At 41.6% G+C, this 71,650-nt stretch overlaps 3 protein-coding genes across 22 annotated transcripts in view; 2 read left to right on the top strand and 1 right to left on the bottom strand.

Moving 5' to 3' along the window:
* The first annotated feature begins 20,052 nt into the window (after positions 1 to 20,052).
* Positions 20,053 to 23,313, top strand: fzd10 (frizzled class receptor 10). Its single transcript, XM_026188286.1, has one exon. The coding sequence runs from the start codon at positions 20,866 to 20,868 to the stop codon at positions 22,615 to 22,617; it is 1,752 nt and encodes a 583-aa protein (XP_026044071.1). The 5' UTR covers positions 20,053 to 20,865; the 3' UTR covers positions 22,618 to 23,313.
* Positions 23,314 to 42,706: 19,393 nt separating this feature from the next.
* piwil1 (piwi-like RNA-mediated gene silencing 1) lies at positions 42,707 to 55,009 on the top strand. Its single transcript, XM_026188017.1, has 21 exons — positions 42,707 to 42,980; positions 43,403 to 43,514; positions 44,652 to 44,757; positions 45,058 to 45,186; positions 45,286 to 45,500; positions 45,820 to 45,941; positions 46,156 to 46,236; positions 46,640 to 46,837; positions 47,196 to 47,304; positions 47,569 to 47,695; positions 48,041 to 48,158; positions 48,521 to 48,635; positions 48,715 to 48,902; positions 49,067 to 49,139; positions 49,377 to 49,577; positions 49,933 to 50,036; positions 50,213 to 50,283; positions 50,368 to 50,521; positions 50,799 to 50,924; positions 51,048 to 51,195; positions 54,582 to 55,009. The coding sequence occupies exons 2-21, from the start codon at positions 43,446 to 43,448 to the stop codon at positions 54,696 to 54,698; spliced, it is 2,571 nt and encodes an 856-aa protein (XP_026043802.1). The 5' UTR covers positions 42,707 to 42,980; positions 43,403 to 43,445; the 3' UTR covers positions 54,699 to 55,009.
* Positions 55,010 to 56,521: 1,512 nt separating this feature from the next.
* The window catches only part of rimbp2b (RIMS binding protein 2b), a 124,804-nt gene continuing 109,675 nt past the window's right edge, over positions 56,522 to 71,650 (bottom strand). For 8 of the 20 annotated variants that reach the window (XM_026188870.1, XM_026188860.1, XM_026188866.1 and 5 more), the window contains 11 exons: positions 71,197 to 71,650; positions 69,998 to 70,106; positions 69,322 to 69,447; positions 67,799 to 67,980; positions 65,616 to 65,784; positions 65,374 to 65,436; positions 64,938 to 65,041; positions 63,554 to 63,580; positions 62,947 to 63,018; positions 59,966 to 60,100; positions 58,597 to 59,079 (listed from right to left, as the gene is read on the bottom strand). The exon at positions 71,197 to 71,650 is cut by the window's right edge and continues 323 nt beyond it. In XM_026188870.1, the coding sequence (XP_026044655.1) occupies positions 59,053 to 59,079; positions 59,966 to 60,100; positions 62,947 to 63,018; positions 63,554 to 63,580; positions 64,938 to 65,041; positions 65,374 to 65,436; positions 65,616 to 65,784; positions 67,799 to 67,980; positions 69,322 to 69,447; positions 69,998 to 70,106; positions 71,197 to 71,650 (1,468 nt within the window). In that variant the 3' untranslated portion in view covers positions 58,597 to 59,052. Of the gene's footprint in view, positions 57,603 to 58,596; positions 59,080 to 59,965; positions 60,101 to 62,946; positions 63,019 to 63,553; positions 63,581 to 64,937; positions 65,042 to 65,373; positions 65,437 to 65,615; positions 65,785 to 67,798; positions 67,981 to 69,321; positions 69,448 to 69,997; positions 70,107 to 71,196 lie in introns of those variants that run through there. The other 12 variants (XM_026188876.1, XM_026188875.1, XM_026188873.1 and 9 more) reach the window with 10 other exon arrangements.

Genomic DNA, 71,650 nt, shown 5'->3' on the forward strand with positions numbered 1-71,650 from the left:
ATCCATTTCCCCCTAGTAGTTACAAAATCCTGAGCATCAAGGAGGAAATACACATGTAGAAGACAATTAACAGACTGCAACTGTATCAGACAGACACAGTCTTATGTTAAGGTAAAGGTAAGTTTAACACACTGAGCAGTAGATATTGTCTATTTTTGTCACATAATGTCTTCACTGTATTATTCTTACAAGGAATATATGATGGAAAACTGCGATTATCGTCAAATAGCTCATTCTCACCAAAACTGACTGATGTGGTCAAGTTTCTCAGTCGCCTTCAAAATTATAATACATATGCTATCCATAGAACAAGCCTTAATATATCTGTCCATCAAAAAGTTCACTGACAGCATGAGGAGAGATGGTGCTAGCCTTTGATTCTAATGCTAAGAGCATAATTTATGTAAGATGTTTGAATGGCTTTTTGAGTAAGAATAGATTAAAGGAAGTTTCATGTTTGAGGAGCCAAAAAAAAGTGCCTGCAAAGCAGTGTTTTTAAAACTCCTGGGGCTGCAAGGGGTTTGATGAATGAGCCGGGTGCAAACGGTGATTAGCTCAAGCCATTTCTAACATCTCTTACAATACAGTTTGCCAATCACAGCTATCCCTTGAGTTTTCCTCTTTTCTGTAAATATGAAAGACCTTGTCCTGACAGTGACTTCAAACGTGGCAGCAGCGGGCCCCATACCAGGCCATGGTGACTCCTTCAGCCCTTCCTCTCCACACATCAAACCCCAGCTGACAAAAGCAGCTCTAGGTGGCATAATGAGACGCACTGCTCCTTTCAACTATGTGTGAAGTGTGACATTCTCTGTCTTCTTGTATCGTGTGTTGACACTGCAGCCTGTGTGTGAGGAGCTGACCGAATGGTACAGAGAGCCTTCCACCTTTTAGACCCCAGCTGCTGAGTGCCGCATCATAGATCACTGAGTTCCTTAGGTCAACAGCCAGAGTCGCGCACACAAGGACGCGCCTGACACAAAAGCAGAGGAGAGATGCTTTGGTGTGGCCCTTCCCACTCCAGCTTCCTCAAGATTGTTTCATCTGCATCCAGAGGAAGGTCTGCAGACTAAAACATCAACTGATAACTCAGTGTTCGCAAAGCCTTTTAGGATAGGCGGCACTGGTGACCTGTAAAACAGTTTTATGCACATGTGCACCCTATCACCCTGCCTTGTGACTGACTCTCCGGTATTTTTTGGAGGCGATGAAGGCCATTATCGGTGGATTAGCAGAAACTAAGATGGTAGGGGCGTGCTCACAGTATTGGAACACGCCAGCCTCATTCTCCCTCAGCTATATCCTGTGTATTACCCTTCTCCACTGGGCAGTAGACAAGATCCAATAAAGAAACAGAAGTTCTGCAATTGAAATCAAAACTGCACCTCTCATGTGACTGCTAAGCTAGAGCCAAAGGTACTTAACCAAAGGTTTAGTAACCTGAAAGAGCCCCGCATGCTTCCAGGAGGGAAACCTGGGGCTCTGGATCTAAATACATAAAGCAGCAACATGTCGCAGCACAGCCAAAAAAAACAAGAACTGGTTTCTGCTCCCTAGAGGAAACTGCACAACAGCTGCATTCACATCCATCCACCATTAATCCCAAATCATAGCATAATACATTTGGACAGGTGGATTGATAATCTAACATGTCTTCCCCTTTTTTTCACGATTATTATTCTGTTCCTCTCACTTTTCAAATAGTTTACTTTAAGCCCGAGGGTGTGAGCCATCGTGTTTTCTATGGCTGCCGAATTACCTCAGAGCGCGCATTGCCTAGCTCGCTGCCAGAGAGGGAGGCGAGTATTGTTTTCATGACAGAGATCAATGGGTGGGTGAATGTGCTTTAATTCTGCAGGAGCTCCTCTCCCAGGCTAATAAATGCAAGCCTCCCCGCTGACTGAGCTGTCGTGCTGAGCCCAGCGGGGGTCAGCCTTTTTGTGTTCCTGTGCCCAAATTATGGAACCATCAATACACTCCCTGGAACCAGTCAATAGAAACCCGCTTTGTGGCCGAGGGGAGACCAACTTCAAGGCCGATAAAAAAAAGAAGAAGAAGAAGAGAAAAAACTAAGCTCTGACAGATTTAAATAAGATCAGGATGAGAACTTGATATGTTATACTTTTAAAATTTTGGAGTTACTTGTGCAACAGTTAATGGATTCATCCGGCTAAACCTGTTTGCGTGCTGAACATTTTCTTAAATGCTTGTTTACATTCCGCAAGTTCTTTAGTCGTCTGAGGTGGGCAGTTCACCCTGTCCATAAGAATTGTTTTAGTTTTTTTTCTGCAGATCTGTGTGGGAGTAAAGTTATAAAAAAGGAAGCTAAGACTTAGTGTTTCTAAAATAAACTTGTGACTTTTTACAGGGCACAATTAAAATTTCCTTCTATGCTTTTCAGGATCTGTGAAACATAACTCCTCAACACACACACACACACACACACATACACAAAACTACATCGCTGTTTCCTGAACCAGAGGTTGTGACACACTTTTTCTCGACAATGCATATGCAGTGAAATCTGTTGTCATGCATGAGTGTGTTTCCATACTGCCTTACTGCTGCTTGTAGCATCAAGTGAATTATTAAGTACCTAGCTTCAAAAAGCTTGTAAAACTCTGTCCTCTTCCAAATCTGAAACTTTCTTTTTCTTCCCTTCTCCTCTTTTTCTCTCCTTCTCTTATTTTTGTCAGCTTCTCAAACATCAAGTTGTCTCCAGGTTTTCAAACGGGCTGAAAAATATGAGTTTCCCCAGCTTGCAAGCGCATTCAAAGGGCGCGTTCTTCAGATGTGCCACCTTGCAGCGTGGTGGTGGCTGTGCAGGAACAGGATCATTCAGATATGCTAATGGATCAGCGGGGTAGCTCCAAGCGCGGCTTACCCCGCTTTAAAAGACAGCTGCCTTCTCCCTTTCTTTTCATGCCCTACTCTCAGCCTGCCTCTCTTTTTCCCACTCTACATTGATAGCAGGTTGAAATTTAATAACCATTAAATTTCGACTAATTAGACAGATAGAGCAATTAGCTGGGTGCATGTAAATCCAAGTCGGGAAATATGTCAGACAAAGAAGAGTTCAGAGGATGAGTTTGGCCAGTCGCTGAACGCAGCTGAGGTTAGAGTCGGCACAGTGTAGGCTAATGATATCATGCTCAATGCAGAGAGCTGCAGATAATAGAGCAAGTGCCCAGTGGCCCTCCCCTTGGGAAAGTGGCCCTCTGTGTCAGTGCCTGTGTGTTAGCCGTTGGCTGTGCCGCCGTCCCACACTCTCCTGGGCTATCTATTCTCTCCAGCCAGAGTCATGCTGCGCAGGAATCCTGGGTGATTGGGTTTCTTTCAGGGGCCTTATAGTCAGTCATAAATCGGAGGGGATCCTGCCCAGCCCCTCTCTCTCGCCCCTAACCCTGGCTCCAGCTGGCAGGGGACGATTTTTGGAGAGCCGAGGTCATTGGAGGGTCGCTCTCTGTGGTGCTTCTTAACTCCCTTTGCCTATTTTTTTGTACCCCATCCACTTTACTATCCCCCCCTCCCCTTTTCTCTGTGTCTCCCAGCTGAGGTTGCTAGGGTTTGGTATTTGCTTTTTAAGACCATGTTGTAATTACAGAGGAGCTCTACTCCCCTTGCCGCCTCTGGCTCACTCGTCTCTCTCTCTTTTTTTTTATCACTGCTGATTGGTGGTAAGAAGCTATGCTGGGGCCATCTCACCGCTCCGCAACAGGATTTTGTACTGTCTCTCCCCCTGAACACACACAGAACTGATTCATTCACATCTTCTAACCTTTTCTGCAGCAGAAAGAGGGCGGCATCCTCACTCCAGACAGACAGCTCTCTGCACACCTACAGAGAGGAAATGACTACTAATTTTTGTTAGCATTTGCATGCAATCGCTGCAAAATAAACTGAGGGGGAAAAAAGTACTTTGATAAAAGTGCAACTGTTGCATGTCAGTAAAATTTCTCAAGTTGCACAACAAATCAGTGTGCCACAGGCTCAGGTCACATTTCTATCTGGTATAAGCCAGCGGCTGCTTGCTGTTTTAAGAAGAAGAGTCTGTTTTTGCTGTTAAAGCAGCAATGCCACCACAGAGAACATCAGACACAGCCCTGAACTGTCTTTTCTGTGGGTTTGCACTCCTCCGCCAACATCTGGGACCATAAACCAAGATCAAAAAGCAAAAACAATACCTCAGTGACAACAAACAATCATTGTACCACTGGATGTGGAGGAGGAGTCGCCTTGAACAGCAGTTTGGCCATGGGGGGAAAGGTTTTCACAAGCAAGATGAGGGCAGTCGTTAAATTATCTGAGTTCTTAAGTGCTGTCTTGAGCTCAATTTGTATTATAGGAAAAGAAAGCTAGAGTTAATTCTAACCAAAATCCTGCAAATTGCAAAATAATACAGGAACAGGGGCTGCCTTTTAGAGAATTTAGTGCAGCTGCTGCACAAACCTGACTGCTATAGATGCCTGTGATGCAGCAGCTAATCATAAATATGCTGTATGAATAACTCATTAAAATACAGGCTGTAACTAAACGATTATCTCCGCGTCACAAATCCTTTAGAGTGAGTGAAGCATTTGATGCTATGCAGAGGCTTGTCTTTCCCCCCTAACACACTTCAAAGCGAACAGAACCAAAATATCACAGAAATGTGTACAGTGTATCACTACAGAAGCATGGCTAGTCTTTCATGTGAATGGAAAAGTGCCATAAACTAAGCATTGTTGCCTATGAAATAGGATACAGACTGGGAAAAGCTATTGTTCTATTTCAGTTTGCTTGAATCTCCTGTGTTGCTTGCTGACTCGCCGCTTCACCATCCTGACTTCTGACAATCAGCATCTGCACCAGGGACGCCATTTCTTCCCACGAGGCAGATGGGAACAAACCCAGGATAATCACTTAAAAAACAAAAAAAACAGGACGCCATTAATTGTTTGCCTCGACTGAAGTATGTCCCTTGGTACTCGACAGGAATTTTATTAATCATTTTAGTGGTTTGACTTATTGGGTGCCAATGAGCACAGATGAATCGTCTGGCGAGGCACAAATCGTTGGTAGAAGCCCACATTACTCTGCATAAGCCAGACCTGTTCATAACTATAGACAGGGAGTCCATAGTGGACACCACTGCTGCAAGTGTATGAAGAGCCAGAGTAAAACCAGACCAGGACTCCTGGACTCTGCTCAAGAAACCTGATTCACAATCATACTGAAATTTGTATCTAATTTTAACAACTTCCAGCTGGTGAACATAAGAATATTATTGGATATGGGTTTCTCTTTATTTCTAGATATAAACCAGACAGTCAGCGAACTTAAAGAAACATCGCTTCCCATTAAGCCCAGACCACTGAAGCTTAAATGTTACCAGCTTGACAAAATAGACATGTTTGTGGGCAGCTGGAGGGGTTCAGGCTTGTTCAGACATGTCTGAACAGACAAGGTGACATTATAAGAAAGCAAGGATGATATCCCAAGCAGTTCTCCATTCAAAAGTAGTGCAAAAAATGAGGTGGAAAACTATATCGAATATGTGAGTTATAAAGAAAACGATACTTGTTATGCAGACATTCATGAGGGACTGCACTAATTTAAGGAATCTAATTGGACAGAGGCTTACACTTCAAAACTCTCTGCCTTTTGTCAACATGCCTTCGAGGTAAATCAGTACAAGAAACTGTATTTTAGGGCGCCAACAATATATCTGAGCTAAAACAACAGTATCATACATCACATCTCACAACAGACTGCGCTGAGGAGTGACATTTGTACAAGATATCATAAACACATCAACACTGAGCTGAATGTCAACAAGCTTAAACTCACACCTCCAGACAACAGAGCAAACAATTACTGAGTCAGAGTCTGTGCAGAACTGAGGACTTCCTCCCCATGTTGTTGGAGCTGTCTGCCTTGGCATTGTTAGAGCACCAGTTTAACAGCCTGGCTGTGGCCAGATCACAAGGGCTGTAACTGCTGGATGAAAGGGCTTCACCAAAAGGTGCTAATGGAAACGTCCTGAACCTGAAACCCAAGCCTCTCTGTCAAAACCGCAGAGGGGAAGGGGGTGAGAGAGCGAGGTCGAAGCAGACGCTGAAATCTAGAGAGGCTGCGGTTATTTCTCCCAAGTGAGAGGGTCATAGTGGTAACAGCGTGTCTTTGCAGTCATTGCTTGTGGATGGGGGACAAGGGTGTCAGTCATCACAAGAAAGAGGAGTTGTGGGAGGGGATTGGGGAGGTGAGGATACCAAACAGTTTGTGTCAGCACGCAAAGGACACGAGGCTATCTGAGCAGGTGTTTGCGGACCATCGGCTGTCGGCCCGTTTGACAGTTAAAAGTCTGCCTACACTGAAGACTGTCAACAGCACTTGACACTTAAGACGGCACTTAAGGCACAAACATTTTGTTTAGCCTCCTTTTGGCCTCCCTCTCATGCGACTGAAGGTACGCATCTTCTCAACATCTGTAGTGAAGATGAAACGGAATAATAATTGCACGCACCCATTAAAAAGGCCTCTGTTCTTCTTGCGAGCTTCAGACACAGACTTCGTTGTCGAAAGAAAGAAGTTCAGTGGGTTGTTACATTGAGGCCGAAGTTAAAACATGCACACAAATGCATAGCAATTTTTGTCAAATTCAGGGGTGATTTTAGCCCATTTTTGGGGGTGCTTCAGCAGATTTCTTACTTTTTTTTGACAATATTTGCTGTTTGTGTGACACACTACTAAAAATATAAAAAGCATACAGTACTGTACTTGTTTGAGACGTAACATTTTAACAACAAAAGTATAGATAACCCCCCCTCCCAAAATGGTTTGTTCCAGCTCGCCTCTCCCCTGCTCTGGCTCTAGCGCTCTTGCTGCCAGAGCGATGCTGGCTGAGACGCAACGGAGCGGAGGTGTAAGTGCCTGGCTTAAAACAGGACATATTAGCTGCATTTAACCTTCAGTTACTCTTTATATAGTTAGGTAGGAGTCAGACCATGTTTCTTTTTAGCTGAAAAACATTACACCAGGTAACCTGCTGTGTTGAAAATGTGTTTTTCTACAATGTTTGTTGCTCTGTAGTAAAATCAGTGACATTTGAACGTCCTGTTGCTCCCATTGAAATGTATACAGCCTATTTAAAATCTAAAACTTTAAATTGGCCGTAGCCTGCTGTTGGTTACCACTGTCCTGTATGAAACTCCTGTTGTGTGTGTGTGTGTGTGTGTGTGTACAGAGAGACAGCCAGGTTCATAATGGATATAAGGAAATTTTTTCAAAAAAAGGAGCCACATTCAGGTAAAAGTGTAAAATCAAATGATCCATCAATCAAGAATAATGTTGGATCAGTGTTTCAATATTTATATCTTTTATTAGATGTACATGTGGTTTGGTTATTTGCCTTTTGGTTGAAAGTACACTGACAGAGGACTTTTTGTTAGTGATCTTAATAGAATTTTTTTCATATTAATGTAATTTTTTCATCTAATTGAATACAATCTATTTGTGTATGATTGTCAGTCCAAAGAGGGAGAGAGAAAGAGGGGAATGCGAGGAGAAAGTACAAGGTCAGGAAGAACCAGGTAAGAAAACAGACAGGGAACAGTGACACAACAGAAACTGTTGAACTGACAAAGAGAAAAAAAACCCTCACACAATCTGGAAGTTGTGTTCTCCCTATATTAAAGCAGCTATACAGAATCTGCAAAACAAACTGGTTTGAAACAGTTTTGACCCTCTTTAACAACATTCCAACATAACATTATCATTGATTGGGGAGATTACAGTAGAGCCACAACTTTAGTAAAATCTCAGCCAGTAATAGGTAGGCCAACTTTTGGACCGTCCAGTTGTCTGTATGACTGCCGCAGTACGTACATCACATTTGCACACTATCAAAAAGTGCCAAACAGAGTCCTGGTGGAGTGAGGAGCTGTAAAGAGAAGCAGATGCTCTGTTTATATTCTAAAAATGTTTTAAGCTAGCTTGTTTCAAAGGTTCTGTACAGCAGCTTTAAATGTTTTCCAAAAGCACATATACACTTAACTTATCAGTGTTTCTCAAACGTTATACAGTGTGTACCACCTGATAAAAATGTCAAGCTCTCCCAAGTACCACTATGAAAGCATGAAAGTCATAAATCTTACAACACAAAATTATTATTATTAAATTAGTAAAATTAGTATCTGCAATAAAGATTTTTTCATACATTGTATACATTCTACGACAGGCAAAGTTGCCTCCATTTTTATAGATTTTATTAATATTTTGTAATAATTTATTTGTAATAATTTATTCTGTTTTGGGAGTTTTTTTTATGTATCTGTATTATATTATACATACACATTAAAAGTGAATCTCTGTCCAAAAAATGCACTCAGTTTACTTTTTACTCACTGTGAGCATCATTCATTATTCTCCTCCAGTAATTAAGGTTAGGATATGTATTTTTTTTCTATTCCAATCCATTCTTCTTTTGCAGCATTTAAATAACCTTGATCAGATTTGATGGTTTTGTTACAGACTTTTCAAAAAAGTGTTTTGCCTTTCTTTCACAAATGTGGGGATTAAATTGTGTTAAAATTCATAAAACAGTGATGTCATGGTCTGTGACAAGGACCCAGGCACAGAGAGACTTGATGAATTTAAGAATCTTATGATTTAATAAAGAAATTTGCAGACTTGCACAGAGATGGTAAAATTCTGATGACTGATAACGGAGATGAAGACAACAGATGATGAGGACAGGGAGGATGCACCAAAGTGACAGTCAGAGAGAACTCGGGACAACAATAAAGGATGCAGGGACTGACAGAGACAGGTTTATCTTGCCTGGCTGGGCAGCTCTCTGGGTGCTCAGCACCCTCAAAGCTCTGATCCTAGAATCGCCCCTGGTCAAATTACAACTAGATGCAGTGTGTTTGCCAAGTTAAGATTTAAGAGGTGTTGAGATCAAACACAAAGAAAACACAAAGAAAACTTTAAAAGGCACAGCGTTTATGCACACAGACTGGTTCTGGAGGATACAAACTGAAGCTAATACTAACACAAATCAAAATGACTTTCAAATATTTCAGCTTCATTTAAAAATATAACATATTTTTTGTTATAAAAAAGGATTTCAAGCTCATGTCATACAAAATTTAAATCATGTGCATTTAGAGTTTCAAAAAATAGTACCAGAGCCAGACTTATGCCAGGTTTACTGGCTTTTATTCATTAGTTGGGGAATGGTGTTAATTAGTGTTATTTTCACTAACTTTAGTCTAATTGTCATTATATTCATATTCAATCAATTCAATCATAGTAAAGCTAACATGGCCTTGTCTGTAGTTTTATATGCATCGGGCTGATATAAGTGTCTCATTTGTGTCATTTGAAATTTGTCAACAAACTGAATGAGCTCAAACTCTGTACCGTCTCAATAAATGTAACAAAACACTGACACTGAGGCTACGTCCACACTTCCACGGGTATTTTTGAAAACTGAGATTTACCGTTTTCGTTTTAAAAAATAGTCCCATCCACACGTAAACGCAAAAATGAAGGAAAACGCTGCTAGGAACATGCCAAAGCAACAGGTGGCGATATATTCCTAACCTGTAGAAATGTTGGCCAATCAGAAGTCTAGAAACCTTGGTGGGAAATAGTAAACAAAGATGGGGCATAGAAGCAGAACCGAGTCGTATGTGTGAAGGGACAGTAACTGTGTGTGTATATGTAAGCATTTAAACACTGCAGAGAGTACAATTAACAGTAACAGTATTGTAGAAATTCATTTCACCAAAACAATAACGTGGTGCACAGTGTGACGTCAAAAATGGCGCACACCTTTTACGCTGCGTTTTCTCCGTTTTCCTCATCCACACGTAAATTAAAAAACTGAGTTTTCGAAAATATCCACCCTAGCAGGCATTTTTAAAAATCTCCGTTTTCAGTGACCAAAAACGCCATTTACGTGTGTACGAAATCTGACATGGCATAGAAAAATCTCAGTTTTCAAAAATACCCGGGTACGTGTGGAGGTTGAACTAGATGTAATGTAATGACTTCAGCTTTCTATGCTCATTTAGTAAATTGGTTAAGGAACATTCTAGTCATGTTTCCCCAAAATAGTTTGCATTTGAAAAATTATATACTCAAAAATCATAAATTCTTCTCAGCTGGCCTACCATGTTTGTAATTAAATAATTTATGTAAATGAAAAACAAAACAAGAATGACTTTGAACGGAAGATAAAAACCTGCTTCGAGCTAAGAATCAGCACGCTTTGCTCTTAGTAATGATCTTAAGAGCTCAAACCTGGCATGGGTCTGTCACATCCAATCTGCACTGATAATTTTACTACACTGTTATAACAACAATCTTTAAACATTCTGTCTGCTCCTTTTTTTTTTATCTCCCTCAAGTCCCTGGCTTCTTATCGGAGTCAATAAGACTCTTTTCAAAGCCCAAGTCAACATCTTTTTCCATTACAAGGAGAAGCAACTGCCTTGTTTGTAGGAGCTGTGAAGCATCAAGACGAATGTGTGCATTTCCATGCGTGTGAGATAAACAACCCCGAATCCATATAGATTCATGTGTTGTTTAATCATAGGAAAAAACAAGCCTTCCCCAAGATGCCATCTACCATACTTTGGAGATAAAAACTGAAGCAAATCAAACAGGATGTATGAAGCTTGCATGTCAAACAGCTCCGAACAGGACAACTTTTAACCAAACGTAGCAGTGGCTTCTTTTTTAATGGAGTTGGATCTATCGCAGGTTCCCCGGCCGATCACTCCGGAGGCACTGAGACAGCGATGTGAAATGAAATCACTCGGTATAAAGTTTGATAATAATGTCTGGGACATCTCTTGAACACCGCACACGTAAAAGTTAAACAGCCATTGCACTTTTTCAGAGTGGAAAAAGGAATAAAGCCCAGAGGCGCATTCCATAACTGGGTTACCAACAGCTGTCACAAGAGCGAAATGTGTGAAAACAAGACATTTTTACCACTTCTATAATTCAGTTTCTGGATCATTTCACCGCGTTCACTTCATAGCACTGCTTCTTTTGTTACATCTTATTTGCAGGTTACAGAAATCTTAATCCTGCCTTTCATCTGCATATATTTATGATGTTTTGACCTTTAAACTTAAGAGGATATACCATCAGAGGGTAAATCTTCCCCCAAAATATGGACCATCATGCTGCAACATCTATATTCTGGGAAATGAGACTGACGGGTTATTTAGTGCTGTTTTGATATTTGAGCCTGAGGAATGCCTACAGATACAGTGATCCCTCTGTCTGAGAAGGAAGATTCATAGATGAGGTAAGACTGCTTACAGCTATGAAACAAAATCTGAAACAGATTAAAAGACATTTTCCTCAGCTTGATTCATGTTTCTTTCAGCTCGCCCAGGTGTTACACCTCAAAACAGAGAGCGGCACAGACAGCAGGAAGGAAGGATGTGCATATACACTCATGCATATGTTTGGAAGAAATGCAAAACACTTTTTTTTTCGTTTTGTCAGTGCTTTGAGAGCTGCAGTGTCAACATTTTGGCTTTCTAACATCTTTGCCACATTACTTCATGTTAGTCTCTGCAGACATTCAACATAAGAATTGATCTTGTACTGTGTGTAGATCATAGGCTGTACATTGCAACAACAACAAAAAGCTGCAACTGCAGTGACGTCCCCTGTTACTGCTTTTTGAAGCATCAGCTTTAGCATTCTGGCAGCCTCCCTGTTAGATCTGTGGCTAACGTATAAGGATTAGAGTTACTAAATACTAAATTATCAATTAATGCAAGCAAGCTTGGTTAGTAAGCTCCATTCCTAAACTGTTGGGCTGCACAGACACAGATACAGATACAGATTAATACACCAAGATCCTTGAAATCATCAAAAATAAAATACACACATATTGGATGGGCTAAACATTACATCAAATAATATTATTTGTTGGAATATTTCATTAAAATATTAAAATAATAAAGGGCAAAAAAGTGATGGCAGCAATATTGAGGTGAGTTCTTGAAGCTATTCTTCACTTTTCTGTCAGTAAGCACTGCTGGTTTTGCCATCTTTACCTGCTGTTGGCCTCTGTTAGCGGCTGTTAGCCGCTATTAGCCTCTGTTAGCTGCTGTTAGCCCACATTAGTGAAACATGTGGCTCTAATATGAGAATGTAATCAAACTGTTTATTAGAGGGAAAGTGTGATTTTGAGCCCAACAGCTTAACCTTAGCTGGCATGTTAGCTTATAACTAGTTGTTGTTGTTGTTGTTGTTTAGCCGACTCGGTAGCTCACTGGAGACAGGAGCACTGCATGCCTTATCTACTGACAGTAACTGCGACAACATTGGGACTAAATAAACATGTTTATGCATGTTATTTTGTATTTTCTCAATTCTAAACAGGGTCAGAAATATACATTCACCCACACTAACATTTGGTTAAATGTTTGGATGCAAGTTGATGGCTACCAGATGCTTTTGGTAGCCATCAAGAAGCTTCTGGTATAATTCTGGCAAGATAGTCTGAAGGCCCTTTTCACATAGGACATGGCACCTGCAGCCCTGCACTCTGAAACACATTCATTTCTATTGACTGCATAGCGCAATAACGGTTTCCCACTGCGCTGAGCAAGTCCAAACTCAACCCAGTTCAATTTTAACTGCTGCGTGCTGTGACGTACCTTTGCGCGACCAATAGAAACGAAGCCTAGAGTTGCATTAAGTTCAACCACACGATGAAGGAAAACATTCTATTCATCTGTGAGTTTGGTGAGCTTTCTCGCACAAGTTTACATGCATATATCAGCAATTTAAACAGGTGAGCTATATGAATGTTCGCCCTTCCCCAAGAAGGTCAGAATTAGATTTTGTTTTTGTATTATGCAGTAAACATAATCATCTGTGATGTAAAATTTGGCAACAAGCGGGTTGATCGGGATGTATTTCTGTGCCACCCTCAAGTGGCTATTCAGGAAACTGCAGTTATTGGCACTTGTTCCACACTGACTGCGCTGGCTTCATTTTTCAGCCCCGGAGGTTGCTGCTTGTTACAGACACTGATTGTTCCAGCTTGTCTTCATACCTGCTCAGGTTTCATTGCAAGGCTTGTCAATCCCTCCCCAGGACTTCAAACACAGCACTGAATCTGTCACCTGCACCTTCACTCATCCCTTCACACCTTGCAGCAGCAAGATGGTAAATTACCCATAATTACTTTGGTTTGAGCCTAACAAAGACATTTTGTTTGCTTTTGTATTATTATTGGAACCTTGCATTCAAACTAGTTCTCTCTCTAATTAAAGATGACGTCTTTCCAAAGTATAGATATCTGCTGTGCGGCAAAAAGAAAACTTCAGCTGTGCCTGACTTTTTTTCGCACTAACGCTGAACATGAAAGCAAATAGAAATAGCCAGAGAAACGTCTGCGAAAGACACTCTTCAGTGTTCTTGCGAATCTAAATAAACTTTAGAGAAAAAGACTCCACATGTGGCTCCTTAAAAAAAAAAGAAAAAGAAAGAGACCCATGCACCAGATGAAAAGACAATGACAAAACTTTGCTCTACACGCCTTCTTCTGGCGAGAGAATCACAGCTAATAACAGCACAAGACAATGCCATTCCTATGCTTGCGCTTCATGCCTCTTGCTATTAGACGGTCTCATTATTTTTCCCTTTGTCTTAATGCAAAGTGAAAACAAATTTGGAAAGCAATGAAAAGTTGCCCAATCACTTAGATCTCACACACTCTGTGAAGTCCGTTTATCCCTGATCATTATGACAGTGTTTTTCTGTCTGTATCGATAGTCATTTCCTTTCTCCCTGCAGCAGCCTTAGAGTCTCCAATGCTGGCGCTGAGCACAGCACAGCCAGCACAGTCCCACGGAGTGCAAGCAAAGGAGGAAATCAATAGAGAAAATATCGCTGCAGGCTCACACATTTTTATCTTGCTTTGAACGAGTCAGCTTTAATTTTGCTTTGATCTCAATTTGCTGCTTTTGGGATAGCTTGGCTGCACATTGAACCAGGAGGAATAAGCTTCCACCAGGGCTTTCTTACAAAAGACCCTTTCAACTGAGGCCTTTATTTTGCCTATATGCGTCAGTGTCCATTACCGGTTTACAAGGAATAGAGATACAAGGAATCAAAACAACTAATACTGGAGGACTCGGACACACTGGTGCACATCTTGTGCAGACCGTTCGCCAAGTGAATTTTATCTATTCTAGTCAGGGAGGATTTACGGCCGAGCTGAGCAAATGCTGGACAATGTTAGCGAGGGGGCACAATAAAGAGATCCTTAGTGTTGCTGTCAATGTTTTTGTGGGGTAACAGGTTGACATGATGCACAGCTGGCGTTGTTCTCACTGCTCTGCCAACCGCACTGCCAGACTTCTGTTCACCCCCCCTCCCCACACACACACACATCATTAGAGCTGACACACCAAAGGGTCGGTGATATTATAGCATCACCTAAGGTCCGCTAAAGATGTCTGCCCTTCCCTCATCCTTTTCCAAACCAGTGAATTCTTAGGCGGGGAGTTGTTTGGGAATTTGTTTCTCTTTTATGAAGCAGAGACAAAAGGGCTAGGATAAATGACCAGGCAGAGAAAAGACCAGCGCCTTGCTGGGGAGAAAGGGAAGGGTCTAATCTAATTTGGTTAGAGGAGGATGTGCGTTTGTGTAGGTTTGTGCACATGTGTGTGCGCGCACATGCATGGCAGCTCTGCACAGTGTGAGGGGACTGTGGGAATGGGACAGGAGGGCTACGCTATTGAATGGAGCCTCCAGAGCCAGAAGCAGTGGGGAGTCTCCCCAGACGTGCTGATTCCAGGCCGGCCACTCAAAGAGGGATTAGACCAGAGAAGCCCTTCCTGATTAGCAATTCACACTCAAGTGCCCCCACAAGGACCTTGGGTAATAATATTGCCATCAGTGTCCTTCACCGATGCACCCAAGAAAATGTTTACCCTCATTTTGACTTATTTTCCCCCCCTTCCTCTTTCATCCATAGCATCTTATTCACTTTTGTGTTTCTAAGAACTTGACAGAAAAAGTCGACTGAGTCTCGCAAACGTCTCCGCTGGGTCTGATGTGACTTTCTTAAATATAAATGCATTTTTCGAGCATTTATATTTGAATCTGTTTTGGTTCATTACTTCATCTTAAGCTCCACCAGCAAACCCCCACCCCTTTCCTCTTCCATCCACTACTACTTCCTCCCTTCCGCTTCTCTTTGCGGTTAAACGACCACCACATAAAAGGGTATGATGTAAGAACAGCCCACTAAACTAATACTGCCGTCTCAAAGCAGCCTCGGCGCAGATGTTATTAAGATTCAAAACAAACCAAATTCATTACAACAGCTCTGTTTATTGCAGATTGGCTGACAGCTTCTCCCAGTCATATTGCTAATTTACCCTCTAAACACTTGGGAAGGTTATAATTATGCAATGACGTCCTCTTATCAACCAGAATACACAAACAATGAGGTCAGAGGGTTAACCTTCAACTGGTTTAGCTCTGCCCATAAATGACAGCAGTGAAGCAAAGCAGGTTTTAATTGAGCAAAGCAAAATAAAATTTAAAAAAAGCACGAAACAAATTAGTCCTCATTAATAAGTTACTTTATCAGACTATTTAAACCATATGAGCAAAGAATACTGGAGGCTTTGATGTTGACAGGGATCTTCAATAATTAATTATTTGATTCATATGCGTTTCCTCAAAACGTCTGACCCTTTACAGAAACCCGTGCTCTCAGTAAAGCTCCAGCATTTTAAACAGGACAGAAACACCATGTATATTATTACACCGGATTATCTCTGCGAGCAGTTTTGCAAGCAGAAGATGTTTTTAACGGAGATTGGGCAGAGATTTTGCTTTGATATTCAAACACTGCTTTATTTTTTTTATTTAATTTTTTTACTACTGTCTTTGCCCAGATGCCATAGCTTTCCCATCATTTTTCTTTTCTTTCTTTTTTCTTTTTTGGTTTTTGGCACCAGCCTCTTCACACATTGTTAAGTGGCAATAAGAGAGAAAATAACAGATTATGTTGATAAATAGGATCATCCTGAGCTAAATGCTGAATGTGTGCGATCAGGAGGGAGAACAGGATCCTTGGACAATGTGCAGGGCATGTGGACAAATAGTCTCACCTCCAACTGAGTGTGTTGTTTCTTCTTATTGTGCCCTCTGAAAGAGCAGGAGGGCCTTGGTTAAGAAGATTATAGGGCTACCCCACCCGTACGTTTAATCAACATGCCCTTTCAACGCCGCCAACAATGCCAAACATGTCTAAAACGTCCCCCCATCTCTCCCATAGCATACCTCACATGTTGGAACAGCATGCCAGTCAGCTAAGCGCGGCAATTAACTGAAATACTGTGATTGCTCTTGCTGATAGCGAGTCAGCTTTGGGCACACTCTCATCAGAGAGGTGATGGCCTCAGTTTCAGAAATGTCACCACTATAGTTGCGTGTTTTATCTAATTTGAAGCCACGCAAGCAAAAAAAAAGAAAGAAAAGACACGAGGTACAACTCATTTTTACTGATCGAAATTCTCTTAAGAGCCCAAGGAGCTTTGCTTCCTCGCCCTTCATTTCTTTCATCCGTTGTTAAATATGTAAATAAAATGTCTAAAGTCATTCTTCAAAGGGGAACAAAAGAAAAAAGGGGGCTGAGGGAAAAGACAGCCATAAAATTCCTCCGATTCTCCATAACATTAGCCAGAGGGGGGCCAGCTTCCAGCCAGAGCCTAGCAGCAGGGGAGCGAGCTCGCTCCATAGAATCACACATCTCAAATCCCACACACACAAAAAATAAAATATCTTTTCAGCTTCAGCCATCAAAGGGCCCTCCCTTTCACTTTATTAGTTACAGAATTATCTCACAGTTGCTGATTTCTCAGAGATGGAGCAGTGCCGCTTTTCTTCGTCGCACTGTTGTGGTTGCAGAGATGAGATAAAGTTGCTGTGTGTGCATGTGTGTGTGTGTGTGAGAGAGAGAGAGAGAGAAATAGACTGTGCGAGTAGGAATCAGTTATAGGAGGGGGTATATAAAAAAAGGTGGGGGGGGGGGATGCTGAGGGAGGGGAGGATCATAAAAGAGACAGTGGTAGCTACTGATGCGACAGATGCTAAAGACTGAACAGGCCGGATTCCTTCTCTTTTTCTTCCCGTTTTCAAAGAGATATCATCATGACCAGCAAAACAATCATTAAAGAGAAGGAGGCAGGAGGAAAGACAGGGACGAGAACAGAACAAAGGCGATGAATTACAACAAGCCAGCAGACTGTGTCTTCTTATTAGACTATGTGACAATTTTATCTTGTCTGCTTCATTACACCAAAGGCAGTGGAAATAAGGGCAGATATTTGCTTTCAAAAATGCCAGACAAGGTTTCCTAAAAGCCAGATGATCAGTAAATGGTGAGCAGAACAGGCCCAGCGAGCAAGCAGATATTATATTATTCTTCACATTAAAGCCGTCAACTCTTTTTATTTTTTTACGTCTGCGCATCAGCCGCAGACTAATAGAGCTCTAGTTGGGTGGGAGGGGTAGAGCAGGCAGGTCAGCTGTTGTCCTTATCTTTGCGAGGGGTCCGAATATTAAAAAGAAAAGAGGGGGGGGGGGGGGGGGGGGGGGACTGCTGCTGTATTACAAAGGAAAATGGTTTCCATTATTATTCTTCGTTTCCCGCCAGAATGACTTTAACTAAAGATTTCCCCTTTGGAAATATTATATCTGTCAGGAAATGAAACTAGCGTAAGCAGCTAAAGGCTGTGGACACACCACAAGGCACACATATAAGCAGTGTGTGAAGTGAACATCAAGTATTTTATACTCACATTTAGGACCGGAGCACCTAAAATGTTAACAGCTGGATACATGAAATCTGAGGAGCACATGTGCTGCATAGGAGGAGGGTATTGTGTCCATAAGTGTATTCATACCCCATATTTATGCTCTCGCTCCTCACGCTGAGCACTAACAGCTGAAGTGCCACCACTAAGATATGCTGGGCTTAAGCCATTTAGGCACGCTGGTGCCGGGTTTCTCTTGCTCGGACACATTTCTGAAATACTTCTAAAAGCACTTTAGTGACTTGTAAAAATGCACTAAAAGCACTCCTGTTTACTTGTGATCAGCATTTCACCCGCAGTGGAGACCATAGCCAGGCCTCAGTATAAATCTTACCACTACAAGGTAGTGTGAGCAAAGCCTGGAGGATCTCTCTCTCTCTCTCTCTCTCACACACACACACACACACACACGCACGCACGCACACACACACACGCACACACGCACAAAACAGGCAGAAAGTCCCTTGTGCCATCACATCCTGCCATATAGCACCACTAAAGTTAAACAGATAGTTTAGAGAACAAGCCTGCATAATGAAAAGAACAAAGTGTGGTCAAATCCTCTCTCCACTTGTACTGCTCTGAATCACAGGGAGTTGGAGCTTAACAAGCACAAGAGCTAGGGTGAAAACTGAACAGATCATCAGTGTATTTGTATTTGTGGAAAAAGTGGTCAGTTCAGCCAATCCACATGTCTTAAGAGTGGGAGGAAACCGGTGCACCTGCAGGAAACCATCAGAGAAAGCAAGAACAAGCAAAGTGCACAGAAGTTGAAACGCCCAGTGGTTTATCCATACCAAATTATTTTCAGATATTTGTCTGGGACAGCAACCTAATATTTACTCTTTAACGTTTCAGTTTTGCTTGCATTGAAATGTGATGGAAGAAATTAGCATCCAAAAAAAAAAGATTTTAAAAAAAAAGCTGAAATTGACCTGATCTGGTGAGAATGGAAGTGTCGCTGTAGGAGACGTTAAACAGTAAATTTATTTACTGCTGCAAGTGTACCTCTGTAAGCTTGACAATAGAACAATGGCACCACTTTAGGACCACAGATCCAAAAGGAATTTGACCTTCTTATTTGTTTGCAGAATGGCTTCCTTCATTGGAAAAAAGGCAGGAAATGTCTGCGAGGTATTGTTGAATTATGCGTTTGCAACGTTGGCCAGAGCACCCAGATTCTTGTACTGCTGAATGCTAAACAGCTCCCAAAACTGGACGTACTTTTACCATTATCCTTGTGTGTTTTGGCTTTTCTTCATGAGTGTTTTGTTGTTTGTTAAAGACTGCCCAGAGATGATTGCGACACAATGCAGTCAGATTCCTTTCTTTCACAGTTAAAAGAATACGTCTGTAACATTTTGGTTGGTTTGTTCTATTCTTCATGTTACTGGTTTGGAAACTTGGCTCTAAAAACCGAGAGGATTCTGATTTAATTCTCTGTACTCTGAACTTATACGGAGTTGAAAAGGCCTAATAGTACTTTAAATGAATACTTTAAAATGAATGTGAGGCCACTGTGCTCTCCCCTAACGTGTAGTACTTTGGAACAGATAAAATATGATACCGTTTGAGTGTAAAAGTCATATAAAACAGTACAGTTAGATCCCTTTGGAAAAGCTGCAATATTAAAATGCAGCTTAAATTTAAGTATTAATAACTCAGAATCTCCAAACTGACTACAGCTTACTTAGCCTGTGATTTGCTGTACTTGGTTGCATGGTTGTACTACAACCATAGGATAATCTACTACCTTATTATTTAATAGATTTGAGAGCATGACTGTTGTTGCCTAGATTACATCAAACACTTATTAAAAAACATCTATTGATGTTTGATATCTGATTGAGACTTTTAGATTTATAGTATAGAATTATATTGAGAATTTTAAAAGTCTTAAATGGTGTTAAATAAATATAAAAAAATTTCCATCGTTTATCAAAATTGATATATATTGTAAATATTTGCAAAGGGAAAGAATTAAATGCGAAAAAAGTTAAAGGAAAACATTATCTACACTTGCATTTTATTTTTATTTTTAACTAAATGCAATTGGAATATGAACCGTGGCTGCTTTTGGTGGACCAGTGCGGCCGTGAGCCATATTGCGCAATATTTTTGGTGATTCTCTTAAAATGCGCCTCGAAGTTTGTGGCTGAGCACAAACAAACAGAGAGAAGGAAGTTTGCTGCGAGCCTTTGAAAGCGCTGTAATGAACAAGCTGTTCCGCACGATCTGAAAATAATCCGCGTGTCAGTGTCAGCTTTCTTATGCAAATTAGCTGTCTTTGAAGGCGGATCTTTTGGCAGGTTAGACCGGGACGGAGGCTCCGACCAGCTCAGACGAGCACTGCCACCAAAAGCATCAACTGCCTACTTACAGAGGGAGCATAATCCTGCGTTTCTGGGACACATTTATAGAGACCGATATGTGTTCGACTTGTTTTGCTGACTGCTTATTTGTCCCCGTTGCCTTGCGAGCAGCCATGACCGTCGGATAAAGAGCTGGAGGGAGATTGTTTGTTTTTGTTTTTTAAAGTTGTCACACAATGACTGAAATCTGCCACAGAGAGAGAGAGACTCTCGGAAAGTGCCATGGAGCGTAAAGGCGAGCCGGTGAGACTTTTGGAAACAAGAGGGGAACACATCGGGGCACAAAGAAATTCTCTTTTACGCACAGCAGACTGATATTCACAGCGCAGGAGACGGAACAAGTAGCTGCTGCACCGAAGCCGCAAACTGAAAGCATGGACCAGACGGCACACTTCCAGCGAGGAACCGTGTTCGGACCGTCGCGGGATTTATCTTTGATATTTTAAATCTGCAGTTTTTAAAGTGAGGAAGCGATGGTCCTGCTACGGAGAGCTGAGTAAGTTTCTCCACATTGATCCAATAACCGCCATCGCCAGCCTGGATTCATCGCTCACTTTTTTAATGAAAGAAACTTGTGTGTCTGAGGTTTTGGTGAACATTTAGCTGTTTTTTGCCTCTATTAAAACAACACAATGTGTTCAGCTGTTAAAGTGAGCCTTATCTATGCGCTGGTGCTGCTGCTGTTGAGCAGTAGGGGCTCAGCCATAAGCTCAATAGATCCTGACTGGTCAGGAGAGGGGAGATGTCAGCACATCACCATCCCTCAGTGTAAAGACATTGGCTACAACATGACTCGCATGCCAAATCTGATGGGCCATGATGACCAAAAAGAGGCAGCGATAAAGCTGCAGGAGTTTGCCACCCTCATACAGTTTGGATGTCACAGCCACCTCAGATTTTTCCTCTGCTCACTGTATGCTCCCATGTGCACGGAGCAGGTGTCAAACCCCATTCCAGCGTGTAGAGTTATGTGTGAGCAGGTCAAGCTGAAATGTTCTCCCATCCTGGAACATTTTAACTTCCACTGGCCGGAGTCTCTGGACTGCTCACGTCTGCCTACCAAAAATGACCCAAACAACCTCTGCATGGAGGCGCCCAACAATGGCTCGGACGAACCTCCCAAAGTCTCCCACACCCAGCCTCCGGATTTCAGGCTGCAGCGGCCTCTGAGTGGGCAGGACCTTCACCCTAAAGACAGTGGCAGCAAGCAGATGTGCAGCAACCCAGGCAAGTTCCACTTTGTGGAGAAGAGTGAGTCCTGTGCCCCCAAATGCTACCCAAAAGTGGATGTGTACTGGAGTCAGGGAGACAAGCAGTTCTCTCTGGTGTGGATGGCCATCTGGTCCATCCTGTGCTTTGTCTCCAGCGCCTTCACAGTGCTCACTTTCCTCATTGACCCACAGCGTTTCAAATACCCCGAGAGACCAATCATCTTCCTCTCCATGTCCTACTGTGTTTACTCTGTGGGCTACCTCATTCGGCTCTTTGTGGGAGCTGACAGAATAGCCTGCGACAGAGACAACGGGGTCCAATATATTATCCAGGAGGGTCTGGAGAGCACAGGCTGCACTATTGTGTTCCTCATTCTGTATTATTTTGGCATGGCCAGCTCCCTCTGGTGGGTTATCCTGACCCTCACGTGGTTCTTGGCTGCTGGGAAGAAATGGGGTCACGAGGCCATCGAAGCAAACAGCAGCTACTTCCATCTGGCAGCGTGGGCCATCCCTGCCATAAAGACAATCATGATACTGGTGATGAGGAAGGTGGCCGGAGACGAGCTGACGGGCGTCTGCTACGTGGGCAGCATGGATGTCAAAGCTCTCACAGGTTTTGTGCTCATTCCTCTCTCCTGCTATCTCATTATCGGCACTTCATTTCTGCTGTCCGGCTTTGTTGCACTCTTCCACATCCGCAAGATTATGAAAACCGAGGGAGAGAACACAGACAAGCTTGAGAAGCTGATGGTTCGCATCGGAGTCTTCTCTGTCCTCTACACTGTCCCAGCCACCTGCGTCATCGCCTGCTATTTCTACGAGAGGCTCAACATGGACTACTGGCGCATTCTCGCAGGGGAGCAGAAATGCAGCAGCAGCGGGCTAGAGTCCGACGACTGCATCATGAAGGCTTCTATCCCCGCTGTCGAAATCTTCATGGTGAAGATCTTCATGCTGCTGGTGGTGGGCATCACCAGCGGCATGTGGATCTGGACCTCAAAGACACTGCAGTCATGGCAGAACGTGTTCAGCAGGAAGATAAAGAAGAGAACGAGGCGGAAGGCTGCCAGTGTGTTCACCAGCAGCAGGCCTTACATTAAACCTCACCCATCTCTCAAAGGGCCCAACACTAAATACGAGCCCACACGCCCCCCTCCAACATGTGTATGAGCTGACTCTCTTTGTGCAAACCCCCAAAATACTTTTAAAGCCCTAAACAAGACTTCTAATGATCAATGCCATCAAATGAATCAAGCTTCATGTTTTATTTATGCAATATGCATCGAAGGTAATACAACATGGGGGTTTTGTTCAGTCTTGAGCCATGTCACACAACAAGAGCTGTCTTTGTTTGAGAAAAATCTGCTACTCCTGGATTCACTTATCCTAGAGGAAAAAAAAGTTATTGTTCCAGAGACAAAAAGAGTGGAATAAACCATTTGGATGTGCAGTGGGGTTACTTGAATAATGTGCAATAGATGTTTTTCATTACAGCCAAAACAACACTTGTACTGTTGTTGACCGATTACAGACAATGCATGATGAACCCCATAGACATTAATGGCAAATAGTCAGAGAGATGACCGGTGTGTTTGGAGGCTTTTTCTGTTAATGGAAATCAATGCAGTGCCATATATGTTTAAACTGGACTGAGAGCAGTTGCTGAAAGGCGCTCGAGACCTTCAGAACTGCCCCATTGTGAGGCAAATCCATGCCATAAATTAATCAAGCACTCAGTACTGAGAAAAGTTATTTGTAAATGCTGTTTTTTTTTTCTTTGCTGTTTTATAGCACAAGGGAACATTTGTATATATTTCTGAAAAGTTGAGATTTTATAGAAAAGTAATAAAACGTTCTAGTTTTAAATGTTTGTAAAGCTGGAATTTTGTGTGGCTGCTGTGCTGTTGTTCTCCCTGTTGGCGTGAGACACGTTAAGCTTGTGAGATTTTTTTGTTGTTCTTTTTTACCCCCACTATCATATACAGGGAGTAATTTTAATGCGTACTAAACATTTAAACCATTAACCTTAATTTATATATGTGCTTAAGAGCTAGGTTTTGACTATTCTATCTGGAATTTTTATAAGAATATAAAATTAAGCAAAAAATATATCTGTAGTTCTTTATTAGCAGGTTAGTAGCTTATGGGAGATCCACATTAACTCATAAATCGTGCGCATGCATTTGATCGTGCTTATGGAAAATATATATTAACACGTCTGAAAAAAGGTAAATTAATAAGTGCGGGAACAGGAGAAGTGATGCACAAGTCGAGTGGAAATGAGTCGCTGTGTCCCGATTCTTGTTTTTAAACGTTCTTGAGGAAACAGTTGAAATGTGTGGCTAAAGATGACTAACAGCAGAAAAAAAAAACACAGTCAGTGTCATAAAAACATTACAGTTAGGCAGCACTGTCACTAATGGGCATATTTATTCAGTGTTTTCAATATTTTGTCCCAGAGATATCATTAATATTGTGTGCTCAGAACTTGATGTGGTGGCTTTAGATGTTGTCATTAGGATTGGGATTGTGTTTACATTTGTAACTGTTAGTGGCTTTCTTTAAAGATGAAAAGCGAAAGCGGGTGCAGTCAAGCGGTTTAACCTCCATGTTTATTGGACCAAATATCAGTGGTTTGAATCAGCGCTTTGATTGCAGTGTTAATGATTTTCTGCACTCCTCGCTGTCTTTATGCTGCATGCTTATGTAAGCCCGGTTCTTCAGCCACAGCTGAAGTGAATATAGAACTTTATTTTAGTCTTCCTTCTTCATCTCTCTCTTTCTCTCTTTTCTTCTCCGTCTCACTTTCTCGCTGCGTGCATGTGTCGGTGCGCATCAATGAAAGGGTTATACAATAATCCAGCTCTCATTCAGGACAGGATTAGACTGTTTGAAGGGTTTGACTTTGAAAAGAGCACCGCTGCAAACCAAAATACAGAATATCTGTCATCTCTTCTCTTCTTATCAGCAGGGCACGGTGACGTTTCTAAAGACACATCTGGTCAGGATTTGAAGTAGTTACATATTGACTGAGGCGATTTATTTTTTCTTTAAAGCGTGAGCAAACTGAATACATTGTCGTATACTGAGATGTTTAGTGTCCTTCCATTGTCAAAATATTAAGGTGCATGCACAAGTCTAGTCTTGAACCTCAGATTCATGTTTTCCCATTGCTGTGGTAGCAATGGGAAAACATGAATCTGAGAGATGATGGCAACAAATAAGGGTAAAGCTATAGTTTTGAGTATAAAACCATTTCCACTTTTTTCAGTCTCACTTTCAACCCTTTTTTTTTTTTTAGATATTTGTTTTTTTGTGACTGTACCATAGAAGTAAAAAATAGTTTAAATCCTATGTTAGAGGGCCCTCTCTGGTCTAATAAAGTTTTAGAAGTGTATTAATGCTTTATCCCTCAGGGCATTCAAGTTCCAGCGTCAACCCAACCCGTTTTAACAGTCAAAAGCACATGACTCACAAAGTCTATGTGGCTGAATCAAAGTCAGCCGGTGTCTATTGATACTCTGAGTTGCGAAAAAGGTGTGAGTTCTTCTGAGAGCTTCAACAGAGGCCACCTGGATAACAGCCCTGGAGGTGTCTGGGAAGGCTGTAAATAAAAATGACAGTTACCACCCCCCTCCGGGGCTTCTTCAGCCAAGCAGGCTTCACTTCTCTTCTTTTGCTCTCTTCAAAGGGGAAAAAAAAATCCTGCTCAGAGCAAGGGCATAGTAATGCTGGCAAGAAATTTCTTGAAATCACACTGAACTGTATTAATGTTTTTAAAAGTCTCATTCCATCACATCACAGGCAGCCTCTTGCCAAAGTGAAACAACTGATGTCTCATGGTGTTCTCTAGTGAATGCTTGTTTCTTGCAAGGATGCGTTTTATTTGACCAAGCGGGGAATCCCGCCACAGCCACATGACTAAAGCTGATGAATCTCAGATGCACGTATCTTAAAATTCCACCAGGATGAATCCCGTCACCCACATACTCCATCCGTTTCCTGTTCCGTACTCTTTCTGCCGTGCTGTGCTGGCGATAGCAGCAGGCATGCGTTTATGATGTGTTGACAAAAAAAAGGGAGGGGGGAAAGGGGGGCTTTTGCTTGTGATCAGTGTTGTTGAAATTGCATCAAACCTTTGATAATTATTTGATTTAATTTAATTTGACTGGTTTGCCAGCAAGCCAGGATTTTCAGCTTTTCACACTCTGTAATTGAGCTGATGTTAGGTGTCTTTGCAGAAAAGAGCGGTATTACGAACATAAAGTCAAAATGACAGGACAATTAAGCGTCCTCTGCGTGTCAACGGCAGATTCAGCTTCAGAGGGAAAGTGTCAAGTAAACATCGCCAGTCAAAACCTGAAGCCTATGCTTTTGTTTCAATAAGTGGCGACGCCTTCTACTCTGTGCTGTAGCTGTATGAAAGGCCACAGAGGAACTTATGCACTATTATCCGCTGTTTTTTCAAGCACTCATAAAGTACTCTGACACAGTGGCATAAATCAAGTTGCTGGGATGACTGGCGGCTCAGGCAACTTCTCTTTGATCAAGGCTTTATGGAGACGCCCCATGTCTTCATCCTCAGCTGCTCCGGCAGCACCTGTTTACTAGTTCAGGCCTGTCTATTTGGAAAGCAATGTTTAGCCTCTCAGTGTCCTAGACGCATACATGACGCGCACGCATGCAGCATACACACAAAGGAATTCGGCTGCTTCTCAGAGGAGAATGGGCTTCCGCCATCACGTCTGCTCCCAGTGCCCCAAACCCACTCAAGGCTCTTGTTTCTCTTATTAGAAAGCTACTTTAGATGTAAATCTGTCTCTTTTTGGAGGGTTCTGACTCCTTTGGCTATACCAGAATCTTTTTGAAAAAAGTTGACAAATGAAACAGCCTTGTTTCTTCTTGAAGAAGAAACTCAGAGGGTTACTGGATTAAACAAAACAAAAGGAAAATGCACAGAGAAAGACAGACAGAGAGAGCTGCAAGTTTCAAAGACCAAAGCATTATCATAGCATGCAATGAAAGCTCTCTATCATCCCTCAAGTTCTTGTGGTACAAAAATCCAGAGTTCTAAGGGCTTTGGTTTGGAGGAAGAGTGGGTGAGCTTCATGTTCTGAGTTGATCTATACAGCAAAGAAACTAGGGCAATGTAGAGTACAGCATATAAGGCCAATCTGCAACAAAGAGCAGCACTAATAGCTCTCTCACACACACATACATCCCAGTCTTATTTCCAGGCCGCGACTGAAGGTGAGAGTAATTACATAAAAACCTGGCAACAATGTGTTCTCTCCTTGTAAGGCGGGGGCAGTGCCCTTTTTCTTCAAATGCATAATGAACTGCCTCAAAAGCCCTCTGCTGATCAAACAAGTGTTTGATAACAGCTTTGGTTTGAAAGAGGACTGAATATGTTTATTTGCATGTGGAGAAGTGAGTGACTTTGAGGTGGAGATCAGGCAGATTAGTGTTAACTGACAGAGACCTGTGCAAACAGACACTCCCCCCGCATATGCAAGCAGGGCAGTGGCAAACTTCCTCTGAGGACCAGAGTATGGCAACTCGGGGCTATTTTTCAATTGTGCTGCTTTGTATGCCAGCTTCCTCCCTTAAGTTTGAGTCTATTTTTTTCCAGAGACTATGCCTGTTTGCTTGTTGCATGTGAAAGCATGCACAATGATATCTGGCAAACAATATAAGGGATGGGAAATCCAATAACTTGCAGCTATTCATCAAAAATTCCCTCAGAACTGCATTCACAGCGAGACTCACTTTTGTTTCACGAGAGCTAAAGCATTCATCTGGAACTATTATACACTAAAAGCAGTGTGAAAAATATGGAAATTGGATAACAGTTGCATAGGGATTTTTGATCGATATTGGCAGTAGCAATCGCCTCATTGAACTCTCAGCAAGAATCTGAAAAATCCTAATGTGCAAATTGCTTTAACAGAGAAATGACCAGTCATATCTTTGTGTTTTGGCAAGTTGAATTGATGCACTTGTTCTCTGCTATGGCAACAACGGATATGCAACATTCGACACAAAACAATCAGATGAAAGCGAGCTGCTTCACGAGTGCGGTGACACCCATGGGCTTGCAACGTGACTGAGAAGGCAAGAGTCTGGTGTCAGCTGGAAGCAAGTTTTGCCACGGTGTCTAAGCAGCAGACTTTAATATGCCACCTTCGTAATCCACGCTGCTACGAGCTCAGATAACTCTAAAACACAGCAAAACACCAGAATGGGCCGGCTCTCCTTCGTACGAGGTCACTGCTATATTTCTTTGCAACTATGTATGGGAGCAACCCTGTGTGCATTCATCACATGTAGGGGCATTTTTCAGAGATGTTATGATGGCAGTGACAGGATTGATGGAGGAGTAGAGAGAACAGGCACAGCGGGAGGCTGCCGACATGTGTATGTATTTACGTGCGCGCGAGTTTACAGACAGTATAGGAGCTATAGAGGGAGAGGCAGAGGGAGAGGGATGATGATGGATCTGGCAGGGCTCATGAACACCGCTGAGAGAAAATGCCTGTGGTTCAAAGACACTCTCAGCAAACTTAACAAAGAAAGATGGCACAGAGGGGGAGAACATGAAAGCAAACTACACAATCAACTGTCACATAAACTGGGAAATAATATCCCCGTCCTGTTGGCGGAATATACTTCAGGCAGGCATGTGACTATTTTAATATTAACTCCATGCAAAAGATGGCAACAAGGCGAGATGTAGTTTGGTTTTTAATGCAGATCAAACAGCAGATTAGCAATAGTTTGATTTGGCTTACTGATAAAGTTAAAGGCCATACTGCAAATTCCAGAAGAACCTCAATATTATTGTACCCCGACCACTTGACTATAAGGGCTGCCTGTTTTAACTGATGACTGAAAATGAATTATATGCTGTATTTCATATTCATCTGTGTACATCTCAGTGCCCTTAAATCATCTAGATGTCAGCTGACATGCGGATTTGGTCCATGCAGAAGTAGATGTTTTACTGGTGTAAAAGTAGACTAAAAACACTCTATTGTAGAGCTACGATGACAATCTTAAAGATAGAAATGTATACCGGAAAAATGTCTCAAAAAGCAGTTTATATAAGTGGTGCTGTTTATTGGGTTGCTGCTTTATTAAACATCCTTTTTGACGCTCTTCCAATATAATACTATTAGCATAGCCTGACTAAATACATCAGAATTACACTGAACTGCATAAGTAATGCTACGCTAACTTAGATACACTCCACCAGACAAGAAGCTGCTCTGGACTTTGTAATCTATGAATGCATAACAACAACAGGAAGACATAAACAAAACGTTTTTCATGGAATTTTGCACCCACTGATTTGCAATTCAAAGTATTAAACTACAGGAGAGCGCGGCTGTGCTGTTTGTTAGCTTGCTTGTGTTTTGTTTTTTTGTTTTTTTCTGTTCAGGTTTTTGCCCAAGTTTTCTTTGCTCTGGCCAAAAATCCCTTTTTCTTCTTGGGGCATCAAGTTAATATGAATGGGCATGCACAACGCATAACATGTGTTGGTCTACAGTTTTCCAAAGCAATGTCCCATTTTGCTCCCAGCTTGCTTTACGCAGTGACAGGACTGGAAGCAATTTGGGATAAGTACCGAGGAACAGTTGAGGAGATGATAAACGACTTTATTGTTGGTTATTGCAACTGTATCTGATACCGGTACATGTGTTCCTTTGAGCAATCAAGCCGTAGCATTGGCAAAGGAATCTTGGGTTTCCTGGACACTGGTTGCAGGCCAGATTGTCTGGTCCTGATAATAGTAATGAGAGTGATGGCTGCAGCAGCTAATGTACCCAGAGAAGAGGTCAGGACCCACTTATCAGGCCTAAGTTGAAAATAATGACCTACTTAAGAGGCTAATCTGTATGTTGCAACTTGTTTAAAACACTGCTGACCCCCTGCTGTCTTTGTTGATATCGTGACTTTATGACTTAAGATCTTTTTTCATACCTTAAATGTATTTTCTGACCTTTTAAAGTTAGACTTAAGGATGCTCAAGCTGTGTTTATATCAATAAACTTGTCAACACTTGAATAAAATGTGCTTGTATTTTTAGGTACACTGGGATAGAAGGATTTCCAAAAAGGATCCATTCTTCATGTCAGAGTGTTTGAGAGCAGATGTGAGCAAAGCCAACATTTCCATGGCCAAATAAAAAACTGATTCTAGCCCATAAAACAGCTGTCAGGAGACAGGCTCCAGCCCAAACCATCTCACGCTGTGGTAAACTGGTTTGACAAATGCACGGAAACTATGTGTCTGCATATTTACTGCACGACACCTGCCCGGCCTGTTTACTATCGTTCACAACGCGGTGCACAAAGAAATGAAGAACTAAATTCAGTTCTCTGTTTGATCATTGCCTCACATCACAAACGACATGGCTAGTACAAAAGACAAGCTTCTGTTCCTCTGTCCTTCAAGACAGAAAAGGGAGCAGTGTGGAAGACAACAATGTGTTCTGTTAAACAGAAAATGCGCAGCTAGCTGTAGATTGACACTATGGGTGCAGCTGCTATAGAAACCCTGCTTTGAATTTGCTCATGTATTCTGAAAACTGCTTTTGTTTGCATAAGCTCTCTACAGACAAAATGATTTCCTCTGGCTCTGCTGTGTCCGATGACTTCTGTCTGATCCACCCACCCGATTCTATCCGATGAGCTCAAGCACCCGTTCATTTACTCTATCCATCATGTCTTTTTTAATAACAACTGAACATGAATGTTAATGAATACAAGATAAAACCACATATTGTGGATGTGCGTGTATATTTATGTTGGGGGATGGGGAGTGGTATGTATGTGATCCTCAAGCTCGGGTCCTATGCCAGTGCCCGGGAGGGGGTTGATGGTTCTGCACAGTATCTGTTCCTGGGAATACACTCTTCTGGACGACGACCTCCGATGTTGTATCTGGAATCTGCTGGAGTTACTCTTCCAGTTTGGCTTTTATAGCTCCTAATGCTCCTGTACTTCTCATGCTCCTTGTTCCTGGTGTGGCTGTCTGCTGGGATTGCCACATCTATCACAGCTGCAGTCTTCTGCTCCTTGTCAACCACCACTATGTCTGGTTGGTTGGCCAACGGCTGCTTATCTGTCTGAAGCTCAAAGACCCACCAGATCTTAACCCTGTTGTTCTCAACCACCTTTAATCATGTTTCCCATCGGGACTTGATGACTTCTCATCCATATGTGGCACAGATGTTCCTGTACACTGTCCCAACCACTTGGTTAGGGCTCTCAGTTAAAACGGTTCCAGCTTGCATTTTACATCTTGCTACTATATGCTGGATAGTCTCTGGGGCACCTTTGCACAGTCTGCAACTTGGGTCCTGCCTGCTATGGTATGGACTCCTGTCTCTATGGATCTGTGGCTTGGAGTTTGTTCTTGTGCTGCCATGTATAGAGCCTCTGTGCTGTCCTTTAGGCCAGCCTTTACTGTTGTGTAGGGCGCAATGATAAGCTTAGTGTCCAGCTTTTTTAGGGACATAAGAGCCCCAGTTTCTCATGTGGCCAGTTAGGAAAATTAATTTCCGACTTCTAGACAGATTATACACTATAGTTTTCATTTCAGCCAAAATTCAGTTTTTCCTTATTTTTTGGGCTTTTTCCGCTTTATTTGATAGACACAATGAAGATAAGACAGGAATGCAAGGGCAGAGAGAGAAGGAGGAAGGCATGCAGCAAAGGGCCACAGTTCAAACTCGAACGCAGGCTGGCCACTGTCAGTCATATGGCACGTGTTCGCCCACTCAATACACTGAGCTAACCCAGCGCCCGCTTACTTACTTTCTAACCAAACGTACAGTACATACATTTAGTCTTTTTCTTAAACTAATAGTAATCATAAGCACACTTTTAATGGTGAAGATTCTTTTGTTTTCCTTGGATTTTTGGCTTTTTCTGTCATAGTTTCATAGTTTAGCCCCTTCTATGGTTTTGGTTGTTAACTCCTAGCTCAGGTAACCCAGTCATTACTGGCTGATATGAAACACTTCCATCATGTCACTGACAGTAACTTCAACATAGATGGAACTTAAATGCTTTTTTATTGCAAAAACACAAAGTGATTTAGAGCCTGGCTGGTACCTACAGAGTTCATCGACAACCTGACAACACCTTAGGCAACAAAGTAACAGATGTTCATAGATGTTCCTGTACGGTCATGTAACAAAAAAAAAAAAAGCTTTCACAGAATCATATGCAGTCCTGTGAAAAACTAAGTACACTCCATGATTTAGTAGCTTGTCGAACCACTTTCAGCAGCAATCACTTTAATGAATCATTTTCTGTTTGTTTTTATCAGTGTGTCACATCTCAGTGATTTGGTTCACTCAGGTTTGCAGTCATTTGTTTATCCACAGCTCTTTTAAGCTCCTTTCACAGCGTTTCAGTCTGGTTAAGGTCTGAACTTTGACTCGGGTGTCGCTGCTGTAAAACAAGCCTGAATCATCACCCTGCTACCACCATGCTTGGGTTTTTTCCAGTTTCTTTGATCACCTTGATGCTGGTGTGACTTTGCTGGCATGTTTACGCCTGGGAAGATTAGCAGCTGTCTTGAATGCTTTTCCACTTTCTCACTGTAGAATGATGAACTTCAGGTTGTTTGGAAATTGCCTTACTTAACACTTCCCAGATTGATGGGCGGCAACAATTGCTTCTCTAAGATCATTAGACATTTCTTTACACTTACTAACTTTTACTGTGTAATCAGTGTGTGTAAGCCAGATTTAATTCATATAAATATAGTTTTAAATAAATATATTCACCGTTAATGCTGAAATTAGTTATTTTAGCACATATTTTCTATATAGCATTAAGCTACAGAGGTAATTTCATTGCCAGTTACTGGTTGGGAATCAAACTGGTTGGGAATTACTCTAGCAGACAAGAAATAAACTGGAAGCAGCAATGCACGTGTGTGTTGATTAAGTGTTGTTTAACCCTGTGGTGTAAGTGTGAATGCAGCAAGAGGCTGGAAGCAGGTCAGGAGAGGTCAGAGAGAACAGCGAGAGCTTCTTATGTGAACTGGACAGTTTTGAGGACCACTACAAGGGGCACGGAGTCAGTTCATTGATATTCAAGCATTTGACCCGCTGACAACGGGGATGTCACCGGGGTTAAGACAGCCGTGCCTCTCCGTATTGTACTGGCCCGGAAAGCCAGGGGTCCCCCGGCCCTCCGCCTCCACTCTGCATGGTTGTCATGGTGAGCAAATGAGTCCAGCAGCCCTATGTCACACTCATGTGGGCACTTTCTCGCCTTCTTCCTCGCTTTCCTTTCTTTTCCTTGACTTTCTGTGCTGTTTCACCGAGGGGGCTGCCAAAGAGGGCATTCTGTACGCTGACAATGCCCGGCATGTCATAGACATCCGCATACATATACAGTGCAAAGAAGAGCAGGCAGCGAAAATTCACGGGCATCTTTTCCCATAACTCATAGCAACAGAAACAGCACATTTCCCTTTTGTGTGGGATCCGATTGAGAGTTTTAGATGCAGTTTATCAGCTGCTGGAGTAAGGATTGTTGTTTCACGACAAGTTAGATGATGCTATGTGCATTATTCTGTCTATTATTGTATCTTTTGTTCAAATGATATCAGTGGCTCAATGAGAAGAGCAAAAACCATTTAACTGTAACTAATCTGGCTTAATGAATATACTTTCTCTACATTCTGTCAGTAATTCGAGCCCACTTATGTTTGGCAGGAGGTCTGTGCAGTGTCTTGTTGTCACACAAATATGTTTCTAGAGCCAGCGTCAGGGAGATTAGGTTGAAGGGAAAATTGCAGCTGTATTTTGCAGCAGAACTAGTAAGTTGCTGCTCTCAGGTGATGGGGCATGTCTGTGCCTCACCCCATCCGAACTTGACGGCTGCTGCGGTTTGCACTGTAATTAGACATAAATCACAGAGCAAGAGGTGGGGTGGGGGGGGGGGGTTGGGAAGAGTGGGGTGAAGAGAAAGTGAAGAGAGAGATTGTTGGCCTCAGGGCCAGTGAAGGCCCTGACACTCAGAAGCACACTGTTCCCTCCTAAATGCTCCCCGCAATCTCCTCTTTCTCTTTCTTTTATTTTTTTTTTCTTCCGGTCAAAAACACAAACACGCTGTTGCAGTTTGTCACTAAGGCTTCTCCTCCTAGCTGTGGTTGTGGTAGCTGGACTATGCTGGGTGCTTTACTGGTCCTCTGGGTACACTTTAAAAGCAGTAAGCAACATACTTTCAGAAACAATGGTTGTTTCCACTGCTGATGTGGGCAGATGTCATTATTCTTGTTTCCATTTTCCTCAGAATTTAAGATTCTGTTCAAAATGTGCCACAACTATCATCACAGCACTATTAACAAGCCACTGTGTATGCTGTGGACTACTGTGGTGTTGTAAGTGGTCTCGAAGAGTAGTCGGCACATTTGTTTTATTGGTCAGATCATGTTATATAACTTAAAACTGCCACTTATGCCGATAGACATTATATCTAAATGCCTCATTTTAATTCCCATTTCGGAAAAGCAGTCTGTGAGTCATTTTACCTTCATTTTGAATGTGGATAATTGAAAGATGACAGGGAATGTATAACAAAAGAGAAGGGGGGGGGGGGGGGGGTGTTGTGCATTAAAGGGCTCAGCAAGAGTCAATTGGAACAGGCAGGATTGCAGTGTATTGTATCAAAGCATCATTCTCACTGTGATTCATCACTGTTATTATTTATGACACTTCATTAATTCAACTTAATTAAACAGTCTAACTCTCAGTTAAATTATTACAGTAGGATTATTAATCTTTACTAATTGGTTAATAATTGAAGTTTATCAGATTAATGGAGCAAGCTGAAACTGGTGTTTAAAAAACTCTGTAAAGGGTTAAGATGCATTTGGATGGCTGTCATAAAAATGAGTCTAATGTTTATAATACTTGCTTTAAAAAAGTGTGTAAGTTAAAAAAAAGTGGGCTAAAATGAATGCAGTTAATAACACAGTTGATTTCCCGCTTTTCTCGATGTTCAGGTTTTGGGTTATGCCATTACTACTACTATGAGTAGCAAGTGTGCTAAAATGTGACACCAAGGTCCTGTCCAAGCACCCGTGTGTGAGGAGCAGGAGGTAAGGGTTTCTCTATCACTGCACTAATTTAACACCCTTAGAAAGAGCAGCAATTCAACTTTTATTATTGCCACATTTAATCATCATTAACAAATACATAAAATAGCATTATATCTATCAGAAACTAATATCAAAATAGCACCAATAAACATAATGATTGGTTGTCAATTCTCTGTTTATTGTTTAATAATGATGATTCTTTTAAATTGTTACTTTTTAAATCTATTTGGAAAGTTTCAAATGACTGGTCAACATCACAGGCTCAGCAGCAGGTATATCTTTTTAGTCCCTGTCCAAAAATCTAAATGCAAGCTCGTTCCTTCATTTTCCATAGTCTCCCATGGTGATCAGTCAATGACTTCCTTCGTCAGGGTTTAGGTAACATCCCTTTAGAGCCACAAAAGACATTAGAGAACAGCTTTGAGTTCTTCTGCTTGTGCAGCACATGCAACGAGGTTAAAAAGAACCGATGTGTCAGCAGGAAGTGCCAAACAAACAGCACCACACTGCTTCTTCTTTTGCTCCCTGCAGAGAACAATTACAATTTCTATGCCTGAGAGAAGGTTTTTGTGTCTTAAACATAAGCATATGTTATTTGGAGGCATTTACTGAAACAACTGATGAGCACCTCTTTCCTGGAATTCACAATGAACGATGAAAAAATATTTGCTGCCGACGGCAAAAATACAATGTATACATGTTTATATGTAGCAAGCGTAACAGGCATGTGATTGTAAAGGGAAAGAGAAGAAGAGAATCCCATTAATGTAGCAAAAATTAGAAAAACAAATCTCAAAAACTGCAAATATCACTGATTCTTGAATGTCACAAGTCCTGAACCATTTAAGTGACTACCTAAATGAGTAGTGACTGCAGCCTAACATACAGTTTTGTTCAGAAGTTTAAACGCACTCATCACGAGCAGGAATGTCATGGTAATTTGAGCCTTTAAATGATTTCTTTGAACTGTTCGTTTTGCAAGGCAGACTCATTGTACAGCATCTGTAATGACTTTCAAAGGCAAGAATTGGGTGCACATGTTTGAATTCATTTCCGATTTTCTGTAATCCACACAGGCACGTAAATGCATGCACACACACTGAAATTTGGTTAAATGTCCTTTAGCTGGTTGCACCTCAACCTGACACTTCTGGTAGCTTCTAGCATAATTCTCATAGCATAGTTTCTTGGACTTTCCCATAGTTCTGATTGTTCTGCCCATGATGAGTGAATGTAAACTTCTGACCACAGCCATAAATATTCAGTCTGAGTCACTGTCCTTTCTGCACTCTGTCCTTACCACAGCGGCTATGGTTTGATTCCACGTCCTCCCCCCATCTCTCTGCCCTTCCTGTCTTTCTTCAGCTGTCCCCAAAATAAATCTATGTAAACAAAATAAACGATATAGAATAAAAAGTTAGCTGCCGAATAACAGAAAGTCCACCAAGATTTCGGAGCAGTCAGCTGTGCACTTCCCCTAAATAATCAAATCATGCACCACCCGTCTGTTTGGCGAGACGTGTTATGCGGGAAAATCTAAAGACTGTCACTGCAAAATCCACTGCATCTGAATAATTTCCTCCTTTGAACTGTGAAATAGAGTGCAATGTGGAGACTCCTGCTGCTGAATTAGGACATATGGAAATGAACACATCTTAGCTGATATCTGATATGTGCTCCATCCATATCAGGCAAAGATGTAGGCACAGCCCTCAAGGTCAGTGGGTTTTTTTTTTCTATGTAAAGACAGTGTTACTAAAAAGACAATCGACACTTCTTATTGTGTTTTGAGCCAAAGACAATATGACTTCCACTGATCCATAAACTCATTACCAAGAAGCTTTTAACAGGTTCCAAGGACCACGGCTTACTTTTTAAATAAAATATAAACAAGGGAAAATATCAAACCCATTAATCTTTCATTAAGCTCGCCGGATAAAAAAGAATCGCTTAAAGTATCATTCGTTACCATCACTGCGAGTGCAAAAGCCCCCTGCTAACATCAAAGGCTTCTCAAAGAAACAGAGCGGGAGAGAGTCAGTTAGCTGAATTGGCTGAGAACCAGCTTCTGGTTGGGTTTAAATTTTGACTGACTCATAATGGCGCTGAAGAGAAAATAGGGACCTGATCTATAATGGTTCTTGTGGCATGAAGGCCTTTTTTTCTGCGCAAACACTCGCATAAACAATGCACTGCGGTTAGCGAAAAAAGCAGCGCATTCAGGGTGGATGTTGACAAAGGTTGGGAGCTCATCCTCCTCTTGCACAAGTCTTTGTGCCAGTAAAAGATCAGAGGCTTCCCATGGCCAAAGAATGGGGTGACTCCATTTCAAATACATACACTACACACATGCATGCATGCATACTTGTGCAGCAGAAGGAGTGGCTGTCATGTTTGTGAGGGCCGTGTGACAGCACTCTGTAAGAACAGACTGGCCTGGCTTTGTGTGTTTGGGTGGGGCTTCCTGCAAATATTTAGCAGCTCTTCAGAGGATCAGAGAATATATTCCAAACCTCATCTGCAGCAATTTGAAATATCTTTGATAAACTACTCTGTGGTTAAAAACCATAGGCAGTGTACACTATGTGTTTTGAGAACTGGCCAGTGACAGACAGGCACTGCTTAGCTCAAAGAAACAATGCTTTTATTTACACCCCTGTCTCTTCCATTAGCTCTGTTGCATTTATCCTAATGCACTAAAACATCCTGGCAGTGATGCCAAGTAGGTTAATAATATGCAGTGGATTACGGTTTTAGCACAGCTCTGCGTTGCTGCTATGCTAAAGAACTGATTTAGCAGGGTGTAAAATAAACCTATCGCGACATATTTCCTTGACTCGCAAGCCTGCGCTGTGCTGTGCTGAGGTACATTCATTTCTGTCTCCGGCACAAAGCAAGTGAAGCAGCCTGCGATTGACTTCAGAGGCCCAGTATATTACATGAGTTAGTCATGGCTCATACTGAATTAAACATGGGAAGAAGAGTTTCTTTTTATCTACAGCCAAAGTGCTAAATCTGACCACTGCAACCGATACTCGCCCACTTCAAATCCTCCCTTTGATAGTGAAAGGGTAGGAGTTTCAAATGTATCAGTTTCTCCTCTTTTTTTTTTTTTTTTGATGTTTCCGTCGCAAACACTGGTTGATGTTTGCAGCTGAAAACAAAATCATACAAAACAGAAAAAACAAAAAGGATTTTTTGTTCCCCTGCAGAGGGAATGCATCACGCTACACTTTGGTTTCTCTTTCATATGTGCGTTTAGTTTTTGTTTGCTGCACAGGTAGATTTAATCAGCCAACAGCAGGGTGACAGTTTCCTGCCAAATTATCTCTGATTGGTGCACTAATAATTACGGTGGACATGAATAGACCAGCTTCTGTGGTCTCCCGCAGTTCCTTTGGAGTTGGATGATAGTCAGATAATGCTCTGTTCAGCTCCGAGGATTTACGGACGTGTGTTTTGGTTTGTGGGACTCATCATTGCTGGTGCGGAGTTGTGATATTTATGGACAAGTAGGGATGAAAGCCTGGGGTCCTGTGGCTAATGAGATGCCGAGGCAGTGGGAATGATGGTTTTAATTACTGCCCAGGACTGGTCTAAAGGGGGCAATTGCTGAAGAGCATGCTGAGTGTCCTAGGTTGGGAGTTCAGACTGATGCCAGTCATGCTGTGCCTGGCTGCCTTTGATGCTCACTCCCCTCTGCTTTATTCCCACATTGTGCTTATTAGATTCTTTGCTGCTGATGCTTCACTGCACCTTTGTTCAAACCAATGCCACTGACTACGGAGAAGCATAACCACTGAGATTTTAACTCGAAATCCTCAGAAAGTTTCAGTGATGCTGAAGGCAACTTAATCTTAGCTCGAAATTAAATCCACCGTGTGTCCATTGTGCAGTGGCTTTTGCCGCACATGGGGAGTTTGCTTGGAAAAGACGAGGTGATGGAGTCCAACATGCATGGAAACTAAAATGGGCGCTAAAACTGAATTGGGGAAGATTCCACCCTGCTGTCTGCTCACATTTCACGGAGGAAGACAGTAGATTCCCATGCAGGTCCTGAGTCCTCCCTTTGCTCGGCTGCTCCCAGTAGGAGGGTGTTGCTACGTGTCTGCTCTCTGTTCTCCTGCGGCCCAGCTGTGGACCAACCCTTGTTGACTTTTCAGAGATCACATGGGATCCTCACTGAGGCCAGCACCAAGGGAGGGGGGTTCAGCCTCTGCAGGAGTCTGCTATGGTCAGCAAAGGCCTCCTCCTGCCAACCCCCTGCCTCTTCCCCCAAGAAAGGGAGAAAAAAGGTTGGTCTGGGTAGGGTCTGAACATGTCAGGTATATTCATAAACACAGTATTAAAAACAAGCTTACAGCTATCACTTCCTCATAGCAAACTCAAAAAAAAGATTGACAGTTTTTCACCTTTATAGTATTCAGTGGATACATCGGGGCCTATTTTTTTTTCTCTACCCAGATGTCCCGTATCTATGTACACAAATAATCTCTAACAAGTCAAGGCCGCCACAAGCCAGAGGGGTTTTTTCTTTTTTTAATCAAATGAACAGGAAACAGTATTTGCCAAGTACTAAAGGGAAAAAAAAGCTTGAATAGGGTATGTCCTTGGAGCTCATGCTTGCAGGAAGTGTGGATAAGGGGAAGGATCACTTATGAAAAAAGGGTTTTGTATATTCACGACAAGTAAATGTTTTGGTTTAAACAGTTTGACAATTCAGCCGTGCTTTGTGGTTTTTAAAGTATTATTTATATAGTTGTCGGCTTTGCTCGAAAGTGTTGCGCGGACAATGATTTAAGTCAGATGTAAAATCCTCGACATCCGAAGCACACACAATAAAATTAAGCCACTGTTAAGGTTTGCTTTGTCCAGTAAGATCCTGTCTCTCTCCTCCACCAGACACTTAGTTGCCCAGAGAAACAACTTCAACATTAAAAAACAGGGAAGCTCTATTCATTTCAGTTTTGTTTATATAGCACCATATCACAATAACAGTCTGCTCAAGGCGCTTAATGTTATAAGACTCTACAGTAATATGGAAAAACCCAACAATCGAGCAACCCCCGATGAGCACGCACTTGGCGACAGTGGGAAAGAAAAACTCCCTTTTAACTGAGGGAAACGTTAGGCAGAAGGAGGCTCAGTGAAGGGAGGGAGACAAGCTGAGTACAATAAGCTGAACCAACATACTTCATTACTTTAAAGTAATTTTAAGTTTCACAGTACATAGAAAATTCATCCAGTCATCAACCAGTGTCTGGGTCTATTCACACAGCCAGTAACTTCACATGAGATGCAGGCACTGTAGGAACATACACACTCCTGATAACTGCACCAGGGCTTCAAACTGCAAGGATATCAACTACTAGACGCACTCTGATTATGATAATTTAAATATTCCATTATCCAAGTTAAGGTTAAGGAGTACTGAACGCATCTCAGCTGACACTGGGAAAAATGGGGTTTACACCCTGAACAGATCACTCTTCCTTCACAGGGCTAACGCAGAGCAGCACATTGAGTTTTCTCAGCCGTCTTCATTCTTCATTTCACTGTTAATACCAGTGTGTGTTCAAAATATTCAAGGGTATTCAGTTAAAACATCAAACAAGAGAATCTTGTGACTTAAATATTCGATACTGCTTGTTTATCTCGGTGTGCACATCCACACGGTTGGATATGATAAAGGATGGCAGCGCTTTCACAGATTGCATGCTGAAATATGTGCAAAGCTATTACTCTGGTTTAATGTCTTTTCCAATAAGTGGATGTGTTTTATAATATTTTCTCCTCTTCTTTTTTTCATATTGTATTTAAGTTTGTAGGAGTACAATTTATAGCTTATTAATGATTTAAGGTGGTACAGCATAATCTAATCTGTAAATGTAACAAAAGCTCAAATGTATTGATGAATAAAAGCGTTCTCTTTGGCATTTTTCGACTGCTTGGAAATGATCGTCTCCTTGTTCCGGAGGACTGATTGTTGGTATTGAACCTCAGCGATTCTGACAACACCAGCTGTGCGGCATCACTAACAAAGCCGGAAACTGTTTTCCGTCTTCATTATAAATAGACCAACACAGTTTGTTTTAGATTTTACAAACTATGTGTCTGCTTTGACTGCTTCTTCTGCATGGGCTTTGGATACCCGTGGAGAAAAATAACTTTTTTTTTTTACCCCTGTGATACAGTGCATGGCTGCATCATTTTAAGGAGCCTGGCATCATGAAATGCAAAGTCATTTTACTGCATCCCCCCCGACCACAATCTTTTTCTGTTTTGTTTCATGCCGTGAAGTGCATCTCTAGCTCCGACCTCAACCCCTAAGGCCACAAAAAAGCTTAAAATGCTTAGACATGGCATGCAAAATATGCCTGTAGTGTCGTGCCGCTTGTATGAAATCTCATGATTGTTTTAAAGGGGAACACGCTGATGTGGAGCAGATTAGGTTCCATGGCCGGGAAGAGAATAATCTAATTTTCCTAACCCGCTTACTGACATTGTGGCACGGTAGATCCCTAATATGCAGAATCCCCTCTTGTTCTGGTTTTTGCAATCAGGGGTTCGAGCTTAATGGAGCCACTGCGATTTATGTTGAAGGAAAGCTTTGATCCTGTTTGGGGTTTTTTTTTTTAAATGACAAAAGTAGGAAATTAGGTTGAAAACTATGAATATCAATATGAAGACACGTTCTTGACGGCGATGACGATGTTCTCGGTTGTGTTGATGATAGATGCAGGAGTGATGAGTGTGTGTTTGTGACTGTGCAGCCAGTTTTGATAGCCTAACTGTGTTGCGTGTTTCCTTTCATCAGCTTCGAGGCCGTAGCATCTCGCAGAGCATGATTAGCGTAAGCGTGGAATCCGCACCGCTGGGGGCTGCAGGGCGAGCTTGAAGCCTGAAGCGCATTCATCAACGTCCCTGGCAGGGTGCACCTTTCTCAGCCTCACACCACTCAGCTTGCAGTCCTCTCTCTGGCCCCGTTTTCTTCTTTTTCTTTCATTTTCCCCCCGTTTTTTTTTCTTTTTTCAGTGGCCTTTGTTGTTTTTTTAAGAGATAGGGTGGTTTTTGAAGATTTTTTCTCCTCCTTTATCAAAGCTTTTACAGTACTGGAACATTTTTGGAGGTGCATGTTGTGAGTAATGCTGAATTGCATCTGTAGCTGTTAATGAGCTTACAGAGACATACATCATAGTGGAGGTTTGCTTTTTGGGGGTTTTCTTTTTAGATTGTTACATCCTTTCCTGTTTTTTACCAAACAATTTGACTTGATGACACTGATGTCTCTGCCTTTAGCTCCCTTCAGTCTCCTTCCAGCAGGTAAACAGTGACTAAAGCAGGTCCTCGCAGATTCATCCCTCAGGTCTGAATATGTAATCACTCTTAGATCTCAGACATGAAAGACTTGCGTACATCTTCCTAAAAAAAATGCCCTCTGAGGTGCCAAGTTGTGTTTTAAATGGTGAGATGTTGAGAAGAGAGGCAAAGTCTGTGAGGAAATAATGGCTCATGATTAGGTAGGCCTTGAAAGAAACTGCTGACTTTGTGTAAGCCATTTAACACACTTCTGGATTAACATTTCTGTCATCATGGTGATAAGTTTACATTTGCACAGAAACTGAATGACACAAAGCCTTCATTGCCTTGGAAAAAGGCCCTCATCTATATAGTCATGAAAAGATCACTCACAGTTATCACTTGACTTTCATTCAGTGAGTTGTACAGCCCTCTTTTGTTCACCTTCATTCGGTTTAATACTAGCTAAAAGAACTGATAGGCTATTTTTAAGAAGATAATCTTTTATAGATTATGTTATATGGTGTACACACTCTAAGTCATCCTTGTCAAGGTGAAATTTTAGGAAACATTCTTTAGGAAACATTCTTACAGGTTCTTACTGGCCTGTCGGGTGAAATCTCAGGCCAACAACCAGCAACCATATGTTTAAGGCCCGCATCAGAGGCTGGATGAACTGTATTAGCGGTCATCCTGAGTCTGTAAATTTAATTCTACAGCTTTGCTGACATCTAGTGGCCAAAATTGAAATCACACTATTTAAAAAAAATGCACACACAACCACCGTATCAGGTTAAACCACTCTGCTTAAAAACATAGTTCGGGGGGGAGTGCATTTTGTAATTACAGGTATCCCGTCATGGATGGGTCCGTTTTGCCCGGATATAATTATAATATACTTATAATATATGGTTGATATGTGGATTAAATACATTATTTAATCTCAAGACGTTTGTTGAGAAAGTCGATGAAACTCAGTAGCGTATTAATTTTTTCAGTGATGCGGCCTATAAGTACATTGTGCACATTTCATTTTCCTCTTTGACCGGGACACCTGCTGTAAGGGAAAGTTAGGACGGTTTATAATAAGAAAAGAAAATAATAAAGTGAGTATTCTTAGTTAATATCATACAACATGTGTTGAAAACGACAGTAAATATTGAGAGTGACTCTTAAAGTTGATATTGAAATCGATTAATGATAGCCTTACCGTTAATGGGCAGATGTTAATTAGCTAACGCATTGGTCTCTATTTATTTGACAAAAAACGCTACAATTTACAGTCAAAATCTTGGATAACGCATGCAATTAATGTGCAAACAAGAATGTCACATTTTATTCTGTAAAACAATCGTACACAAAAATCGGATTTCTCGTTAGCATGTGGTCATTAGCTAGCATCAGGTGTAACGATTCTACTTGATCACAAAATGGCGGCGGGGTAAAAGTAGAGGGCCTTGATGTTTTTGCAACGGTAAATTTTGGTTGGCAAAAATTAATTGCATTTTTTTAATCGCTGAAAATTTAGAGTATCGCTTTTCATCAGCCGAAAAAATTGAGAGGGGGCGAAAATGACTGGCAGAGCACGAGCGAGATCCAGAGGAAGAGCGCGTGGGCAGGAGACTGCAGCACCTGGAGCGGTAAGGACACCTTTGAATTTACTGTTAAATAATCCTTTAAAAAAAATCATATTCCCGTTACACGCTGGTTAACTACTTTGATTCAGCAGGGGTCAGTGGTGCATACAGCTTAGGCCGCATGGCCGATAGAAAGACAACAGGCTGATATTTACTGTGCCAAGCCTTATATTACCCAATGGTCTGTATCTGTAATGCCAACAAGTTATTATGGGTTTTTTTGTTATTTCTTTTGTACCCCTCACCCGGAAAAGGCTTATAGGATGTCCTCACACCGCTGGGCATGCGCACTGGACAAGTTTGTGAATTCAAAACTGGAGAAGGAAATCATCTAGGCTTTTCAAATTGGTACCATATGAGTTAAAAGGTTGAGGGATGGCAGTGCCGACTGCCAGTATTTTTCCCTCTATACTGAAATTTGCCTCAAACATGCACCAGCAGGGTTGCTCCATTTGTTTTTGTGCTTGTATTATCAAGATCTACCTCACTATATAAAATACCTTGAAATAATTAGCTGTTAACCCATTCTGTATAAATAAAATGGAAGTGACTCATGAAACTAAGAAAAATGATGTGTCAGGACTGCATTTCTGCATTTTTAATTTTTTTTTTGTCACAGTGGGAATTCTCTCCATTATCCACAGGACTCACTGTTGTCATTGCCCATACTCTTTGAAAAAGACATGTACTGCATAAAACATGCTCAGCATTTCATTTACAGAACGTAATTGTTCTTCTCACCTGTTAAAAGTGAAACGGCACACAGTGGCAGTCATTTCTAAAGTTGGACTTTAAATCTGAATTTTTCCAGATTAAAATGATTTTACATAATTTTGTCTCACCCTGTTGCATAAAATGCAGAAACAAGCCGAGGTGTGAAAAACGTTTTCCAAGCGTAATTCTTTATTTACTACAGAAAATACTGAGAACTTGCAGCATTAATGTGCTGTGGAAAATGTAAAGGGAAAACATTCTCTCTGGTATATTTATCTCATTCTTGGATGCGCACATTAAAAGTAATTGTCAAAAATGTGTCTGCAGAGTTAAGTTCCTTCTCGTGAAAAGAATGACCATGCTTAAAGCGACGTCACTTCTCCAACCTTCCTTTTGTTTTGTTTTTTTTGTTTTTTTTTCTTCAAGAGTCAGGCCCAAGAGCCGGCACCAGCAGCTGCCCCTCCCCCAGAGGCGGGGGACCTGGGTGGTAGAGGGAGGCAGAAAGGTGCTCCAGGACCCTTCAGTGCAGAAGGTGCAGTCAAACAAAAAGTCGAGCTACATTTCTTCTGTTAAATATCTTTGTTTGTCCTTTCTTTACTCCATTTATAAGTAAAGTTAAAAATGTAAACTGATGAGGACTGCACTGCAGAGGAAACCATCTCTTCTAATTGTGCAAAGAAATAAGGCAGTCCGATTCGATAACACTTTCTGTGCATTGCTAGAAATGTAAAATGCAGATTATATATTTGTAGACCGACACTATTGCCTTGTTGTTTTTTACATTCATATTAGTGCATGTGGACTGTTAACAGTCTTCATTTGTTTTCATTAGCTCTTCTACAGATTTCAGCTGGATTTCAGCAGGTGAAGCTTGGAGAAAGAGGTGGACGCCGCCGGGATTTTCATGATGCAGGCGTTAACACGAGGCAGGCAATGGAGCATGTGAAGGAATCCAAATGCGGTCAGTAGTTTTAAATCGAAATGATGCCAAATGTAACTTTCTGTAATCTGTGAGGTTTGAAAATTACTACTAAAATTCTGTGTGTGTTCACTTCCTCAGGAGTAACTGGTAATCCCATTCAGCTGACCGCAAACTTCTTTCGCATCCTGTCCCGCCCTCAGTGGGTTCTGTATCAGTACCATGTGGACTTCAAACCACAAATGGAGTCGCGACGCCTGAGATCTGCGCTCCTCTTCCAGCACGAGGAAACACTTGGCTCAGCACGGAGCTTCGATGGAGCTCTGCTTTTTCTGCCGAACAGATTGCACAGCAAGGTACTGTGATGCTCCAAACATCGCGCGTTATGAAGAAAGTGTTTGTGCACGCAGATGGAATTGCCTGTTCGTTATCATTGTAAAAAGAGTTGGTTTCCATAAATCAGTCAGCCTGAATGATCAGGTTAGTGTTAATCTCTTGAGAGATTGGAGTTATTGATTGCAAAACACTGAATTCCTGTAATTCTTTCAAAGTAGTAGTTGTTATATTATAAATGGCACAGGAGTTGACAAAGGCGTTGCTTGGTGGCTTGGAAAGTTGTGGTCTTTTGACAAGCCTGGATTTTCCTCTTATCCAGTGTCTAACCCTCGTGTTTAGGAGACTGTGGTCTATAGCGAGACCAGAAATGGAGAGAAGGTTCAGATAACAATCACCCTGACGAATGAACTGCCACCCTCTTCACCAGTGTGCATTCAGTTTTACAATATCATATTCCGAAGGTAAGCTTTCCACCTTTCAGAGCTTCTTTTTAAAAAGTGATGCGCAGCAATATTTTTCGAATGCGTCTGCCAATTTAATGAAGTGATTTGCAACTGATTCGTAGTTTATGATTGTTGATCGGTAAAGTAAATAGTTGCATTTAATTGCAAACATTTTGACGTTGGTACAACTCACCAAAGTATTTTTGATGACTGGAAGCTTTAATGTCTACAGGATTTTGAGAATTCTCAACATGCAGCAGATTGGACGCAACTACTACAGCCCCAGTGATCCCCTTAACATCCCACAGCACAAGTATAGTTCTTTTGTTTTTTCTTATATTAAAATTTAAGGCCTAACATTAACTGCAAAAGTTTTTACATGTATCAACATGAATGAACTTATTTTTCTCAGTACACAGTAACATCGACCGTCTGCAGGCAAAGTCCTCACAGTTTTTGCCCACTCATACATGATTGTGCCTGGCATAGTTGCCAGATGAAAAGGGTTTGGGGGGTATTTGCTTATCAACAGGTATTTAAAAAAAATATTACGAGCTAAAACAATTTCCTCTAAAACCTGATGGTGTCGGTTAGATCTGAAACTTTTAAACTCCTCATAAATGTCAAAGTAAAAGCAATGTATTCTTAACGGTTTTAGAAATTACGTAATTTAAAAAAATAATTATTATTTGTATTTATTTAAAATTTTATGCTAGGTTGACCATCTGGCCAGGGTACACCACCAACATCTTGCAGTACGAGTCCTGTATCATGATGTGCACTGACGTGAGCCACAAGGTGCTGCGCAGTGAGACAGTCCTCGACTTTATGGTCAACTTGAGGCAGCAATGTGGAAGTCAACGCTTTACTGAGATCTGTGAGAAGGAGCTTGTCGGGCTCATAATCCTCACGAAGTAAGATTTGCATTTAGCATCTTGTTTTTGTACTTGTGATGTGTATCACTCTAATGCAGGGGTGTCGAACTCCAGGCCTCGAGGGCTGGTGTCCTGGAGGTTTTAGATATCACCTTGGGTCAACACACCTGAATCAAATGATTAGTTCATTACCAGGCCTCTGGAGAACTTCAAGACATGTTTAGGAAGTAAGTTAGCCATTTAAATTGGCTGTGTTGGATCAAGAACACATCTAAAACCTGCAGGACACCGGCCCTCGAGGCCTAGAGTTCGACACCTGTGCGCTGATGCATTAGTTTCACAGTGCTTATGTGTAATCATATGTGACTTACTACTTGTGTTTATTTCTAATGTTTAGGTACAACAACAAAACCTACCGGATTGATGGTATTGCTTGGGATCACACTCCCAGCAACACATTCAAGAGGGGAGATGCTGACACTTCCTTTAAGAACTACTACAAGAGTGTGGGTATTGTGCACTCAACATTAAAAAAAAAAAAAAGCCCTCAAGTTCTCATTACATGGACAATTACTGGCAAAGGCAAATATAAGAAATGGAACTAAAATTATCTAACTATTTAAAGGGCTAAAATTCAGATGCAAAATTTAAGAAAGAATTTGCATTTAGTGTCACTGGTGCAAAGTTTTTAAAGTGCTGCAAGTAGTAACTTTATGGTAAATTGCCTCAGTTTCAGTCCACACTCAAATATTTATACTTCCTGTTCTTAGCAATATGGCCTGGACATCACTGATGAAAACCAGGTGCTGCTGATCAGCTATGTGAAGAGGATGGGTCCTGCTGGAGCGCCACCTCCTGGTCCAGCCATGCTTATCCCAGAGCTGTGCTACCTAACAGGTTTAACCTTATTCTGTGCCATTTGGCCCTTTTCGGATAAATGTGCCTCTTTGTTCATCTGCAGGCATCTGTAAATATACGCTTCACGTCTAAGGACCTCAGTCCGTCTGCATTAAAGTTACAATGCTAATCTTACAAACATGTATGTACCACTTTCAACAAGGTACAAGTCAGAAATGTTTGCAGTTAGATTCACTAATAGTAATCCACAAGAAGGTATTTAGTTTGTTTATTCTGATACCTGAAACATTGGCCTCAGATGTGTTTTACAAGGAAGTTGTTTTATTATAACTAACTTTTTATAGGAATTGGATATTTTACATTTTGATTGGTTGTGTTTAACAGGCTTGACTGATAAGATGCGAGCTGATTTCAGCATCATGAAGGACTTGAGTACCCACACCAGACTGACCCCAGAGCAGAGGGAGGGACGCCTCAACAGATTTATCACTAATATACAGAGGTAGGTGACAGTCACTAGTAGAATCAGAATCAGAATAGAAATAAACGGATTGTTTTGAGTTATTGCCTAGGTGGTCTTTAATAGCTAGGCAATAATATATAAAACAATGATTTAGTGTTAATACTGGACTTGTCACATCTATACTGTGCTTAAGAGAAGTGATTTTTGAGGCATATATTTTCAATTGATCATGACAATTAAAGCTCTGATTTTTTTTTTTTTTTTTCCTAGAAGTTGTCTTCATCTCAGACACACTTTGGGTGTTCTGATAATATACTCAAAAGTTGACTGCAAATTTCTTCGTCATTATGTTCTGTCTGTAAGATTCCTGGCTTTGATTTACTGCTTAAATTATTTCACAGGAACGCTGACGCGCAAGCCGAGTTGGATAAGTGGGGACTCAGCTTTGATAAGCAACTTCTAAATCTGGCTGGCAGAGTCCTCCCTGTGGAGAGGATTTACCAGGGGTCAAGATCGGTATAATTTCTTCTTCTCAGTTAATTAAACAGATACATTTAAGGGCTCATTTAATATGTTTAATATAATTATCACATAGTATGACTACAACCCCTGGGCCGCTGACTGGACCAAAGAGATGCGTGGATTAGCTGTGATGAGTGCTCCTCCCTTGAACAACTGGCTCCTCTTTCACACCCGTCGTAACGGCAATGAAGCCAGTTCTCTTCTACAGACTCTCAGCAGAGTCTCAGGCCCACTGGGAATCGCCATGGGAAAACCTGTCATGTGAGTTTAGCATTTTTAAGTATTTCTGCAACACATTTTTTTTTTTTTTATCACAATGGACTGTCACGTATGTAAAGTGAAATTTTTGACTGTAACACTTGTAGGTTTTTTTTTTCTTGTCTTTTAATTCACAAACGTTATCGTGCATCCTTGTTTTTCTGTAGGATACAGTATGAAGATCATCAGGAATCTCTCCTCGCAGCCCTGCGGCACAGTGTTGGACCCCAGATAGAGATGGTTGGTGATGTGTGAAGTGCACACACTTGTACATTTACATTTCAGTTTTCAGGTCTAAAATGTTTTTTATGAACCACATTTGCATTTAAATGCTCGAATTGTAGCCATTTTTTATAACTGACAGAAACTGCAGGTCAGTGTATTGTAGTTATGTCACATTGCATTTTTGCCATCAGGGATCTTAATTTTGACGTTTCCCAAAGCGGTACCAGACCTCAAGGTGTTTCTGTTTGTTAGGTGGTGGTAGTCCTCCCCAACAACAGGAAGGATAAGTATGACAGCGTTAAGAAGTTCCTTTGTGTGGACTGCCCCACTCCCAGCCAGTGTGTGGTGGCCCGTACCCTCAGCCGACCTCAGGCACTCATGACTATAGCTACAAAGATTGCGCTGCAGATGGCTTGCAAGATGGGAGGGGAACTCTGGAGTGTGGAAATCCCTGTAAGTCCCACACAAACTAAATACTTCAGATGTCAGAGATTAAAGTTTAAGGTGTTTTGGAAAGCAAAGAGTAGTAACTTTTGAATTGATTAAACTTTCTGGTGCTTTAGATGAGAATGTATTTTTTTTTTTTTCCCCTTTCATCCAAAACTGGTTTGATTGGGTTCACAATGCCTCTGACTGTCCTTGGGATGACTTCTTAAAAATAGATCCCCAGTTTGATCTCTGGAGGTGCAGAAATCATCTATGGTTCTGTAGCTGTCCAACATTAAGAAAAAGAAAGAAAATCTGCTAAGTCATACATCCGGAGCTACCTGCTGTGGCAACCCCTTGTGATATTGTCATGTTTGTGCAGCTCAAACAGCTGATGATCGTGGGCATCGACTGCTACCATGACACCGCTGCTGGGAAAAGGTCTATTGGTGCTCTAGTGGCCAGTCTCAACCAAAGCATGAGCAGGTTGGTTTCTGTAACTGAGTTGGGAATTCACACTGGGAGCAGTGCAATGCTCTCGGTTATGTTCAACATGTGCAAACAAGGCCTCACTTGGCGTTTTGTGTGTGTGTGTGTGTGTGTGTGTGGTTTCCCAGCCTTTAAATGCAATAGTACAGTTAATGATTCAAATGTTTTTCAAGGTGGTTCTCAAAGTGTGTGCTGCAGCACAAAGGTCAGGAGATCATGGATGAGCTGAAGAAGACTTTGAGTGGCAAGTTTCTTTTGTCATTTCAAAAACTTTTACTTTTAAATACACAGAGGATCTCAGAAACTGTCTTAACACTTTGTTTTCCAGCTGCCCTGAAAGAGTATTTGAGGTTCAATGGCTGTCTGCCTTCACGCATCATCGTTTACCGAGACGGAGTGGGGGATGGGCAGTTGCACAGTGTGGTGAACTATGAGGTTCAGCAGATCATGGACTCCATCAAGTCAATGGGGCAAGACTACAAGTGAGTTTTTACATCTCCAACGGTTATGGTGTTTTTTAAATCTCTAAAAACGGTTGCCCTCAGAGGCAGTTAAATTTGCATTTGATAACACAAATGGTCATACATGATTCCTTCCTTTGATTTGAGAATTGTAAGGACAGTAAAGTAAAATGACTGGTTGGAACATGGACATTTTTGTAGTGCTGTTAGTATTTATTCCTGAGCATCAAAAGAACAAAGTTGAGATTATTTAGTAGAAGTGTCAGGTTTTCCCAGAGCCTCTGTCCTTTTGTTGTAGCCCAAAGCTGAGTGTGGTGGTGGTGAAGAAGCGCATAAGCAGCAGGTTTTTCGCCCACATAAATGGCAAGGTGTCCAATCCTCCTCCTGGCACCATCGTTGACGCAGAGGTCACCCGGCCAGAGTGGTACGTCTTGTTTTGAGGGGGGGCGGGTTTTTTTTTTTTTTTTTTTAAAGCTGTTAACGGTCTTTTGATATTTACATAGGAGCAGTTGTATTGTGACAGTACTGTTGCACGTTTGTTTTCTAGGTATGACTTCTATATTGTGAGCCAAGCTGTTCGCAGTGGGAGTGTCTCACCAACCCACTACAATGTCGTGTATGACACCAGTGGACTCAAGCCAGATCACATGCAGCGGCTCACCTACAAGCTCTGCCACATGTACTACAACTGGCAGGTAGGCTGGCATCAGAGTGACCTTTTTGAGTAGAAATCTTTCTACACTGAAAATGTTGTCTTCATCTAAACTGGTCATAATCAGGTGTCTTTCTCCTCAGTGTTTTTAAGGAGTTTTCATTAAATGATGACATTTTTGAATGATCGACTCTAATTTAGAAATTTACAAAGCAATACAATTTAATTTTAATGGAGGGAGAATATCAGTCAAAAATCAATGAGTGAGATAATTATTTGATCCCCTACAACCCAGCCAGAATTCTGACTCAAATTGGCAAATTACAATCAAGGAGTTCAAGAGTGTCTAATTATAAAGCACACCTGTCTACAGAATCAATTTCTTCAATTAATTATATTTTTCAGTAATTGAAAAAGAGCTGTCAAAGGACAAACGGGGAATGGGATGTAAGAAGGTGACAATTACTGGTGCAATTATCTGGAAATATAAAATGACCATCAGTTGCCCTCGGTTTGGAGCTCCACATACGATCTTTGCTCATGGGGTGCACAAGAAAGGTGGTCATCAGCACAAAACTACATGCCAGGAGCTTGTTAGAGATCTGAAGGCAGCTGGGACTACGGACACCAGAAAGGCACATGGCACACCCATCTTAAGTTCGCCAGTGAACAACTAAATGATTTAGAGAACGCTTTGAAAGTGCTGCGGTCAGATGAAACCAAAATTGAGCTTTTTGGCATCAGCTCAACCCGCTGTGTTTGTAGTAGGGCTGCCACAAACGATTATTTTGATAGTCGACTAGTCACCGATTATTTATGCGATTAGTCGACTAATCAGATCATCATCCACTGGACGTAAAACTACAGCTTATTGCACCAGCAGCATCTGCTCTTATATAACTATCATTAGCTTACAGCTTTAAGCTTTTAAGGTGCTAACTAAAAATAAAGACAAGATGATAGTTTATTCAATTTTAATGAAATTTGCAGATTGTTTCGGTAAAGTTTAATAAACTCCTTGCTATCTAAAATATAACAGGACACCGGAGTATATTCTCCAGCATCTCATACTTCTGATAATCAGCTGTCTGCTTGACGTTTATTCAGCTGTGTAAAAACTATAACTTTAATCTCAGCCAAACAGATTTACTCAGGAACAAATAAAATACAAAAAAAAAAAAGCCAAACAACAACATTTTTAATTTATCTAAGTGACTCATATATATTTAACCTGAGTCGCGAAAGACGGCGGTGGGTTTGAAAACAATTTGCCGGGAGTCCGGTGTTCTCACGGCGCTAGTGACCTAGCCCCCGGCTAGCTATCGAGCTAGCGGGTAACAGACGTCTCCGAAAACGTCGGAGCGCTTTTGAAAATATGTGGTGTCCTGATAAACTGAGCCGATATTTGAGGTTTACACAGCTACATTCTCGCCTGAAAATATGTTAAACGTTTATTTTGTGACCCAGAAAGAATAATAAGAGTAATATTAAAACTAACTAGCTACCGCCATTGTTGGAAACTAAGCTGGGCCGTGCTATGAATTCTGGGACACAGCTGCTTCTTCTTCTTCGGGGTTTAACGGCAGCTGGCATCCTTGTACATGCTGTGCTGCCATCTTCTGTTTCAGTCCGTTATTACACTCTTAAATCCTGCTATTATTCCTGCGTCTTTTGCGATCTTACAAAGCTTCAAACGACACGTCGACTATTAAATCAGTCGTCGACGATTTTGATAGTCGACGTAATCGTGACTAGTCGACAAATCGTGGCAGCCCTAGTTTGTAGGACAAGAAATGCAGAGTATTACCAAAGAACATGATCTCTGCAGTCAAACATGAAGGTGGAAACTTTGTACTTTGGAGGTGTTTTTCCGATAAGAGCACAGAAGACTAAAGGTGGGTCCGAATTAGGGCTGCCACAAACAATTATTTTGATAGTCGACTAGTCACCGATTATTTTTGCGATTAGTCGACTAATCAGATCATGCATCCATTGGACGTAAAACGTACAGCTTATTGCACCAGCAGCATCTGCTCTTATATAACTATCATTAGTTTACAGCTTTAAGTGTTTATGGTATGTGTTAACTAAAAATAAAGACAAGATGATAGTTTAAAGTTTAGTGAAATCTGCAGATTGTTTCGGTGGAGTTTAATAAACTCAGCCGTTGCTCCTTGCTATCTAAAATATAACAGGACACCGGAGTATATTCTCGCACATCTCACACTTCTGATAATCAGTTGTCTGCTTGATGTTTATTCAGCTGTGTAAAAACTATAAATTTAATCTCAGCCAAACCGATTTACTCAGGAACAAATAAAATAAAAATAAAAAAAAGCCAAACGATAACATTTTTAAGTTATCTAAGTGACTTATATATGTTTAACCTGAGTAGTGAAAGACGGCGTTGGGTTTGAAAACGATTTGCCGGGAGTCCGGTGTTCTCACCGGCTCTGGTGAGCCTTGAACCCCGGCTCACTATCGAGCTGGTGGGTAACAGGCGTCTCCGAAAACGTCGGAGCGCTTTTGAAAATATGTGGTGTCTTGATAAACTGAGCAGATATTTGAAGTTTACACAGCTACATTCTCGCCTGAAAATATGTTAAGCGTTTATTTTGTGACCCAGAAAGAATAATAAGAGTAAAGTTAAAACTAACTAGCTGCCGCCATTGTTAGAAACTGAGCAGGGCCGCGCTACGAATTCTGGGACACTGCTTCTTCTTCTTCAAGGTTTAACGGCAGCTGGCATCCTTGTACATGCAGTGCTGCCATCTTCTGCTTCAGTCCGTTATTACACCCTTAAATACTCCTACTTATTCCTGCGTCTTTTGGGATCTTACAAAGCTTCAAACGACACATCAACTATTAAATTAGTCGTCGACGATTTTGATAGTCGACTAATCGTGGCAGCCCTAGTCCGAATCAGTCTTCCACCATGATGATGACCGGCCAAAGAAGTAGTACATTAAGGTCATTGAGTGGTCTAGTCAGTTTCCAGACCTCAATTGTATAGAAAACCTGTGGAGGGAGCTTAAGCTTTGAGTTCCCAAGTGGCAACTGAGAAACCTAAAGGATTTAGTTTCTGTAAAAAGGACCGGGCCAAAATCACTCCAGAGATGTGTGCAAACCTGGTGACAGACTATACGGCTGTACTGGCCAAGAGTTCCTTCACCAAGTACCCACTTGTGTTTTACTTGTGTATCAAATACTTTTTTCACTCAGTGACATGTGAATCCATTCATAACTCTGATATGTTTTTTTTTCTGTATTTGTTAAAATAAAACTGCCATTAAAAATTAGACTTCATTTCTGTGTAAGTGAGCAAACGTATAAATTCAGCAGGGATCAAATAATTTTCCCCGACTGTGTAAATGTCACTGGCTTTGGCATTGTGTTGGTCATGCCTGATTGTTTTTCTTTGTGCTTTAGGGGATCATCAGAGTGCCTGCTCCCTGCCAGTACGCCCACAAGTTGGCTTTCCTTGTGGGTCAGAGCATCCACAAAGAGCCCAATATGAAGCTGGATGACCAGCTTTTCTACCTTTAAAGATAAAAAGGCCCAGTTTGCATAGAAAATCTTATTTACTCGTTTTTGTTTGTTTGAGCTTAGTTGTTGTTGTTGTTGTTTGAGCTTAGTTGTTGTTGTTTCGGAGGCCAAATTGAATGCAGTAGTTCGATCAGTTATACTTTAAGTGATGGGGAAAGTCTTTTTTTTTGTTGAGTATCTATAATCTTTGGTTTTGTTATATTTGAGCCTTTTATTGTTATCATTTGCAGCACAAGATTTAACCTAGATGCTGTCACACTTTCTGTATTCATTTACTCACAAATCAATAAATCTGTTTGTAATTCCTGGCATTTCAAAGCAAGTCAGTCCAATATTACATTACAAAATATCAAATTTATTTATTTTTTTATATAAAAGATTGCACATGCACACCCACACAATAATTTGTAACCATCAATATAGGCTGATAATTCTTATCATAAAGCTAGCACACAGTTGCAGACTTTTAAACAATATGGTCTTCAAGACACCATGGGGAAAGCTTAAACTGTTTGATTATAAATTTAAATGTACAAAAAAGGCAGTCTGAAAATCAAGTATAAACATTTAAAAACAATTTTACAAATGGACAAAGTACAAAAAGAGCAACAGTCACTCAAAATGAAGAGAAGCAATGTCTGAGGAAGTGGTTCGTAAATAGGAAAAAGGTGTTCATCAGTTTACTGTAGGTGCAGATGGCGGTCTGGCCGAGAATTGTACAGAAAGCATCAGAATGTTTTGCATACATTCTTGTTTTGTTTTTTTTCTTCTTTGTTTTTGGCAGTTTCAGTTCAACTCTTGTGTATAGAAAATAGTCTGGATTTAAACGGCATGGGAGGATGAAATGGGGAAACTGAATGATGTAAGGTAGGAGGTGGTGGACTGTTCCATTTCACGCACAAGAATGGACATCTGCACAATCCCTTAGGGCAGCTTTGAAAATACATTGGCCTTCAATTCATTGTACATTCACTACTCTACATTAAGGTGTAGATATATATATAGATATATCGATATACAGTACTTGTATCCTGCACCAACATAAAGTGGGACACTGAACAGGCATCACTGACGGATTGGCTTGAAGAAAAGTATTTCAGATCAAATATATTTTGGGTTAGGAGGGGCAGCATAGAGGTAGCCTTGTGTCTCACTGTTTACTACTGTGAAGTCATCAAACCTGTAGCATTTAGTGAAGCTCAGAAGTGTTGCATGTTAGAAATCCACCGCAGTACAATGGCTGATTTGATCTGCCGATGCCATATCGCACAGTAACTATTTCTTTAATGCAACTGTAAAGTCATGTTTTAATTTGGGAGTATAGTGTCAACTTTAAAAAAAATCTCCATACATATGAATTTGGTATAGGGGGAGAATTTTCAAAAGTTTTTCTAGGATTACAAAAATGTTTATTTTTGAGAGGTTTAACAATAAATGGACGACAACACTGGAGACTTGAATAGTTCTACGTAAGCTCTGTCGCATGGAAACACAACAGTCACACAATACCCTGCATGTCACAAGTTGGGATTGACATTTGCGAACGCCTTTTATGAAGTAACATAAATGAATAGTAGGCATGAAACTGCATGCTCTACCGCAGCGGTCCCCAACCCCTGGGCCTCGGACCGGTACCGGGCCACGAGAGTTGAGGCTCAGGTGTGAAATGTATAGTTTTCAGGGCTATTTTGTTATCGTTTACTCAGTTTTCCTTGGTCTTTTCACGTGTGTTATGAATAAATTTTCGTTTTTTTGGTACCGGTACTAGTTTTATTTTGTTGTATTTATCCGCGACACCTTAAAGGCCGGTCCATGAAAATATTGTCGGGCATAAACCGGTCCATGGTGCAAAAAAGGTTGGGGACCGCTGCTCTACTGGACAAAGTACTACCCATTGTGCAATTATAAGGCAAATACATGGAGGTTGGATATACTAGGCATTGTCATTTAGGCTGATTTGACTGCAAAGACCCTGTAGTAAATACAGTATGTGCTTGTTGCTGACACGTCTCTGGGGAGGGAAATATGCCTATATCACAGCTGTTGAAGTAGGGCAGAAGAGAAGGAGTTAATTCTGCTGATTTGTCAACGTTTACTGCACAGTATGTCAGCTATGCTGACTTAAAAGTACTGCATGCTCCAGGTTCCACACTAACCCCGTTGCATCGTATGCGATCTGAAGGGGCCAGGAGGGAATGTGCTGAAGTAACGCATGCAAACCTTGTGTACAATTTACGACTGGCTGTTTTGGACTAGCTCAAAGACACTCAAATCCATCTTCACATCAAATTCAAACTGGACTCCAAGGTTCAAGTGAGCCCTCAGTATTTGAACGACATTCTGGTTTCTGTGTACAACACACTTGACTCATGATGTCTCTTAAGTGTCGCACTTGACCAAGCAGAAAATGAAAATCGCTGCAGGCTCAGTCTTTCCTTTCTACAGCAAAATCTCATCAGCCAGAGAGTTGGAGGTAAGATCACTACATCGTCCGACATTATGAGGTCTTGGGACCGTAATATGAAATGTTTTTGAAAATATGAGTGGATACTGTTCGACAAAGTACAAATATTCTAGTGTACAACAGATGTAAAAGAATAAAGCATTTGCTAAGCTCACAAATGCCACCTGTCCACTGCATTTGGATGAGTTTGTTTTTAAAACACTACAAGGATATGGCTGACACTCTCCAAGTATGTCAAGAAATTATTTTACAGCGCCAAGTCTTTGTAATAGTTTCTTCCCTTTGGAGAGCAGTCCCTTTTTCTTTTTGGAGGAGTACATGTCCATTGGGGCCCTGATGGGACTGCCGGGCCCCACGGTGGCGGGGCCAGAGCCAGGGATGTGTGGACGCACTGTGGAAGAGGCTGCTCTTCTGGGCGGACCCGATTTTTCCAATGGAACCTAATGGGAGACCCGTAAGGGACAGTTGAGGGTGTTAAAAAGCCAACCGTCTCTAACACCCCTGTCACTACTCCCCTCCTTCTCTTAAGTCCTTTCTGTCTCAGCTGGGCCAGCATAGCTCTGAAGTCTACTGCCCTCCCTGGATGTTGACCCACCCCACCCACTCTGTCAGGTAGAAACAGTGTTTGTACATATAGCTTTTTTTTCTTTTCTTTTTTTTTTAAATGAAGCTGCTATGAATAAACTACAGGAACATGGAATTTTAGACTTGACATTGACTAACTTCCACATCAGTTTAAGGTGACAACATTTCCCAACACTGTCAAAGGCGGGGCAGTTCCTCTCACATAAAAAGATACATTTGCATTTTGGGACAGATCTACATCACATTCACCTTCCTCCCTCTTACATATACATATTTACTGATACAACTGGGTTACAGAGAAACCACCAGCCACTCTTCCTTTTCTGTAATCATGAGCTAAAAGGCTCCTTTAAATTGCACTTTGGGAAGACACAGGACAAAAGATCACATTTGTACGAAGTTGCATTTATATATACATGTGTCAACGCACAGTAATTTACACACGGGTAAAAATGAAGTGTGATTTTGAAAGCTAGTCTACGTGACCTTTGAGAGAAAATTGTTTGTCCAATTACAAGTCAAAGCACAAAATAAAATGCACCACTGCTCAGAGTCAGGCTTCCGCCTTGGCATTTTAGCTAAATGCTAATGCAGCTGTTTTGCACGGCACCTTCAGTGCCATTTGCAGTGGTCGCTGTGCAGCAAAAGTTGCATAGTCTCACTTGAATTAAGAACCAGTTCTTGGTCGTCAACTAGCTAATCTTGGTTCACAGGATTAGGACTGATTTGAAAACCAGATCACAAACAAGAAAAGGCAAAATAATAATAATAATAATAATAACAAAACCCATCCTAAATTTGGCTACAGGAAGAAGAAAAAACGTGACAATTTGAAGTGTAAAACCAAACAAGCTTGTTTAAAATGTTTATTTTTGTGAATGTGGTTTTGCATAGAATTGCTCGATTTTCTGCTTTTCCTTGATTTTACTGTATATCTAATTTGAACTGTTATTTTCCAGATTTGAGGGTCGCTGTGCAACAATGGCCTTTTAGCTTACCATGACTTACAGCAGGAGCCTTGCTTCAGGAGACGGACATTGTCATGTACAACACTCAGAGAAACAACTGAAGATACCACACCTTTTTTTGTCTAATGCATTGGCTAGGGTTTCTATGTCCTACCAACAAACAGCATCAAGTTTTTTGGTAACACAGAGAAGTTTCCTAAAACAACCTACAGGAATGTCATACAAAGTATACATGTTGCATACCAGAAACTAAGGGTACCCATGACATCTGCATTAGACGAGGGGAGCGTAATCTTGGTATCCTCAGTTGCTCACTTACGTGACGGAAACAGAGCCTTTAAGGTGTGAAATGAACACTCTTCTTCTGTTTTGCCAAGCAGGTGAGGAAAAGAAATAAAACAAAAAAATATGGTGATGGCATTTCAATAGTTTGCACTATGACAATGGCAAATTAGAACACAAGGAAGGAAATATCTAATGACACCTATTAATATATTCTTTTTTAACAATTGCATTATTTGTTAAAACACAAAAATAACATCACATATTTACATTTAGTAAAGAGTTACTTCTGAAATGATTCTCTGATGGCAACATAGGCTAAGTGACCTTTGCGTGCTACTTTACAAGAAAGCAATTTACAAAACAAGGTGTTCAGGAGCAGATACAAAAAGTTGAACTACACTAGACTCATCTTTATATAAAATGATCAAGAGTTCATGCATCTGGACTATATACCATGCTGAGCTACACACTACATAGTTCATCTTTCAGTACAACAAAACTATTTACTCTATTAGAAATGACTTAAGATCAAACACAGAATATATTCATAAAGCATCTGTCAGAATGCTAAATACACATGTGCAAAAAAAGGTATTAACGGATCTTTTCCCAGACATGACATGACAAGTAAAAAGTCACAGGAGCTTCTTGCCCTTTAATTTTACTCTCATTGAGAATGCTTTATGAATACAATATATCCATGTATTATACAATGCAGAACTCCCACTCCCACCCACAGCAGTGAACATGAAAAATAAAATACCTCTGTCTTAAAATTTCTTTTTTTTTTTTTTCTTTTCATCGATTTCTTAGACATCTATTTATTTACAGTGTAATGCTATAAAGTCAGAAATCCCTTTTTGCTCAATGAGACACACACGCACAGACACAAAACTAAAGGAGATAGAGGGAACTGAAAACAGTAAATGGATGACAGAGCGCTAGTACTGCGAAGGAGCATGTACCCTTTTGGTCTTTATCCGTGCTGGAGTGTCCTGGGGGTACCGAGATGGTGAGTCAGTGAGAAAAACCTCTACATCATCAGGCACTTCTTCTAGAAAGTTGGAAGGAACAAGTCCCTTGTGTCCATTGAGCTCACCCTGTGGAGTACATGAGGACAGCGAGACTCACTGTGGTGTATTTAACTTTCAATTTTTACCTTTTGATTTAAACCTTTCTCCGCGTAGCAGGGATGGAGAATTTTAGCAGCAGTAAAACCGAGAAACTTGAGGAACACTCGCCAGCCACTTTATTAGTTACACCTGTTCAGCTTCTCATCAGCGCAAATATCTAATATCCAATCACGTGACAGCAGCTCAATGCTAAAAGGCATGTAGATAGGGTCGAGACGAGCTTCAGAGGTTGAGGACAAAAAGAGTTTTAAGTGATTTTGAACCTGCCATGGTTGTTGATGCCAGAGGGGCTGGTCTGAGGATTTCAAACAATTGCTGATCTACTAGGATTTTTCCAACAACCATCTCTAGGGTTTAAAGAGAACGATCTGAAAAAGAGAAAATATCCAGTGGGCAGCAGTTCTCTGGGGGAAAATGCCCGTTGATGCCAGGAGTCCGAGGAGAATCACCAGACTGCATTCGGCTGATGAGGAAAGCAACAGCTGGTTATGACCAGCAAATGCAGAAAAGCATCTCTGGATACACAACCAGATGGGCTTCAAAAACGCAAGACCACACTGGCAGCCACTCCAACAAGGAAACTTCTAACAGGAAACTGAGACTATAATTCACACAGCCTCACCTAAATTGATCAACAAAAGAATATAATTATGTTGTCTGGTCTGATGAGTCTCAATGTCTGCTGCAACATTTGATGGTAGAGTCGGAATTTGGCAGAAACAACATGAAAGCATGAATCAGACCTGCGTTGTATCAACGCTTCAAATTGGTGGTGGTGCAATGGTGTCGCTTAGCATCAGGTCACCATCATTTAAACACTACCTGAGTAGTGTTGCAGACCATCCTAATCCCCTTATGAACACAGTGTACCCATCTTCTGATGGCTGCTTCCAGTGACATAATGCATCATGTCAGAAAGCTCAAATCATCTCAACTGGTTTCTTGAAACACAACAATGAGTTCACTGAACCCAAATGACCTCCAGAGTCAGGAGACATCAATCCATCACAGGACCTTTGGGATGTGGTGCACGACATGGATGTACAGCCAACACATCTGCAGCAACTGTGTGATGCTGTCATGTCAATATGGACCAAAATCTCTAAGGAACATTTCCAGAATCGTCTTGAATCTGTGCCACGAAGAACTAAAGCAGTCCTAGAGAAAAAAAGAGGATCCAACCTGATACAGGAAGGTGTACCTAATAAAGTGGTTGATGGTTGTTTTCCTCACTATTAATTTCCTTCTCTGCCAAGCCTGTTCTTGTGTTGCAGTTTTAGGCCAATTAATCCTTCATTATATTCCTTCATTCTCACATAACCATTTTTAGATGCGTGTTATCATTTTCCTTTAACTGCAGGAGAACCCTCCTGTGTTTGACAGGATCTTGGTATCATATGTTCTTTCACAAGAAAACAATATTATGATTGATTGATTTGATCATTTGCATAACTGTATCAGAGAGAAATCTGATCACTGACACCTAAAGAAGCATCTTCAGCTGTGAGAAATCTGGCCAAGATCTCAATGCCTGGCTTCAGTCTGGGATTACATGAAGACAGAACCTAAATCCGCCATGAAAAACTGTAATTGCAAATTGGTTCCTGTAGACAAAAGATAGTCCGCTACAGTAAAGCATATTCTATACCGTATTTTTCAGACTATAAGGCGCACTTAAAATCCTTTAATTTTCTCAAAAATCAACAGTGCGCCTTATAATCCAGTGTGCTTTATGTGTGAATTTTGGTTGTGCTTACTGACCTCGAACCAATTTTATGTGGTACACGGCAATCTGTCAAAAAATGTTTTAGTACGACTTTGGTAAACTAGCCGCACCGGTTGATGGATTGTCGGAGCATTACGGCTACCGTAGTCAAGAACCTTGCGGAATAATCTGGGTCCAAAACTCCCTCCGCTTCAGGTCCCAAAGTCAAACAAACACTGCGGCATCACTGAGAGTTAAAAACTGTCTAAATTCTTTCACAAAATGATCAGCGTTGCTGCTTTACCAGGTGTAACAATTAAGTAACAATTAAATAACATCCAGGCGTCCATGAAAACAGAATTTATTAAATTTAATGGCGTTAGAAGTTAGCAGGAAGTTATCTCGCTAGTTTCCATCTAAACATGATATAGCATGTTCTAAGAAATTTCTGAAAAAATTAAAACGTACAGCTCTACTATCACTTCCAACATAAATGAAGACAGAAAACTAAACAGTAGTGACTTTTGTACGGTTACTGAAGTTGTGCTAGCTGGTATATAATGATGTGCTACGTGATCGCTAGCGACTCAGCTATGTTAGCATAACATAAACAGTAAGGCTGGAGGATGAATGCTAACTTTTTCTACTCGATAAAAGTTAACGTGAGGGTTCCCAATGGTTAGGGACAAATGCAGTCGCATGGCAGGATGCTGTAAACATACCAAACTTCAGCCGGGAGAACAACTGAGATAATCCAGCCACAATACCAGGTTAGTCATTAAAATACTGCAACAACATGGCAATAGAGCAGCTGCAAGAGAATTCAACATTAATCAGTTAATGGTAGGGAAGTGGAGGAAGCAAGAAGAATGAGTTGAGTAAAGTTTGACTTATCTGACTGTTTTGTTTCGCTTAATGCGCCTTATAATCCGGTGCACCTTATGTATGAAAACAGACCCGTTCATCAACAGTGCGCCTTATAGTCCGAAAAATACGGTAAATTAATTTATAAAGTGCCCCAAAACCTTTAGCTGAATCACTTTTTTTTGTCCATAAACCTCGTATTGCTTTGTCCTCTGGTCAGCTCATGTGAATTCTGTGTACTTACATAGTAAAATCCATCTTCATCTATTTCACCAAAAACTGTGATGACATCACCGGCACAGAAAGTCAGTTCAGTCTGTCAAAGAAGAAGAAGAAAAAAAATAGCATTACGACATGTTTAGCCCATCTCTGTCCGTCACAGCAAGCGAGCACTCTCCAAAACATCCAGTTCTCGGGCAGTGTCATGAGTTTGAAATGCTTTTGCTTCCTTCTCCAAATCACTGTGATGCATCTTAAACACTAGTGTCAATTCAGTCTCAGCACTCAGGACTGTTGCAACTGTTAATGCATCAAATGTTGTAACTTTGAAGACAGGATTGCAGCACACTGGGCACATCTCTTTTATGGGATTCTGGAGAACACATAAACCAAACAGCGCATGTGCACAATATGTAGGAGAGCGGTCAACACAAAAGACCAAACCAAGGAGGGGAGATGCTGGCTCAGGCAATGCATGTGAGGGGCTTTAATTCATGATCACCGAGGAGAGGACAGAGGGCCGTGGCCTGGCATCCGAAGCCCACCTCCTCTTTTGCACTCCAACAAACGGGTGGGGGGGGAAGAAACACACAGAGAGCAGACAATACCGTACCCTCCTAACCCTCACTCACCTCCTCATTCAGTCTGTTGCCTTCATACTGTGTCGGTGGCAGTGCCAATAGAAAGGTGAGAGTAAGTGAAATGGGGGGAGGGGCCAAAAAAAAAAAAGACAGCACAAGCTAACACAGCGCTAACTCCTCAGATAACCTCACCTGTGCACATATTATCCAGGGAATAATAATAAGGGAATAATTCCACTTTGTCTTAAAGAGTTTAACAAGAAGATTAATACAACTTCATCTGTCTGTTAAATAAGACCAGGGCGCCAGGTGAGCAATCGTCTCCAGGGCTGAAATATGAAGCCAATCCACAAATGGGTAGTTTCACATTTTTTAATGGGAGAACAGTGGTTGAAGACCACAGGATGAGCAAAATTATTGCGACTGAACACGGTGAACTTGCAATCTCAAGTAATCTGCTTCGAATACAGGTACCAGTTTTCACTTGCAGTCAGCTGACGTCTTCAAAAGGAGGCGCGTCAAGATGGCAATAAAATGGCAATGACACCGAGTCAGTCTGCTGTCAATTTCCCCCTGAATAGGGTGAAGCTGGCAAATGCATCCAATCTGTTTGTAATAATACGGCAATTAACTGTGATCTGCACACAAAGAAACTCAATTAAACTGAAATACACATAAACTTGGCAGCTGCTTTACAACTGAAAGGGAGTGTTGTTGGTGGGCAACCAGTTGGTTGCCACCAGCTACTTGTGATCGGTTTCCAGCAGCAAAAAATTAAATGCAATGACTAAACACATTAAGGGTTACAGTTCTGCGTGATTAAGGGCTTATGTGCTTCAACTGAACGCAGCTGTCAGGGATTACCTAAGCTAACTGAAGCCAAAAAAGTGGACCTTTCATGCCTTTAACCCAATTATCTGACAAATAACAGCTCGCTACACAGTGAACTGGATATCTAAGGAATTTTTCTCCATTTTTTTTAGGAACCTGTTGAAAAGTTAGCTCCGAAATTTAGCACCTCGCCCTCTCATTCAAGTGTGGTTGTGAAGCTCCTAAAAGCCAAGATGGTGGTAAACCTAAACTCATGAGCATACTTAACGTGACCTAAGATAAATAAAGGTCGACACAGATTTGTTTTTGAAACCAGAAATATGTGGATCCCTCCCTGCAGCCTCATGTCTGTTCATTTTTAACAGACAGACATGACTGTAGAATCAATCTTCTCATGCAACTCTTCAACACAGTGAGCATCTCTCAAACGGTCAAAATATTCCTTTAAATGCTAAACCTTGGAAAAAATACTAGCATTAATAGTAGAATATAATCTCTCATTGCCTGCATGACTCAAAATATTTGGTGCTTTTTCTGCTTTTACGCCTCTGTGACAAACAATGATTGAGACATAGCGGAAAGCTGGAGCTGCGGGGAACGGTACCTCGACGTCAACGTTAGGGGAGCTTTCTCGGGGGTCGTAGTCATACAGAGCCACCATTCTTCGCGTGGACATCGGTTGCTGACGCCCGCTTCGCCTGTTTCTTTCTAAGAAGAAGAAAAGCAGAATACAGATAGAGAGACAAGAATAATCACTGGTAAGAATTTAAAAACGGAACTGGGTGTGATGACCAATGACCATACATAATGCTCGTGTAAGACCATGTGCCTTCAGTTTAAAGTGTGTCCATGTTAGAATGACAGAAAATATAATACATGTATTCAAAATCATTATATCTGGAAAACCCCTTGAGATATACCAGCTCATTTTCAAGAGGGGTACAAAAATTTAGCCCACAGATGAATAAAGATGGTGAAGAGTGAAAAACAAGCAGTAAAGATGAAGCGGAGAGCTTAAGAGCATCTCGCTGCACACAGACCTCTTTTGGACTTTCTGGACCTGCGATTTATTGAGCGGCCATCTTTGAAACGGTCACAGTTCACTTCACAGGAAAGCAGAAAAACATAATTAAGCAGGGAGAGTAGAGGAAAGGAGAAGCGAGTCAGTAAAAGACAGTCCAGTGTATCATTAAGTTGGCTAGATAGACACAAAGGTTATCAGGGCAGAAGGAAGAAGAAAAGTCAGATGGTCATTTAGGAGGAAAAGAAAAACATGTCTCACCTAACTTCTCCACAGGAGTGTTAAGTGGGAGGAAGCCCTGTTTAAGGAGCTGGTCCATCATTTCATTGTCTTCTGTTTGGATCTCGGAGACCATGTTACAGGGGATCAGACCCACTCGATCTCGGATCTCTGCCCTGTAGAAACCATCCGTGTCTTTGTTCCCAAACACCTAAAAGAACAAGTATCAGAGTCAAAGGGCAGATACCATGAAACTGACAGATTAGGAGTGGACAGCTTATCTGGTCTTTAAGTCTGACGCCATTTGCCGTGTCTGGGCCCAAACTCCACTGCCGGTCCCCAAGTGAAACGATCACTGCGGCATCACTGAGAGTTGAAAAACTGTCTAAATTCTTTCATCTCTAATAAAATGATCAGTGTTGCTGCTCTACCAGGTGTAACAATTAAGTTTAACATCCAGGCATCCATGAAAACAATTGATTAAATTTAACAAAGTTAGCAGGAAGTTAGCTCGCTAGTTTCCATCTAAATATAATATATCATGTTCAGACAGAGATTTCTGAAACAAATTCATACGTACAGCTCTGCTATCACTTTCAACATGAATGAAGACAGGAAAGTAAACAGCAGTGATGTTTGTTGGGTTGCTGAAGTTGTGCTAGCTGGTATTTAATGATGTGCTATGTGATCGCTAGTGACTCAGCTCTGCTAGCATAATATAAACAGTGAAGCTGGAGGATAAACGCTAACTTTTTTCCACTTGATAAAAGTTAACTTGAGGGTTCCCGATGGTTAGGGACAAATGCAATCGCATGGCAGGATGCTGTAAACGGGCAAACTTCAGTCACTAGAACAACTGAGATAATCTATCCTCAATACAAGGTTAGCCATTAATATACTGCTGCATGGGCTGGGCTGTAGTTACATTGTAAGGTTTTAAAAACTGAACTTTAAAATGAATATCGGTAATAAAAACCCAGAGAGGCCGACAGTGATCACTGACCATTTTTAGGAGATTAAATGGAAGAAGATACAAAGCATTAAAATATGTTAAAAACACATCAGCCTTAATTAACGCAGAGTAGTTTGGACCCGGAAGCAGGATTCATCACGTCATCACTTAAAGACCGGATTGCTATTTAAAGGCAACAACATTTAAAGGTGGGTGAATTTAATAACAAAAAATTGGGGGTTATGAAGCTAAAGGATGACTGATATAGGATAAGGTGCATACCAATATTTGGTGATTTTAAAATCCAATATACTGATAAATGCTGATCCTTTTTTCTTTCAGACAGCCTTCCTTGGTTGTTGTGTTGCCAAAGGGGTAGGGCTGTGCGATATGACCACACTCTTATATCCCGATATAAGACATCTATCGTCCCGATAACTAAATAAATCACAAAAATTTAACATTGTCTGTAAGTTCTGTGAATCTCAGGAAGCTGGACTTGGAAGTGTTTCCAGCTGGGTGTCGTGTACCTGGAGTTTTAACCGATGCATGAAACTATACAATTTTTGACATAAGTTGTAACGGCCACCATTTTCATTGTGAGTATTTATTACACAGCATGCTGCGGGGAAAAGCCTGTTGTAACTTTTGAGTCTAAGGTTTATGTTTTAGCACCTGACGGCTCTTTTTTGCTTCTCACCCGTAAACTCTCTGCATACTCTTTCACGTGGTTCAGTTTATTTTGAAAAGTCTCAACAGGATCTTGAGCTTTATTGTGAAAGGTTTATGTGGAAAATAAACAAGCGGACACGTGATGGTTTTACCGTCGTTGTTGCTAACGACAACGCATAAAAACAGTCGCTTGTCCGTCCGTAGTGTGGTTATATTAAATATAAGAGAAAGAGAGAACTTTAAGAAATTAATATAGCCACTACAGTGACCATAAAAACTATGAAAAGATGTTGCTGTAAACAGTTTATTTTGCGACACCACGAAACAAACGATAGTGTAAAATGAAACGATAGATGTTTTTATGTTATATCGAACAGCCCTACAAAAGGGAGTGCCCTCTGGTGGACAAACTATGCAACTTCATCACTCAAAATATGGCTGAAGGGTGTTTCTCCCATTTCTTCATTGATTTTTTTAATTTTCGTTCATTAGCTGTTATAAATGCTGATATTGATAGATTAGCCAATAACTAATATCGGCCAATAATACTGCCCCACCATGTCTGTATGGTATGCACGTATTTAAAGAGACAGTCTACCACCTTGATGATCTGGCCTTCCTTGAACGGCAGCTCCTCATCAGCAGCGTCGGGATTAGGAGACATGGACAGGGGGTCATAGTCAAAGAGAGCCACAAACACACGGGTCATCTCCTCCGGCTCGGACTCCTCGTAGTAATCCGGGGAGCGCCGTCCCCGCCCGTGCCTGCGCCCACCATAGCCGTCTGAAACATAGAGGAGGCCTCTGCTGCTACTACCAGCCTTATACAGCCACGTTGGCTGTAGAGGCAATGAGAGCAGAAGATGTCTCTTTGTTAGAGCTGACAGGGGAGCGGGCGATGAGATGCATGTGTGAAAAAGGAGCCAGGGGTTTAATGCGATAAATACAATTTTACCTTGGTTACAATATTAACTTGGAAAACAACCAGGCCCTTTTTTTTTCAACGAAACGATCGAAACACACCGGGGTTCTTTGTTCACACATCTCTGCTTGCTGGCGTGTCAGTTACCAAACGTCACACAACAACACAACACAGGCAGGAAATGCGTGTCAGGCAGTTTTGGGAGGGTGCAAGGGAAGCTGAACAACCATACACACCAGGAGGACACAAGTAACACTGCACTGTTGCTCATTGCTGTTTCACTGCCTTATCTCGCAGAGGCTGATTAGCATGCATGCTTTCATGAGTTCAGACACAATGAGGAGGGTGTTCCCACAACAACACAGGTGTAATGTCATGCTCTGAGGCCAGATCTGGAAACAATGTGCAGAGGAAAAGGGCAAGGAGGCACGTTCACATGGGTGATAACACATCAAATGCCCCAGCAGCTCCTGGCAGCATAGATATCAGGGACAGTGAGGGGGAAAGGATGAATCTGATATCAGTTCCTCATGCTTCTCATGGATCACCATGTTAAATGTTACAATGGCAGATTATAAGTCTAAAAAATGGCTCGGAAATATTGCAACAACTTCCCGCTTAGCAACTGAAATATGCCATTTGGGTGGTGTAAAATGTGCTTCAACAGTCGGAAGTAATGAATGTGCACCTGAGTGATACGGACAAAGCAGGAATGCAATAATTCATCCAGTAGTGTGTCCGTCTTTCTCACTGTACTGTAAACAGCTCATGCAAAAACGTACAAAAGGGGCTACAGTCTCATAAAGGCAGGGAGAGGGAAAAGAGGAGGTCGAGGAAAGAATAAGGTGGGAGGGGAAGGGGGAAAAAAAAGGCATTGCTAAGTTGCAGCAGGTTGGAGAGTGGGCTGGACATGGAAGGTAGATGGGAAGACAGGATAGGTGGGTTGGGGTTTCTTGGGGTTTAAGGCATTAGGAGTACATACAGGGAAGGGATTTTCATTCTCCAGCAACAGGAAAAAGTGGCCAGTCTTGTCTTCCCCCGTCAGCTTTTTTCAGCTAAGCTAAACTAAACCAAACAAAGCAGCTGTCCAGAACAGAACAAAGACCACCGCGACATCACTGCATGTGTTCAAACAACAGCGCTTGGGCTTTTCTGGCATGGTCAAGGTGAATTGTCATCTTGGAGAGAAGCTGTACCACATACCATATTGATCCTCTGAGGACATAGATCGCCATATCCTGCGCCGAGCTACACTGCCATAGTAAACATCCTCCTTGACGGGTGAGAGGTTCCCCTCACTCCCCTCACTGTTACTGTCCATGGTGATCTCTACAGAAGACACCAATCACAACGGTCAGAGATCCCCCCTCACACACACTCTGCTCTACCCCATGGCCCATTCACTCATGCTGAGACAGTAGGATGATGAGGTTACCCTGAGGTGGGGGTGGGTGGGTGGGGTTAGGGTGCACAAGGCAACAGGTTTTCACTCTGGAGTCACTGGATGTAAAACAGCAATGCTTGCACTGTTTGCGAGGAGGTCGGATTGGCTTGGTAATGGAAACATGTTAACCCACGGTAAACACAGGGACAGTGGGGGCGTGTCTGAGGTGAACTTTCCTGCAAAACTGCATGTGAACATTTGGCAAATCCAGCTCATGAGGATGGACAGCTACAGGGTGTGCAAACACCACCACCCCCCTCAAAAAACAAAACAAAAAAACAAAACAAAACAAAAAACACGGGGGGTCTACGTGGTTGTTTAAGCTCTATGGGAGAGATGTACAGCTCGGCTCATATGGGTAGACATGGTATAAATCACAAGCACAAACATCAGTGGCCCTGCAGGTGGAGATCCTCATGTGGTGACCTCACTAACCAATGGATGGGATAGGTCGTCGCTGAGGAGGGGTGCCGATGTGAACCGGCCTCCTCCCTGAATGGTCCAGACGATCGGCGCTTCCATGTGACGGCGAGTTCCCAATGATCTTAGGAGTGAAAAACAACAGAGAAGAAGTCAGCACCGCGATTCACCTACAACCTGCAGGCAAGTAAACATTTAAAATAATATTTCAAAAAGAAACCCCACAATCCTGTTAAAACAACTAAAAACAAAAACATAAGAGCAAATGATGTGGTTTCCATTTGTCCTTAGGAAGGCAAAATAATAGAAAAAATAATAATAATGGTAAAGAAACCGATCAAACCATCAAAAGAAAAGTAAATCAAATCAACCCCCAACACAACAAGATGGACAGGGGTTCGGGAAAGGTCAGATGTTAAGCTAAAGACCATTTGTTTGTTTTGTTTTGTTCTGTGCATGTCAGCACCTTGATGAGAAAAGGAAGCAAATGATGGCACAAAGAGACAGAAATCATGGTGAAAGAACAGAGAGAGCGAGAGTGGGAAGAGAACGAGTATGAGCTTTGGGAAGCTGCGGTCAAATGAGCAAAAGATACTAACGCCTTTAGCCTGTGGCTTCGGATCACATCAGCTGAAACGACCTGAAAAGTCGTGATGAAGAAGAATTTTAAGACAGAGATGAAGGCTTAAATGAATCCCAACAGGCTAAAAGTCTTGAATTGGCCTCCTTTTTTGTATGTGAAGTGATGGAAAGCAGAAGATGGCTGGAGCTCTAGAGGGTGAGACATGGAGAGCAACGTATGAAGTCTGCAGCTGGCAGAGAGAAGAAGGCACAGGCGGGGGAGAGCAGAGGAGCAGCATGTCCCCATGCACTGCACAGAGACTTTCCTTTACATGGAGCCTTTCCCCTCAAAGACATGAGAAGTCAAAACTTTGTTAAATGGCCTTTAGGTAATTTGAAAGTTCTACTTTATAAAATCCACCGAACACTAGAAATACAAGCAAAGTAATTCACACAAAATAAAACATCAAATGAGACCAACCATGACCATGTGATAAACTGTCAAGAATGGAGGAAAACAGAAAGTCAAATGAAATAAAGGGGGGGTCTCTTAAAAAGAAAACAAAAACAAAAAAACAAACACACAACATTAAGAAAACAGAATGGCTGCAGCTTGCTGATGGAAAGTACATCAGAAAGTCTGAATCACACACCAGCGCCTGGTCCCGGTTGAGCCTGGACAAAGACTGGGCCCTAGCCTCCCTGTGGGGGCTGTAATAGACCCTGTCCAGCTCGTTCAGCCTGCCCTCGCTCAGGGCCCCTTCCCTGGAGTAGTTTCGCGGCCCAGCATCCCGACCGGGCCCAAAGTGCTCCCTGTTCCTAAAATCACCCGTGTGTACCGACTTGGCCGCGATCACTGGGACATCGGAGAACTCCTCCTCCACGCTGCACTGCCGTGTGAGAGTCCTTTTCCGGCCCATGGCCAGCGCCCGCCTCTCTACGGGGCCTTCACAGTGAATGATGCGCACAGGTCCTCGCATGGGGCTCCCGTGAGCGTAGTACCCTCGATGGCCCCGCCCTAGAGAGCCTTCTTCTTCACTGCCGCAGTCTAAACCGCTGTCAGGGCTCTTGGTGTTCTGGCGGTTGGGTCGTCCCAAGCTGCGGTCG

The sequence above is a fragment of the Astatotilapia calliptera genome, chromosome 12 (genome assembly GCF_900246225.1).
Source record: "Astatotilapia calliptera chromosome 12, fAstCal1.2, whole genome shotgun sequence".
NCBI classification, from domain to species: Eukaryota; Metazoa; Chordata; class Actinopteri; order Cichliformes; family Cichlidae; genus Astatotilapia; species Astatotilapia calliptera.

Coding starts and splice junctions, on each gene's coding strand:
- fzd10 (XM_026188286.1), top strand. CDS start 20,866: ATGTGTTCAGCTGTTAAAGTGAGCCTTATCTATGCGCTGGTGCTGCTG.
- piwil1 (XM_026188017.1), top strand. CDS start 43,446: ATGACTGGCAGAGCACGAGCGAGATCCAGAGGAAGAGCGCGTGGGCAG. Junction 46,838..47,195: donor GGGCTCATAATCCTCACGAA/GTAAGATTTGCA, acceptor TCTAATGTTTAG/GTACAACAACAAAACCTACC. Junction 50,284..50,367: donor GCTGAAGAAGACTTTGAGTG/GCAAGTTTCTTT, acceptor TTTGTTTTCCAG/CTGCCCTGAAAGAGTATTTG.